The 70,770-nt window shown below is 51.7% G+C and overlaps 1 protein-coding gene and 1 long non-coding RNA gene across 3 annotated transcripts; both read left to right on the top strand.

The window, feature by feature from the left end:
• Positions 1-23,444: 23,444 nt before the first annotated feature.
• LOC115643157 lies at positions 23,445-32,466 on the top strand. 2 transcript variants are annotated; one of them, XR_003998285.1, is made up of 5 exons: positions 23,445-23,563; positions 25,156-25,293; positions 27,147-27,280; positions 30,679-30,900; positions 32,402-32,466. It is a non-coding gene; the product is annotated as an uncharacterized LOC115643157 (long non-coding RNA). The 2 variants fall into 2 exon arrangements; XR_003998286.1 differs by lacking the exon at positions 27,147-27,280 and having other exon boundaries at positions 23,447-23,563.
• Positions 32,467-33,795: 1,329 nt separating this feature from the next.
• LOC115643141 (zinc finger protein 436-like) lies at positions 33,796-37,056 on the top strand. The gene is made up of 4 exons (XM_030546970.1): positions 33,796-33,874; positions 34,515-34,626; positions 34,969-35,461; positions 35,542-37,056. Exons 2-4 carry the CDS (start codon positions 34,536-34,538, stop codon positions 36,251-36,253), a joined length of 1,296 nt encoding a protein of 431 aa, XP_030402830.1. The 5' UTR covers positions 33,796-33,874; positions 34,515-34,535; the 3' UTR covers positions 36,254-37,056.
• The last annotated feature ends 33,714 nt before the right edge of the window (positions 37,057-70,770 follow it).

The following is a 70,770-nucleotide window of genomic DNA, read 5'->3' as shown; positions in this document are numbered from 1 at the left end:
GGGTGGATACTGGTAACTATGTCCAGGCTGTAGGGGTCTTGGGGCAGCTTAGGGGGTTCATGGGGGGTCAGATAATTAGGTCCAAGCTGGACAGGTCCCTGGGAGTTTAGGGTGTTTGTGGGGGCACAGATATCTACCTCCAGGCTGTAGGAGTGCCCAGGGGTATTAGAGGGATCGTGGGGGGCAGAGATATCTACATCCAGGCTGGAGGGGTCCGTGGGGGGATTTTGGAGTTTGTGGCGGGTGCAGATACCTACCTCCAGTCTGGAAGGGTCCCAGAGGGACTTAGGTGGTTGTGGGGTGGCACAGACACCTACCTCCAGGCTGCAGGGGTCCCTGTGTGGCTTAGGGGGTCATGGGGGACACAGATACCTACGTGCAGGCTGCAAGGGTCCCTGTGGGACTTAGGGGGTTCATGGTGAGCAAAGATACTTAAGTCCAGGCCGTAGGGGTCCCCGGGAGCTAAGGGGGTTCATGGGGGCTACAGATACCTACGTCCAGGCTGGAGGGGTCCTGGGCAGGCTTAGGTGGTTTGTAGCGGCACAGCTACCTATTTCAGGGCTGGAGGGGTCCCAGGGGGGTTTAGGCGGGTTGTGGGGGGCACAGATACCTACGTCCAGTCTGGAGGGGTCCCGGTGGGGCATAGGGGGTGTGTGGAGGGCACAGATACCTACGTCCAGCCTGGAGGGGTCCCTGGGGGGCTTATGAGTTTGCAGGGGGTGCAGATACCTACGTCCAGGCTGGAGAGGTCACCGGTGGGTTTAGGGGGTTTATGGGAGGCACAGATACCAAGGTCAACGTTGTAGGGGTCCCTGTGGTGCTTAGAGGTTTCGTGGGGGACACAGATACCTATGTATATGTTGGAGGGGTCCTGAGGGGCTTAGTGGTATTGTGGGGGGTACAGATACCTACGTTCAGGCTGAAGGATTCCGGGGGGGGGGGGCTTAGTGGGTTTGTGAGAGGGACAGATACCTACATCCTGATTGGATGCATCCTGGGGGGGCTCGGGGGTTCGTGGGGGGCACAGATACATATGTACGGGTTGTAGAGGTCCCGTGGTTGATTAGGGGGTTTCTGAGGGGTGCAGATATCTACGTCCAGGCTATAGGGCTCCCGGGGGCCTTAGGGATTTTTGGGGGAGCACGGATACCTACGTCCAGGCTGGAGGGGTCACTGGTGGGCTTGGAGGCTTTGTGTGGGGTACAGATACCTACACCCAAGCTGTAGGTGTCCTGATAGTCTTAGGGGGTTACTGAGGGGCACAGATACCTACGTCCTGGCTATAGGGGTCCCTGGGGGGGATGAGGGGGTGTGTAGGAGGCACAGATAACTACGTCCAGGCTGTATGGGTACATGGGGGGCTTAGGGGATTTGTGGAGGGCACAGATACCTATGTCAAGGCTGTAGGGGTGCCTGGGGGCCCTAGGGGGTTTGTGTGGGGCCAAGATACCTATGCCCAGGCTTTCCGGGTCATGGGGGCTTAGGGCATTCGTGGTGGCACAGATACCTACGTCCAGGCTGTAGGGGTCCCCGTGGGGCTTAGGGGATTTGTGGGGGGCAGAGATACCTACGTACAGGCTGGATTGGTCCTGGGGGACTAAGGGGGGTTTCTGGGGGTCATAGATACCTACGTCCAGGCTGTAGGGATCCTGGGGGGCTTAGAAGGTTAGTGGGGGGACACACATTCCTATCTCCAGGTTGTAGAGCTACCTGGGGGCTTAGGTGGTTTGTGAAGGGCCAAGTTATGTATGTCCAGGCTTTCGGGATCCATGGGGGTCTTTGGGCGTTCATGGTGACACCGATACCTATGTCCAGGCTGGAGGGGTCGCTGGGGGGTTGTGGGGGGCACAGATAGCTACCTCCAGACAGAAGGGTTAGGGTTTCTATGGTAGGGCACTTGGAGCTAGTGTTAGGGTTCCTGTGGTTTGGGCACTTGGAGCGAGGGTTAGGGTTCCTGTGGTTTGGGCACTTGGAGCGAGGGTTAGGGTTCCTATGTGTAGGGCAATTGAAGGTAGGTTGAGGGTTCCTAAATCCACCCCCTGGTCTCCCATTCCGCAAACAGTCCCTACTGCATCTCAATAATGCCCAGAGCATTTCCCGCATGCAGCAACATTGACACCGTGTGGCCATGACGAGTAATGCACAGAGCATCACACCTATGTAGAGGCTGTAGAGGTCCCTGGTGGGCTTAGGGGTTGGGGAGGGGCACAGATAGCTACGTCCAGGCTGGAGGGGTTCAAGGGGGGCCTAGGGGGTTCTTAGGGTCACAGATACCTACGTCCAGGCTGGTTGGGACCCAGGGGGCGTTAGGGGGACTGTGGGGGGCATAGGTATCTACGTGCAGGCTGTAGAGGTCCCGGTGGGGATTAGGGGCTTCGTAGCTGTCCAGGGGTGTCTTAGGGGTTCGGGGTGGGCACAGATACCTATGTTCAGGCTGTAGGGGTCCCTGGGGAGCTTAGGGTTTTTTTGGGCTGCCCAGATTGCTACATCCATGCTGTAGCGGTTCTGGGAGGCTCAGGCGATTTGAGGGGGGTACAGACAACTCCGTCCAGGCTGTAGGGATCTCGGCAGGGCTTTGGGGTATGCAGGGGGCACAGATACCTATATCCAGGCTGTAGGGGTCTCTGGGTGCCTTAGCGGTTTTTGGGGGTGCCCAGATACTTACCTCCATGCTGGAAGGGTTCTGGGAGGCTTAGGGGATTTGTGGGGGGCACAGATACCTATGTCCATGCTGTAGCTTTCCCTTGGGGCCTTAGGGGGTCTGGGAGGCACAGATACCTCCGTCCTGGCTGGAAGGGTCCTGGGGGTGCTGAGGGGTTCATGGGGCTAACAGATACCTACGTATAAGCTGAAGGGGTCCCTGGGGGCTTAGAGGGTTTATTTGCAGCACAGATACCAACGTCCAGGCTGTAGGGTCCTTGTGGGGATTAGGGGATTTGTGGGGGCTCAGATACGTACAGCCATGCTGTTAGGGACCCTGGAAGGCTTAGTGTATTTGTTGGGGGCACAGATACCTACGTTCAGGCTACAGGGGACCCTGGAAGGCTTAGGGGGTTCGTGGGTGGTACAGATACCTATATCCAGGCTGGAGGAGTCTTGGGGTGGCTTATGGGGTTCGGGCTGGGGCACAGATAACTATCTCCAGACTGTAGGTGTCCCTGGGGGGCTTAGGATTTTTTTTTGGGAGCCCAGATACGTACCTCCATGCTGTAGGGATCCAGGGGGGCTTAGGGGCTTCGTGGGGGGCACAGTTACCTACCTCCTGACTGGAGGTGTCCCTGGGAGGTTTAAGGGATTCGTTGGGTGCACACATATGTACGTCCAGGCTGAAAAGGTAAAAGGGGGCTTAGAGGGGTTCTGTGGGGCACAGATACCTACGTCCAGGCTGAAGGGGTACAGGGGAACTTAGGGGGTTTGTGGGGGGCACAGATACTTGTCTCCAGACTGGAGGGGTCATGAAGGGGCTTAAGGGGTTTGTGGGGGCACAGATACCTACGTCCAGACTGTAGAGGACCCAGGGAGGCTTGGGGCTTGGCTACACTGGAGAGTTGCTGCGCTGGTGGTGGGTTTACAGCGCTGCAGCTTACTCACCATCCACACTTGCAAGGCACATACAGCGCTGCATCTCCCTGGCTGCAGCGCTGGCTGTACTCCTGCTCTGCCTGGGGTATAACGAGTGCAGCGCTGGGGTTGCAGCGCTGCTCCGCAAATGTGGCCACCAAAAGCGCTGTAATTGGCCTCCGAGGTATTTGGAGGTATCCCAGAATGCCTGTTCAGCCACTCTGCTGTTTTGTTGTGAACTCCGGGCTCCCGGAGCTGCTTATCTAAAAAACAAACACAGCTCGTTTGCTGGAGCAGAGGCAGGCAGAGGGATTCTTTCAGAATGTTCACAGCTAGTGTTTGCTTGAGGAGAGAAGCAACATGGCGGGGGGCAGGGGGGAGTCCGTTTTGGAGCAGCTGCTTATGTGGTCTGAAGGCTATTTAGGAGTGCATAATTTGCATTTAGTGAATAAGAGAGGTGGGGGAAGGGCTCAAAACTTTTAAAATGATTGAAGGTAGGTGCTGTGTGTCTTCCAGTCCCTAGAACTTGCAAGGCAGGGAGCTGACACAGTGTCAGCTCCAAAAATCCACTCTCTGTGTCTCCCCCACGCTCCCTGTCACACTCCACCCCACCCCACTCTTTTGAAAAGCACGTTGCAGCCACTTGAACGCCGGGATAGCTGCCCATAATGCACCACTCCCAGCAGCGCTGCAAATGTGGCCACACTGTTCCCTACACAGCTGTACGAAGACAGCTGTAACTCCCAGCGCTGCAGACCTGCAAGTGTAGCCAAGGCCTAAGTGGGTTTCCTATTGGCACAGATATCTATGTCCAGGCTATAGGGGTCCCTTTGGGGCTTAGGGGGTTTGTGGGAGCACAGATACTTATGTCCAGGCTGGAGGGGGCCCTCGGGGTCTTAGGAGGTTCTTGGGGGGCAGAGACAAATAAGTCCATGCTCGAAGGGTCCCGGGTGGACTTAATGGGGTTTGTGGGTGGGTACAGAAACCTGCATTCAGGCTGGAGGGTTCCCGGATGGGCATAGGGGGTTCTTTGGGGGCACAGATATCTATGTCCAGGCTGGAGGGGTCCTGGGGGTCTTAGGAGTTTATGTGGGTACAGATACCTACATCCAGGCTGTTGAGGTCAATAGGGAGCTTAGCGGGTTTGTGAGGGCACAGATACCTACGTCCAGACTGTAAGGAATCCTGGGGGGTGAGGGGATTTCTGAGGGGCACAATTACCTATGTCCAAGCAGGATGGGTCCAGGTGGGGCTTAGGAGGTTTATGGGGGGTACATGTACCAACGTCAAGAGTGTAGAGGTCCCTGGGGGGATTAAGAGGTTCATGGGGGCACAGATACTTATGTCCCGGCTGTAGGACTCTCTGGCAGACTTAGTGGATTTGTGGTGGCACAGACACCTACGTCCAGGCTGTTGGGATCCCTGGAGGGCTTAGGAGGATCGCGGGGGGTGCAGATACCTACGTCCAGGCAGTAGGGATCCCTGAGGGGCTTAGGGGTTTCTTGGGGGGCCCAGATACCTATGTCCATGCTGTATGGGTCCCGGGGGGACTTATGGGGGTTGGTGGGGGGCACAGATACCTATGTCCAGGTTGGAGGTGTCCCTGGAGGAATTAATGAGCTTCTGGGGGGCAGTGATAACTACATCCAGGCTGTAAGTGTCCCGGGGGGATTCAGGGGTTCATGGGGGTCTCAGAGACCTACATCCAGGCTGTAGGGGTCCCAGGGGGCTAAGATGGGTTCTGGGGGGGCACAGATATGAAAGTCCAGGCTGTAGGGGTCCTGGGATGGATTAGGGAGTTTCTGGGCAGCAAAGATATCTACGTCCCATCTGTATGGGTCCCTGGAGGGTTTAGGGAGTTGTGGGGGGCACAGATACCTACGTCCAGGCTGTAGGGGTCCAGGGGAGGCTTAGGGGGTTTGGGAAGGGTCACGGATACCTACGTTCAGGCTGGAGGGGTTGCTGTGAATCTTAGGGAGTTCATGGGGGGCCCAGATACCTATGTCCTGGCTGCAGAGGTCCTGGGAGGCTTAGGGTATTTGTAGGGGGCACAGATATCTATGTCCAGACTCTAGGGGTCCCTGGGGTACTTAGGAGGTTGTGGGTTGAGCAGATACCTACGTCCCAGTTGGAGGGGGCCCTGGGGAACTTAGGGAGTTTGTGGGGGGTACATATACCTACAATCAGGCTGGAGGGGGCCCTAGGAGTTTTAGGGGGCTTGTGGAGGGCAGAGATACCTATGTCCACGCTGGAGAAGTCCTGGTGGGGGGGCTTAGGGGGTTCCTGGTGGGCAGAAATAGCTACGTCCAGGCTGGAGGAGTTCTGGGGGTATAAGGAGGTTGGGGGGGGGCACAGATACCTATATCAAGGCTGTAGGCATCCCGGGATTGCTTTGGGGCATTTTGGGGGTGCTGATACCTACGTCCATGATGTAGGGGTCGCTGGGATGATCAGTGGGTTCGTGAGCGTGCACAGATACCTACGTCCAGGATATAGGATCCTGGGGGGAGCTTAGGGGGTTTTGGTGGGGGGCACAGATACCTACGTCCAGGCTTCAGGGGTCCTGGAGGGGCTTAGGGGGTGTCACAGAGTGTGGGGGAGTCCAGTCCTGAACCCCTCTTCCTGGGACTCATAGTGACTCTCAGCTAGCCAGTAAAACAGAAGGTTTTGTTTGGCCAACAGGAACAAAGGATACAGCAGAGCTTTTGGGCACAACCAGGACCCCAGCTGAGTCCTTCTGGGGGTTCAGGAAGCTTAGTCCCCAGTTTGGGATTCCTTGCATTCCAACCACTCAGCCCAAAACTGAAACTGAACTAACTCCCTCCAGCCGGCTAATACACAGAGCATTTCTATCATGGAGCAACAGTGACACCGTGTGGCCACACTGGGTAATGCACAGAGCATTTCTATCATGGAGCAACAGTGACACTGTGTGGCCACGTGGGCTAATGCACAGAGCATTTCTATCATGGAGCAACAGTGACACCGTGTGGCCACGTGGGCTAATGCACAGAGCATTTCTATCATGGAGCAACAGTGACACAGTGTGGCCACACTGGGTAATGCACACAGCATTTCTATCATGGAGCAACAGTGACACCGTATGGCCACGCAGGGTAATGCACAGAGCATTTCCCTCACAGAGCAACAGTGACACTGTGTGGCCACGCCAGGTAATGCACAGAGGATTTCTCTCATAGAAAAATAGTGACACCGTGGGGCCACATTGGGTAATGCACAGATCATTTCCCAAATGGAGCAACAGTGACATGGTGTGGCCATGCAGGGTAATGCACAGAGCATTTCCCTCACAGAGCAAACAGTGACAACTGTGTGGCCCACGCCAGGTAATGCACAGAGGATTTCTCTCATAGAAAAATAGTGACACCGTGGGGCCACATTGGGTAATGCACAGATCATTTCCCACATGGAGCAACAGTGACATGGTGTGGCCATGCAGGGTAATGCACAGAGCATTTCCCACATGGAACAACAGTGACACCATGTGAACACACGGGGTAATGCACACAGCATTTCCTGCATATAGCTACAGTGATACCGTATGGCCATGCAGGATAACGCACAGAGCATTTCTATCATGGAGCAAGAGTGACACAGTGTGGCCGCGACGAGTAATGCACAGAGCATTTCCTTCATGGTAGAAAAGTGATACCGTGTGGCCACGCCAGGTAATGCACAGAGGATTTCTCTCATAGAAAAATAGTGACACTGTCAGGCCACACTGGGTAATGCACAGAGCATTTCCTGCATGGAGCAACAGTGACACCATGTGGCCACGCAGGGTAATGCACAGATCATTTCCTGCATGGAGCAACAGTGACATGGTGTGGCCATGCAGGGTAATGCACAGAGCATTTCCCACATGGAGGAACAGTGACACCGTGTGAACATGCGGGGTAATGCACAGAGCATTTCCTGCATATAGCTACAGTGACACCGTGTGGCCATGCAGGGTAATGCACACAGCATTTCCTGCATATAGCTACAGTGACACCGTGTGGCCATGCAGGATAACGCACAGAGCATTTCTATCATGGAGCAACAGTGATGCAGTCTGGCCACAACTGGTAATGCACAGAGCATTTCCCTCACGGTAGAACAGTGACACCGTGTGGCCACGTGGGGTATTGCACAGTGCATTTCCTGCATGGAGCAACAGTGACATGATGTGGCCACACTGGGTAGTGCACAGAGCATTTCCCGAATGGAGCAACAGTGACACGTGTGGCAACCTAGGGTAATGCACAGAGCATTTACTGCAAGGAGCAACACTGACATGGTGTGGCCATGCAGGGTAATGCATAGAGCATTTCCCCAATGGAGTTACAGTGACACCGTGTGGCCATGCATGGTAACGCACAGCGCATTTCCCGCATGGAGCAACAGTGACACGGTGAGGCCACATGGGGTAATGCACAGAGCATTTCCTGCATGGAGCAACAGTGACACCATGTGGCCACGCAGGGTAATGCACAGATCATTTCCTGCCTGGAGCAACAGTGACATGGTGTGGCCATGCAGGGAAATGCACAGAGCATTTCCCACATGGAGGAACAGTGACACCGTGTGAACATGCGGGGTAATGCACAGAGGATATTTCATAGAAAAATAGTGACACGGTGTGGCCACACTGGTTAATGCACAGAGCATTTCCATCACAGAGCAAGAGTGACACCGTGTGGTCTTGCAGGGTAATGCAGTAAGGATATCCCGCACAGAGGAATATTAAAACCATGTGGCCATGCAGGGTAATACACAGAGCGTTTCTTTGACGGAGGAACAGTGACACTGTGTGGCCACGCAGTGTAATGCACAGAGCATTTTCTGCATGGAGCAACAGTGACACGGTGTGGTCATGCAGGGTAATGCACAGAACATTTCCCTCACAGAGCAACAGTGACACTGTGTGGCCACGTCAGGTAATGCACAGAGGATTACTCTCATAGAAAAATAGTGACACCGTGGGGCCACATTGGGTAATGCACAGAGCATTTTCCGCATGGAGCAACAGTGACACCGTGTGGCCACACTGGGTAATGCACAGAGGATTTCCCGAATGGAGCAAGAGTGACATGATGTGGCCATGCAGGGTAATGCACAGAGCATTTCCCACATGGAACAACAGTGACACCATGTGAACACACGGGGTAATGCACAGAGCATTTCCTGCATATAGCTACAGTGATACCGTGTGGCCATGCAGGATAACGCACAGAGCATTTCTATCATGGAGCAAGAGTGACACAGTGTGGCCGCGACGAGTAATGCACAGAGCATTTCCCTCACGGTAGAACAGTGACACCGTGTGGCCACGTGGGCTAATGCACATAGCATTTCCCGCATGGAGCACAGTGACATGTGTGGCCACGTGGGTAATGCACAGAGCATTTCTATCATGGAGCAACAGTGACACTGGGTAATGCACAGAGCATTTCTTGCATGGAGCAACAGTGACACCCTGTGGCCACGCAGGGTAATGCACAGAGCATTTCCCTCACAGAGCAACAGTGACACTGTGTGGCCACGCCAGGTAATGCACAGAGGATTTCTCTCATAGAAAAATAGTGACACTGTGGGGCCACACTGGGTATTGCACAGAGCATTTCGCACATGGAGCAACAGTGACACTGTGTGGCCACGCAGGGTAATGCACAGATCATTTCCTGCAAGGAGCAACACTGACATGGTGTGGCCATGCAGGGTAATGCACAGAGCATGTCCCAAATGGAGCAACAGTGACACCATGTGGCCACGCAGGGTAATGCACAGAGCATTTCCCAAATGGAGCTACAGTGACACCGTGTGGCCATGCAGGGTAACGCACAGCGCATTTCCCGAATGGTGCAACAGTGACACCATGTGGCCATGCAGGGTAATGCACAGATCATTTCCTGCATGGAGCAACAGTGACACGGTGAGGCCACATGGGGTAATACACAGAGCATTTCCTGCCTGGTGCTACAGTGACACAGTATGGCCACACTGGATAATGCACAGAGCATTTCCCGCATGTAGCAACAGTGATACCGTGTGGCCACGCGGGGTAATGCACAAAGCATTTCCTGCCTGGAGCTACAGTGACACAGTGTGACCACGCTGGGTAATACATGAAGGATATCCCTCACAGAGCAACAGTGACACTGTGTGGCCACACCAGGTAATGCACAGAGGATTTATCTCATAGAAAAATAGTGACACGGTGTGGCCACGCTGGTTAATGCACAGAGCATTTCCATCACAGAGCAAGAGTGACACCGTGTGGTCTTGCAAGGTAATGCAGTAAGGATATCCCCCACAGAGGAATATTAAAACCATGTGGCCATGCAGGGTAATACACAGAGCGTTTCTTTGACGGAGGAACAGTGACACTGTGTGGCCATGCAGGGCAATGCACAGAGCATTTTCTGCATGGAGCAACAGTGACACGGTGTGGCCATGCAGGGTAATGCACAGAGCATTTCCCCCATGGAGAAACAGTGGCACCGTGTGGCCACGCGAGGTAATGCACAGAATATTTCCCTCACAGAGCAACAGTGACACTCTGTGCCCACGTCAGGTAATGCATAGAGGATTTCTCTCAGAGAAAAATAGTGACACTGTGGGGCCACACTGGGTAATGCACAGAGCATTTCCGAAATGGAGCAACAGTGACACCTTGTGGCCACGCAGGGTAATGCACAGATCATTTCCTGCATGGAGCAACAGTGACATGGTGTGGCCATGCAGGGTAATGACAGAGCATTTCCCACATGGAGGAACAGTGACACCGTGTGAACATGCGGGGTAATGCACACAGCATTTCCTGCATATCACTACAGTGACACCGTGTGGCCACAACTGGTAATGCACAGAGCATTTCCCTCACGGAAGAACAGTGACACCGTGTGGCCACGTGGGGTAATGCACAGATCATTTCCTGCATGGAGCAACAGTGACATGATGTGGCCACACTGGGTAGTGCACAGAACATTTCCTGCATGGAGCAACAGTGACACAGGGTGGCCAGGCAGGGCAATGCACAGAGGATTTTTCTCATGGAGCAACAGTTACACAGTGTGGCCATGCGGGGTAATGCACAGAGCATTTCTATCGTGGAGCAACAGTAACACCGTGTGACCACGCAGGGTAATGCACAGAGCATTTCCCGCACGGAGCAACAGTGACACCGTGTGGCCACGCAGGGTAATGCACAGAGCATTTCTCTCATGGAGCAACAGTGACACCGTGTGGCCACGTAGGGTAATGCACGAAGGATATCCCTCACAGAGCAACAGTGACACTGTGGCCACGCCAGGTATTGCACAGAGGATTTCTCTCATAGAAAAATAGTGACACCGTGGGGCCACATTGGGTAATGCACAGAGCATTTCCCTCACAGAGCAACAGTGACACCATGTGATTACACAGGGTAATGCACAGAGCATTTCCCGCATGGAGCAACAGTGACACCGTGTGGCCACGTGGGGTAACGCGCAGAGCATTTTCTGCATGGAGCAACAGTGACACCGTGTGGCCACACAGGGTAATGCACAGAGCATTTCTCTCATGGAGCAACAGTGACTCCGTGTGGCCACGTGTGGTAATGCACAGAACATTTCCCTCACAGAGCAACAGTGACACTGTGTGGCCACACCAGGTAATGCACAGAGGATTTCTCTCATAGAAAAATAGTGACACGGTGTGGCCACACTGGTTAATGCACAGAGCATTTCCATCACAGAGCAAGAGCGACACCGTGTGGTTTTGCAGGGTAATGCAGTAAGGATATCCCGCACAGAGGAATATTAAAACCATGTGGCCACGCAGGGTAATACACAGAGCGTTTCTTTGACGGAGGAACAGTGACACTGTGTGGCCACGCAGGGTAATGCACAGAGCATTTTCTGCATGGAGCAACAGTGACACCATGTGGCCACGTGAGGTAATCCACAGAACATTTCCCTCACAGTGCAACAGTGACACTGTGTGGCCATGTCAGGTAATGCACAGAGGATTTCTCTCATAGAAAAATAGTGACACTCTGGGGCCACACTGGGTAATACACAGAGCATTTCCCAAATGGAGCAACAGTGACACCATGTGGACACGCAGGGTAATCCACAGATCATTTCCTGCATGGAGCAACAGTGACACCATGTGGCCATGCAGGGTAATGCACAGAGCATTTCCCGCATGGAGCAACAGTGACACCGTGTGGCCACGCAGGGTAATGCACAGAGCATTTCTCTCATGGAGCAACAGTGACACCGTGTGGCCACGTGGGGTAATGCACAGAACATTTCAGTCACAGAGCAACAGTGACACCATGTGATTACACAGGGTAATGCACAGAGCATTTCCTGCATGGAGCTACAGTGACACTGTGTGGCCACGTAGGGTAATGCACGAAGGATATCCCTCACAGAGCAACAGTGACACTGTGTGGCCACACAAGGTAATGCACAGAGGACTTCTCTCATAGAAAAATAGTGACACCGTGGGGCCACATTGGGTAATGCACAGAGCATTTCCTGCATGGAGCAACAGTGACACAGTGTGGCCACACTGGATAATGCACAGAGCATTTCCCACATGGAGGAACAATGACACCGTGTGAACATACGGGGTAATGCACAGAGCATTTCCTGCATATAGCTACAGTGACACCGTTTGGCCATGCAGGGTAATGCACACAGCATTTCCTGCATATAGCTACAGTGACACCGTGTGGCCATTCAAGATAACGCACAGAGCATTTCTATCATGGAGCAACAGTGATGCAGTGTGGCCACAACTGGTAATGCACAGAGCATTTCCCTCACGGTAGAACAGTGACACCGTGTGGCCACGTGGGGTAATGCACAGTGCATTTCCTGCATGGAGCAACAGTGACATGATGTGGCCACACTGGGTAGTGCACAGAGCATTTCCCGAATGGAGCAACAGTGACACGTGTGGCCACGTGGGGTAATGCACAGAACATTTCTCTCATGGAGCAACAGTGACACCGTGTTGCCACGCAGGGTAATGCACAGAGTATTTCCCGCATGGAGCAACAGTGACACAGTGTGGCCACGCGGGGTAACGCGCAGAACATTTCCCTCACAGAGCAACAGTGACACCATGTGATTACACAGGGTAATGCACAGAGCATTTCCTGCATGGAGCTACAGTGACACTGTGTGGTCACGCAGGGTAATGCACAGAGGATTTCTCTCATAGAAAAATAGTGACACCGTGGGGCCACATTGGGTAATGCACAGAGCATTTCCTGTATGGAGCAACAGTGACACAGTGTGGCCACACTGGATAATGCACAGATCATTTCCCGCATGGAGCAACAGTGATACCGTGTGGCCACGCAGGGTAATACACAGAGCATTTCTCTCATGGAGCAACAGTGACACCGTGTGGCCACGTGGGGTAATGCACAGAACATTTCAGTCACAGAGCAACAGTGACACCATGTGATTACACAGGGTAATGCACAGAGCATTTCCTGCATGGAGCTACAGTGACACTGTGTGGCCACGTAGGGTAATGCACGAAGGATATCCCTCACAGAGCAACAGTGACACTGTGTGGCCACACAAGGTAATGCACAGAGGACTTCTCTCATAGAAAAATAGTGACACCGTGGGGCCACATTGGGTAATGCACAGAGCATTTCCTGCATGGAGCAACAGTGACACAGTGTGGCCACACTGGATAATGCACAGAGCATTTCCCACATGGAGGAACAATGACACCGTGTGAACATACGGGGTAATGCACAGAGCATTTCCTGCATATAGCTACAGTGACACCGTTTGGCCATGCAGGGTAATGCACACAGCATTTCCTGCATATAGCTACAGTGACACCGTGTGGCCATGCAGGGTAACTCACAGAGCATTTCTATCATGGAGCAACAGTGATGCAGTGTGGCCACAACTGGTAATGCACAGAGCATTTCCCTCACGGTAGAACAGTGACACCGTGTGGCCACGTGGGATAATGCACAGTGCATTTCCTGCACGGAGCAACAGTGACACCATGTGATTACACAGGGTAATGCACAGAGCATTTCCTGCATGGAGCTACAGTGACACTGTGTGGCCACGTAGGGTAATGCATGAAGGATATCCCTCACAGAGCAACAGTGACACTGTGTGGCCACGCCAGGTAATGCACAGAGGATTTCTCTCATAGAAAAATAGTGACACCGTGGGGCCACATTGGGTAATGCACAGAGCATTTCCTGTATGGAGCAACAGTGACACAGTGTGGCCACACTGGATAATGCACAGATCATTTCCCGCATGGAGCAACAGTGATACCGTGTGGCCACGCAGGGTAATACACAGAGCATTTCCTGCATGGAGCAACAGTGACACAGTGTGGCCACACTGGATAATGCACAGAGCATTTCCTACATGGAGCAACAGTGATACCGTGTGGCCACGCAGGGTAATACACAGAGCATTTCTCTCATGGAGCAACAGTGATACTGTGTGGCCACGCAGGGTAATGCACAGAGCATTTCTCTCATGGAGCAACAATGACACCGTGTGGCCACGCAGGGTAATACACAGAGCATTTCTCTCATGGAGCAACAGTGACACCGTGTGGCCACGTGGGGTAATGCACAGAACATTTCCCTCACAGAGCAACAGTGACACCATGTGATTACACAGGGTAATGCACAGAGCATTTCCTGCATGGAGCTACAGTGACACTGTGTGGCCACTTAGGGTAATGCATGAAGGATATCCCTCACAGAGCAACAGTGACACTGTGGCCACGCCAGGTAATGCACAGAGGATTTCTCTCATAGAAAAATAGTGACACCGTGGGGCCACATTGGGTAATGCACAGAGCATTTCCCTCACAGAGCAACAGTGACACTGTGGCCACGCCAGGTAATGCACAGAGGATTTCTCTCATAGAAAAATAGTGACACCGTGGGGCCACATTGGGTAATGCACAGAGCATTTCCTGCATGGAGCAACAGTGACACAGTGTGGCCATGCAGGGTATTGCACCGAGCATTTCCTACATGGAGCAACAGTGATACCGTGTGGCCACGCAGGGTAATACACAGAGCATTTCTCTCATGGAGCAACAATGACACCGTGTGGCCACGCAGGGTAATACACAGAGCATTTCTCTCATGGAGCAACAGTGACACCGTGTGGCCACGTGGGGTAATGCACAGAACATTTCCCTCACAGAGCAACAGTGACACCATGTGATTACACAGGGTAATGCACAGAGCATTTCCTGCATGGAGCTACAGTGACACTGTGTGGCCACGTAGGGTAATGCATGAAGGATATCCCTCACAGAGCAACAGTGACACTGTGTGGCCACGCCAGGTAATGCACAGAGGATTTCTCTCATAGAAAAATAGTGACACCGTGGGGCCACATTGGGTAATGCACAGAGCATTTCCTGCATGGAGCAACAGTGACACCGTGTGTTTACACAGGGTAATGCACAGAGCATTTCCTGCATGGAGCAACAGTGACACCGTGTGGCCACGCAGGGTAATGCACAGAGCATTTCCTGCATGGAGCTACAGTGACACTGTGTGGCCACGTAGGGTAATGCACGAAGGATATCCCTCACAGAGCAACAGTGACACTGTGTGGCCACGTCAGGTAATGCACAGAGGATTTCTCTCATAGAAAAATAGTGACACTGTGAGGCCACACCTGGTATTGCACAGAGCATTTCCCGAATGGAGCAACAGTGACACCATGTGGCCACGCAGGGTAATGCACAGAGCATTTCCCACATGGAGGAACAGTGACACCATGTGATTACACAGGGTAATGCACAGAGCATTTCCCGCATGGAGCAACTGTGACACTGTGTGGTCACGCAGGGTAATGCACGAAGGATATCCCTCACAGAGCAACAGTGACACTGTGTGGCCACGCCAGGTAATGCATAGAGGATTTCTCTCATAGAAAAATAGTGACACTGTGGGGCCACATTGGGTAATGCACAGATCATTTCCCGCATGGAGCAACAGTGACATGGTGTGGCCATGCAGGGTAATGCACAGAGCATTTCTCACAGAGCAACAGTGACACCGTGTGGCCATGACGGGTAATGCACAGAGCATTTCCTGCATTGCGCAACAGTGACAGTGTGTGGCCACGACAGGTAATGTACCAATGAATTCCCTCATGAAGCAACAGTGACACTGTGTGGCCACGCAAGGTAATGCACAGAGCATTTCTCTCATGGAACAACAGTGACACTGTGTGGCCACGCGAGGTAATGCAGAGAGCATTTCTCTCATGGAACAACAGTGACATCGTGTGCCCATGCAGGGTAATGCACAGAGCATCACACCTACGTATAGGCTGTAGAGATCCCTGGGGTCGTGGGGGGCACAGATAGCTACGTCCAGGCTGGAGGCATTCCGGGGGGGGGTCTTAGGGGGTTCATAGGGTCACAGATACCTATGTCCAGTCTATAGGGGTCACGTAGGGGCTTATGGGGTTGGTAGGGATCCAGATACCTATGTCCGCACTGGAGGGGTCCCTGGGGGGCTTATGGTGGTTGTGGGGGGTACAGAGACATACGTCCAGGCTGGAGGGTTCCCTGAGGGATTAGGGTTGTGAGGGGGCACAGATACATATGTCCAGTCTGTAGGGGTCCCGGGGGAGCTTAGGGGGTTCGGAGGGGCTCAGCTTCCTTCATCCAGACTGGAGGGGTCCCTGGGGGCTTAGGGTCTGTCACGGAGTGTGGGGAAGTCCGGCCCTGCATTCCTCTTCCTGGGCCTCACAGTGACTCTCAGCCAGTAAAACAGAAGGTTTATTGGACAACAGGATTGCAGGTTACAGCTGAGCTTGGAGGCACAGCCAGGACCCCTCAATCGAGTCCTTCTGGGGGTTCAGGGTCTTTGGATCCCAGCTTAGGATTCCCTGAATTCCAATCACCCAGCCCAAAACTGAAACTGAACTACACTTCCTCCAGCCGGCCCCTTCCTTTTTCCAGCTCCTGGGCCAAGCAAAGGTGCTAACACCCTCCCCCCTACCTGGCTCAGGTTACAGGCTCAGATCCTGTCCCTCACCTAAACACATCCCCAGCTCTCCCGTCCCCCTCACAGACAGTCCCTACTCCATCACATCTCTCCCCTCTTCGAGACTGAACTGAATGGGGTCACTCTGCCCAGTGACCTGGGGAAGTTCAGGGTCCCCTCTCTGGGACAACGCGTCCGCTATCAGGTTGGCACTTCCCTTCACATGGACCACGTCCATGTCATAGTCCCACAGGAGCAGGCTCCACCTCAGGAGCTTGGCGTTGGCTCCTTTCATCTGGTGCAGCCAGGTCAGGAGAGAGTGGTCGGTCGGTGTACACGGTGAAGTGTCACCCAAAGAGATATGGCTCTAGCTTCTTAAGGGCCCACACCATGGCCAGGCATTCCTTCTCGATGGCCATGTAGTTCTGCTCCCGGGGTAGCAACTTCTTACTCAGGTACACGATGGGGTGTCTCTCCCCCTTTTCATCCTCCTGCATTAACACCGCCCCCAGTCCCGTGTCTGAGGTGTCGGTGAACACCATAAAGGGCTTGTCAAAATCTGGGTTTGCCAGAACTGGGCCACTAACCAGAGCCTCCTTCAGCGCCCAGAGAGCCTGCTGGCACTGCTCGGTCCAGACCACCTTGTCTGGCTTCCCCTTCTTGCACAGCTCGGTGATGGGGGTGGCTATGGCGCTAAAGTGGGGCAAGAACCTTGGATAGTACCCCGCCATCCCAATAAAGGCCTGGACCTGCTTTTTGGTTTGGGGAGCAGGAACGACTCCATCGTGGCTGGTTCTAGCCTTAGGCAGCCACTCCCCACCCGATGGCCCAGGTAAGATACTTCAGCCATCCCCACCTTGCACTTCTCAGCCTTTACGGTTAACCCAGCCTCTCGGAGTCGGTTCAGCACTTGTCTAACCTAGGACACTTGGTCCTCCCAGGTCTGGCTAAAGACACAGATGTTGTCAATATACGCGACGGCAAAACTCTCCATCCCCTTCAGTGGCTGATCCACCAGGCGCTGGAAGGTGGCCGGCGCTCCCTTGAGGCCGAAGGGCAGGGTCAGAAACTCGTAGAGCCCCAGAGGGGTGATAAAGGCCAATTTCAGTCTGGCATCTGCGTCCAGCAGCACTTGCCAGTAGCCCTTGGTAAGATCCATGGTGGTGAGGTACCGAGCACCTCCCAGCTTGTCTAGGAGCTCATTAGGCCTGGGCATGGGGTAGGCATCAGATACGGTGATGGCACTGAGCTTTCGATAGTCCACACAGAACCGGATCGACCCATCCCTTTTGGGGACCAGCACCACTGGCGAGGCCCAAGGGCTGGAAGACTCCCAAAGCCAGCATGTCCCTGACCTCTCTTTCTAGGTCCTGGGCAGTTTTCCCGGTGACTCGAAAAGGGGAGCATCTTATAGGGGGATGTGACCCGGTCTCCACCGGTGGACAGTTAAATTAGTGCATCCAGGATGGTTGGAAAACAGCTGTCGTATAGATGCAGCACCCCTCTGATCTCAGTGTGCTGGGCAAGGGTCAGCTGATCAGAGAGGGGAATTGCCTCCAGGGGGGAACCAGCTTTTGTCCCAGGGAATAGATCCACTAAGGGGTCATCTCCTTGCTCCTCCCAATGTCCACACACGGCCAACACCACATTCCCCCAGTCATAGTATGGCTTCATCATACTCACATGGTACACCCGGGGGTGATGAGCCTGGTTCGACAGCTCCACGACATAGTTTACCTCATTTAGTTGCTTGACAACCTTGAAGGGCCCTTCGCAGGCAGCCTGGAGTTTGCTTTTCCTCATGGGGATGAGAACCATCACCTGATCCCTGGTGGCGAAGGCATGGGCCCGTGCCGTGTGGTCATACCAGACCTCCTGCAGCCTCTGGGCTCGGGCCAGATTCTCCCTGGCCAGGCCCATGAGCTCAGCAAGTCTTTCCCAGAAGGTCAGGACATACTCCACCACTGACTCTCTATCAGGGGCAGCCTTCCCCTCCCATTTGTCTCTCATCAGGTCCAGGGGCCCCCTTACCCGCCTTCCATGTAACAGTTCGAAAAGCGAAAACCCAGTAGATTCCTGGGGTACCTCCCTGTACACGAACAGCAGGTGAGGTAAGTACTTGTCCCAGTCCTGCGGGTGCTGGATCATAAATGTTTTTAGCATCATCTTTAGCGTCCCGTTGAACCTTTCCACCAGCCCGTTGGACTGGGGGTGATACACTGAGGCCCAGTTGTGCTGGACCCCACATTTCTCCCACAAGCGCCAGAGCAGGGACGACATGAAGTTGGACCTCTAGTCCATTAAGACTTCCTTGGGGAACCCCACCCGACTGAAAATGGTCAGCAGCTCATCTGCCATGGTGTCTGCTTCGATAGAGGACAAGGCCACCTTCTCAGGGTAGCGAGTGGCAAAATCTACCACCACCAGGATGTATTTCTTCCCCGACCGGGTCGTCTTGCTGAGAGGTCCCACTATGTCCATGGCCACTTTCTGGAAAGGTTCTTCTATATGGGCAAAGGCCTCAAAGCAGCTTTCCCCTTGTCCCGGGCCTTCCCCACCCTCTGGCAGAGGTCACAGGATTGGCAGTACTGTCAGCAGGGGTGGCACCAGGGTTTTTGGCGCCCTAGGCGGAGGGCTGTCTCACCGGTTCCGCGGCTCCGGTGGACCTGCCGCATGCGTACCTGCGGCAGGTCCACCGGAGCCGCGGGACCAGCGGACCGTCCGCAGGCATGCCTGCGGCAGGTCCACCGAAGCAGTCTGCCACCCTCCCAAATCCTAGCGACCGCCTAGGTCGCCTAAATGGAAGTGCCGGCCCTGACTGTCAGACATGGGTAAAGACCTGAGGCCAGTAAAAGTTCTGTAGCAGCCTCTGCCTGGTACGCTGGATTCCCTGGTGCCCTGCGAGAGGGATGTCATGGGCCAGGTACAGTAGCTTGTAGCGAAACTTCTGGGGAACCACCAGCTGCCTCCTGATCCCCCATGACTCTACTTCCCCTTGGGGTGCCCATTCTCGGTACAGGAACCCCTTCTCCCACAGAAACCTCTCCTTGCAACCTCTCCTCATGGACTGTACCGCACTGAGGTCGGCCAGGTCCCTTGGCCTCCGCAAGGAGGGATCTTTCTGCAACTCGGCCTGGAACTCAGCAGCTGGGACAGGGAAGGGGATCGGCTCTCTCTCGTCGGCTGGGTCTGAGGCTGCAGCCTCTCTGAGCCGTGTCCCTGGGCATTCCCTCCCCACCAGGTTAGGGTCCTGTGCCTCGGGCAGAGTACTTTCCACATGGTTAGGGCGCAGTGCCCTGCGCTGACTCTGACTACGGTCACGACCAGTGCACCCCGGGCATTGCTTGGCCAGACCTCCAGGTCCCCCCCCATTAACACCTCTGTGGGCAAATGTGGGAGTATCCCCACGTCCTTGGGGCCCTCCTTGGCCCCCCACTTCAGATGTGCCCTCACCACGGGCACCTTGAATGGGGTACCGCCCACACCCATCAGGGTCAGGTAAGTGTCGGGCACCATCCGATCTGAGGCCACCACCTTGGGCCGGGCCAGCGTCACTTCTGCGCCCGTGTCCCAGTACGCAGTGACCTTCTTCCCATCTACCTCCAGGGGAACAAGGCAATCTCTCCGGAGGGGCAGCCCTGCGCCCACCCTGTAAACCAAATACTTGGAGCCTGGAGCATCCAGCCCCCCAGAGGAGTTGACCTGGGGCCCTCCTCCCTCCTTCGCAGGTGGTACGTGGCCAGCCCCCCTTTCCTGTGAATGCTGCCCCTCGTCCAGCTGGGTCTCTACCAAGTTAATCCGGTGTGTGGTCGATCTGCTCAGTCTGTCCTTGAGCCTGGGGCACTGGGACCGTATGTGGCCCCTCTGGCCACACTGATAGCAGCTCATGTCCCGTTGGTTCCCTTGAACCGGTCGGTTGTCCCTGATGCTGGGCGTTCCCCTTGGGACAGGGTTCTCCCTATTCCCCCTTTGGAAGGTCCCAGGATGACTCTCTCTCTGCATCGTGGCGGGTTGTTCCTCTGGGATTCCTCCCTGTCACCCCCCGACCAGCTCTTCACAAACTCATCAGCCAGCTGCCCTGCATGTCGCGGGTTATCTGGCTTTTGGTCCCTCACCCACAGCCTCAGGTCGGATGGGCACCGCTCATACAGTTGCTCCAGTACCAGCAGTTTAACCAGGTCTCCCTTCGTCTGGGCCCCATTGTGACGTTATTGATATAAAGTGGGACCATATAGAACATGGTTTGCAACCAAGGTCCTGTAGTGGCACCAAATCTTGTGTAAAGGGGGTCATATAAGGTGTCTAAGACCAGGTTATGGGTTGCTGGTTATGATTATGCTGTCTGTATGTCTGTATCATTTTGTAGTTGAAGTTATAAGTATTGGCTGTATACTGTCTATATTTCAGATTGGTGCTGTAGTTCTGGGTGACACCCCAGACAAGTTGGTGTTAGCTCTGCCTAGCCTGCTGGATGGCCCATTAAGGACCATTAGCTACACAACTGACCCATTGAGAGGAGGCAGATACACCTTGTAACTCAGCAGGGTTTGCAGGAACTGGCTCATGTGACTGCAGACTCCATTTTGCTGTAATTTTCCACAGTAAGAACAAAGAGGTTCTTACACCTGGAAGAGCCTATATAAGGCTGATGCCTCATCTCCATCTTGTCTTCAATCCTGCTTCCTACCTCTGGAGGGACTTTGCTACAAACTGAAGCTCTGCAGAAAGGACCCATGACCCATCCCAGCGGGGGATGTTCTCCAGAGACTTGATTTGAACCTGCAGTTTACTCCATCACTGCTACAAGCCTGAACTAAGAACATTGCCATTACTGCATGTAATTGATTCCATTTAACCAATTCTAGCTCTCATCTCCATCTTTTTTCCTTTATGAATAAACCTTTAGATTTTAGATTCTAGAGGATTGGCAACAGCGTGATTTGTGGGTAAGATCTGATGTGTATATTGACCTGGGTCTGGGGCTTGGTCCTTTGGGATCGAGAGAACCTTTTTCTTTTACTGGGGTGTTGGTTTTCATAACCATTCATCCCCAGGACGGGTGGCACTGGTGGTGATACTGGGAGACTGGAATGTCTAAGAAAATTGCTTGTGTGACTTGTGGTTAGCCAGTGGGGTAAAACTGAACTCATTTTTGTCCAGCTGGTTTGGTTTGCCTTAGAGGTGGAAAAACCCCAGCCTTGGGCTGTAATTGCCCTGTTTAAGCAATTGGTCCTGAACTGGCACTCTCAGTTGGGTCCTGCCAAAACCGCATCGTCACACCCGTCTGCCCACTTGCTGGCGTATTCCTCCATATGGACGGACAGTTGCAGATATGAGATCTCAGGGGTTTTATACTGGCTCCAGAACCTCTTCCAGTACATCTCAGGAGTCAGCCCAAACTCGTGCAGCAGGGCCTGCTTGAATAGTTCTTAGTTCCCTTTCTCCTCCTTTCCCAGCTGGCAGTACAATACCACAGCCTTGGGGACCAGTAAGGGGGTGAGAACCCGGAGCGTATCTGCAGGATCTACCTAGTTCCAGTCTGGAGGGGTCCATGGGGGCTTAGGGGGTTTGTGGGGGGCACAGATATCTACGTCAGGTCTGTAGGGGTCCCAGGGGGGCTTAGGGAGTTTGTGGGGGGCACAGATATCTACCTCCAGGATGTAGGAGTCCCTGGGTGGCTTAGGGGTTGTCTGGGGGGGGTACAGATACCTACATCCAGCTTGGAGGAGTCCTGGGGTCTTAGAGGGCTCATGGGGGGCACAGATACGTATGTCCAGGCTGGAGGGTTCATGGGTGTGATTGGGGTGTGAAGGGGTGTGACAGGGTGTGATTGGGGTGACGGAGTGTGATTGGGGTGTGAAGGGGTGTGCATGGGCGGTGATTGGGTTGATGGAGTGTGATTAGGGTGTGAAGGGGTGTGATTGGGCTGTGACGGTGTGATTGGGGTGACGAGGTGTGATTGGGCTGTGAAGGTGTGTGACGGTGTAATTGGGGGTCTGAGGGGTGTGACAGGGTGTGACTGGGGTGTGATTAGGCTGTGATTGGGGTGAGGAGGTGTGATTGTGCTGTGAAGGGATGTGACGGGGTGTAATTGGGCTGTGATTGGGGTGAGGGGGTTGTGATTGTGCTGTGAAGGGATGTGACAGGGTGTGATTGGGCTGTGAAGAAGTGTGACAGGGTGCGATTGGGTTGTGAAAGGGTGTGACTGGGGTGTGATTAGGCTGTGATTGGGGTGAGGAGGTGTGATTGTGCTGTGAAGGGATGTGACAGGGTGTGATTGGGCTGTGAAGAGGTGTGACAGGGTGCGATTGGGTTGTGAAAGGGTGTGACTGGGGTGTGATTAGGCTGTGATTGGGGTGAGGGGGTGTGATTGTGCTGTGAAGGGATGTGACAGGGTGTGATTGGGCTGTGATTGGGGTGAGGGGGTGTGATTGTGCTGTGAAGAGGTGTGACAGGGCGCGATTGGGGTGTGATAGATAGCCGGTGAGGCGTGAACGCTAATTGGCATTGTTCTGCATCTGCTGTACAGAGGGGCAGGACCGGCGCTAGGGGCTGGAGCGCCCCGGGCACACGGCACTTTCGCCGCCCCGCACCCCGGTCCCGCGGCGCCGCTGGAGCTGCCCCGGTGGTGGTGCCTGTGGGAGGTGCACCGGAGCCGCCTGGCGCCCCGGGCGATTGCCTAGGCCGCCCAATGGACGCGCCGGCCCTGCAGACGGGCCCGGCTCCAGCTGCTCAACCCTTCCCCGGTGAGTTAACAGCGGGGCCCCGGACACACCCCCAGCCCCCACCGCGGGGAGGGGCGCAGGGCGGGATAACGCAGGGGCTTGTGGGACTTGTAGTGCGCCGGGCCTACAACTCCCATCAGCCCCCGCGGACCCAGCGGGCGCGGCTTTGGGCGCGACAGGCTCCGCTCGCAGGGCGGGGCCAGGAGCGGAAGTGACGTCATCCATTTGGGGGGTCGCCCGCGGTAACCGGCAGAGCCGGGTGTGTTGGGCGCGAGGCGCTGCGGTCTCGGGACGGGGGGCCCCCACGGCGAACCCGCCCCCCCCGCGGGTGTCTGGGGCCGTCCCCCTCCCCCCACGGGCTTCCAGAGCCCCCCCCGCCCAGGCAGAGCCCCCCATCCCCCCGCTCCCCACCGGCACCCCCAGCGCGTCTTTCCTCCCCCCGCCCAGCCACAGCCCCCCATCCCCCCGCTCCCCACCGGCACCCCCAGCGGGTCTTTCCTCCCCCCGCCCAGCCACAGCCCCCCATCCCCCCGCTCCCCACCGGCACCCCCAGCGGGTCTTCCCCCCACAGGCTCCCACAGCCCCTCACCCTCCCGCTTCCCCCTGGCACCCCCAGCGTGTCTTTCCTCCCCCCACGGGCTCCCACAGCCCCCTCTGCCCAGCCACAGCCCCCCCCACCCTCCCGCTTCCCCCTGGCACCCCCATCGCGCCTTTCCTCCCCCCGCCCAGCCACAGCCCCCCATCCCCCCGCTCCCCACCGGCACCCCCCAGTGTGTTTTTCCTCCCCTCATGGGCTCCCACATCCCCCCCTGCCCAGGCAGAGCCCCCCCACCCTCCCGCTTCCCCCCGGCACCCCCAGCGCATCTTCCCCCCCACGGGCTCTCGCAGCCCCCCCTGCCCAGCCACAGCCCCCCTCTGCTCCCCGCCGGCACCCCCCAGTGTGTTTTTCCTCCCCTCATGGGCTCCCACATCCCCCCCCTGCCCAGGCAGAGCCCCCCCACCCTCCCGCTTCCCCCTGGCACCCGCAGCGTGTCTTTCCTCCCCCCCACGGGCTCCCACAGCCCCCCCCTGCCCAGCCATAGCCCCCACACCCTCCCACTTCCCCCTGGCACTTCCAGCTCTCCTTTTCGCCCCCCCACGGGCTCCCGCAGCCCCCCCATCCCCCTGCTCCCCACTGGCACCCACAGCGCTCCTTTCCTCCCCTCCTGCCCAGCCACAACCCCCCCACCTTCCCGCTTCCCCCCGGCACCCCCAGTGCGCCTTTCCTCCCCCTACGGGCTCCCACAGCCCCCCCTGCCCAGCCACAGCCCACCACCTCCCCCTCGGGACCCTGAACGTGCCCAGCGCATCTCCCCCCCACGGGCTCCCACAGCCCCCCATCCCAGCTACAGCCCCCCCTCACCCAGCCACAGCCCGGCTGGACAGAGACTCCCAGAGCTGGGGGCAGGGCAGGGCAGAGGGTGTGAAATTGGGGGTCAGGTGGGGGCGGGGCAGAGGGTGTGAAACGGGGTGAGGGAGGGGGCAGAGGGTGTGAGATGCAGGGGATCAGGTGGGGGGGATGGAAAGCTGTTGCTGTGAATCCCTGTCAGCACATGGGGAGCAAGGGGGGTGGACGGAGGTTCGATCCCCCGGCTGCAATGATCCCTTTAAAAGGAGTCTGGCTGCTTCCTTCCTGAGCCACGTTTCTGGTAGACATGTTAATCCGGAGTCACTGCAAGGCAGAACAGGGAGTGACTCCAGATTAACATGGAGGCAGATAAGATCAGGGTGTGTCCTGGTGGGGAGGGGGGTTCAGTTGTTGGCAAAGGGGGGAAAGTGACTCCGTTTCTCTCTGTCTCTTTCTCTGCTCAGGATATTGGGGTTGAGCTTCGTGGGTCAGACACTGTTGCCCCAATTGTGGTCTGGGAGCCCAGGCTGAGCAGCTGCTGCTCCCCCAGTGGGATCGGGGCAGGGGAGTGACCGTGAGTGAAGCTTCCTGTGCCAGCCAAGGTGAGGATTTTCTCCTGCTGTAATTAGCCCCATAGGTCAACCCAAGGCTCTGTCCACACTGACATCTGAGCTAGAGGTGCCAGGTGATTCATAGAGACCTCAGGGACTGGGCATGAGAGTGACTCTGCATAAACAGCCCTTCCTCACCCCACCTCTCTCCCCACTTAGCAATTGCAGGAGCCAATCCAGCCATACGAGAGCGAACCCCCAGGACTGGCTGTCAGCCAGAGAGGGAGAGACAGGGGAAGGGAGACACAAGGATTAAAAGGAGAGAGACTGAAAAGGGCAGTGGGAGGAATAATTTGGGGGAGAGATTCCCAGATCCCCACACACTTATTGCCGCATCCCTGGGCAGATTCACTTTCCTGTGAGCAAAGTGAGGTGCAGGAAGAGGAAAAGCCTGTTCCCCCTGATGTGGGAGTGCGCTGCCCTGGAGACAGTGTCAGGGGGAATCTCCCAGGGTCACTCCTTTTTGTTCTGTGCTTCTCTCTCATCCGGTTCCTAGACCTTGTTACTGGGTGGGTTTCAAAATGTCTCGGTGGTTCAGTGCTCGTGGAAGGGGCCGGTTAGTGCTGTAATAAAGTGGCCAAACATTTCCCCCGCATAGAGTCGTAGAACTGTGGGGCTGAAATGAACCGTGAGAGGGCAGCTAGTCCGGCCCCCGGCACTCAGGTGTTTGTCTGACCTGTCCTTAAAAACCTCCAGTAATGGGGATTCCACCGCCTTTCTTGCTAATGTATTCCGGTGCTTCATCCGGTTTTTCACAATTGACTCAGATTCAGTTTGTGATCCACTGTAGCCCCCAATCATTTTCAGTAGTACTAACCCCTGGCCAGCTAGTCCCCACTTCGTAGTGGTGCATTTGGTTTTCCTTTCCTAAGTCCAGTACTTTGCACTTGTCTTTATTGAATTTCATCTTGTTCATTCAGCCCATTTCTCCTGTGTGTAAATGTTACCTTGAATTCTAATCCTGTCCTCCAACACGCTTGCAGCCCCTCGCAGCTGCTGCTATCTGCATATTTAGACAGCATGCTCTCCAGTCCGTTATCCAAGTAATGAGTGAAAATATTGACTATATCAGATCCAGGACTGGCCCCCGGGCACCCCATTGTATACATCCTCCCATTGGACAGTGAACTGCTAATGATTACTGTCTGAGTGTAGTCTTCCAACAACATTTTCACCCATTTTATAACACTTTCATGTGCACCACATTTCCTTGGTTCACTGTGAGAATGTCATGGGGGCTTGTGTCAAAAGCCAGACCAAAATCAAGATATGTCCTATCTACAGTGTCCCCTGGATCCGTAAGTCCAGTACCCCTGTGAAAGCAGGAAATGAGATTGACTTGGCGTTGTTTGTTTTTTGAAAATCCAGGGTGGCTCTAAATTATCACATTCCTGTCCTCTAGGTGCTTGCAAATTGATTGTTTAATAATTTGTTCATTCCAGGTATCTAAGGAAGGCTTGACGTTATTCCCCAGTTCTGTTTTAAAAGATGGGTACAATGTTTGCCCATCTCCAGTCTTCACCATTCTCCAGGTGTTCTCAAAGATTATTGGTAATGTTTCCCAGATTGCCTCAGCTAATTCCTTGAGCTAAGACTAATTTAATGGCTGACTTTAATATATCTAATGTATCTACATATTTTTAACCTGTTCTTTCCCTATTTCTTCCTCTTCTTCATTAATAATAATTACCTGAATAGTTAAGGACAACCTGGGGAATTATAGACCAATCAGCTTCTTTCATTTAGCAAACACCTAGAAGATAATAAGGTGATAAGTAACAGTCAGCATGGATTTGTGCGGAACAAATTGTGTCAAAGCACCCTAATTTTTTTTTTTTTGACAGGATAACAAGCTTGTGGATAGAGGGGAAACAGTAGACATGGTATATGGTGACTTCAGTAATGCTTTTGATGCTGTCTTGCATGACCTTCTCCTAAACAAACTAGAGAAGTACAACTGGAATGGAACTATCATTAGGTGGGTGTGTAGCTGGTTGGAAAACTGTCCCCCGAGAGTGGTTCTCAGTGGTTGACACTCAAGCTGAAAGGGCATATCGATTGAGGTCCCACCGGGATCAGTTCAGGGTCCGGTTCTGTTCAATATCTTTGTTAGTGATATAGATAATGGCATAGAGAGGACACTTAAAAAGTTTGTGGACCACACCAAGCTGGGAGGGGTTGCAAGTGCTTTGGAAGATGGGATTAAAATTTAAAATGATCTGGACAAAATGGTCTGAAGTAAATAGGATGAAATTTAAGAACATAAGAACGGCCGTACTGAGTCAGACCAAGGGTCCATCCAGCCCAGCATCCTATCTGCCCACAGTGGTCAATGCCAGGTGCCCCAAGGGAGTGGTCTCTCTCCTGCCATCCATCTCCACTCTCTGACAAACAGAGGCTAGGGACACCATTCCTTACTCATCCTGGCTAATAGCTATTAATGCACTTAACCTCCATGAATTTATCTAGTTCTCTTTTAAACCCTGTTACAGTCCCAGCCTTTACAACCTCCTCAGGCAAGGAGTTCCACAGGTTGACTGTGCGGCGTGTGAAGAAGAACTTCCTTTTATTTGTTTTAAACCTGCTGCCCATTAATTTCATTTGGTGGTCCCTAGTTCTTGTAATATGGGAACAAGTAAATAACTTTTCCTTATTCACTTTCTGCACATCACTCATGATTTTATAGACCTCTATCATATCCCCCCTTAGTCTCCTCTTTTCCAAGCTGAGAAGTCCCAGCTTCTTTAATGTTTCCTCATATGGGACCTGTTCCAAACCCCTAATCATTTTAATTGCCCTTCTCTGACCAAATAAGGACAAATGTAAAGTGCTCCACTTAGGAACGACCTATCAGTTGCACACATACAGAATGGGAAATGACTGCCTAGGAAGGAGCACTGCCGAAAGGGAGCTGGGGGTCATAGTGGTCACAAGCTAAATATGAGTCAACGGGGTAACCCTGTCGCAAAAAAAGCGAACTTGATTCTGGGCTATATTAGCAGGAGTGTTGTAAGCAAGACACAATAAGTCATTCTTCCGCTCTGCTCTGTGCTGATTAGGTATCAGGTGGAGTATTGTGTCCAGTTCTGGGTGCCACATTTCAGGAAAGATTTGGAGAAAGTTCAAAGAAGAGCAACAAAAATGTTGAAAAGTCTATGAGGGAAGATTGAAAAACTTGGATGTGTTTGGTGTGGAGAAGAGAAGAGAGGGGACATAACAGTTTTCAAGCACTAAAAGGTTGTTACAAGGAGGAGGGAGAAAAATTGTTCTCCTTAACGTCTCAGGACAGGACAAGGACAAGGGGCTTAAATTGCAGATGTGAAAATAGAATGAATTATATTGTAAAAATAAGACTGGATTAAAAAAGTGTTGTATGTACCTTTAAGCAGAATTAAGAAATGTTGAAATACAGGTGCCAAGAAAAGAAACATTAGGCATAAACAATAGTGCTAATGGCGAAACATTAACAGAAGATCGGTAATAGTTAGTAAGGAAATAAGATATGCATGCCTAGCTCAGGTAAACTTATCACATTCTGCTTCCTTTGTTATCTTGTTCAGTTCTCGTCCTTTTATCTGTATAAATAAGATAGTTTGTGTCTTGCATGGGGATCACGTTATCTGGGTGTTGTTAGCGGAGCGCTGTGCTAATAAAAGAGTGGTCTGACAAACTGTGAGTCTTGAGTCTATTTTTGACACAGCAAAGGTGGTTTAGGTTGGACATTAAGAAAAACTTCCTAACTGTCAGGGTGGTTAAGCACTGGAATAAATTGTCTAGGGAGGCTGTGAAATATCGGTCACTGGAGATTTTTAAGAGCAAGTTGGATAAGACACCTCTCAGGGATGGTCTAGCTAATACTTAGTCCTGCCATGAGTGCAGAGAATTGGGCTAGAGACCTCTCGAGGTTCCTTCCTATCATTATGAAGCGGAATTCACCAAGCGTTGGATTGTTCACCCACTAATAGGGAACGTGAGCTGGGTTTAGACCGTCGTGAGACAGGTTAGTTTTGTCCTACTGATGATGTGTTGTTGCAATGTGATTCTATGCTTGTGCTGTTCTTTTGTACTCACCCATAGCAATTTGTCCATGATTGAAATTTTTGTAGGATTTCTTTTTATTGTCTCGTCGTTAAAGAGCGCATAATGGAGTCATATTGGCAGCTTACTATTCTTTCCGTCTTTCCTTCGCATTGTGATCGTTTGCTGTTGCTTGTTTAGTCCTGTCTCTGAGAAACTGCCAGCTCTCCTGAGCTCTATTCTCCTTAGAATTTTGTTCCCATGGCACCTCGCTGTGATGGGTTTGGCCCTTTGGGGTGTCACCTGACGTGCTGGGGTGCCACTGAGGCAGCCTGTTCTGCCAGCCTGGGTGCCCTTTACCTGGCCGGGTTAGGCTCACAAGCCTCTTCCAGCCAAGCACACGGCAGAGCCACGCCCAGCTTCACAGAGAGACAGATCCGCTCTGGAAAGATTCAGCCTTAGGGACTTGCCCCAACACTCTGGTGCCCGCTCCTTTTAAGGGGTACAGACCCAAAGGTTTTATGAAAATCGTCCCCTCCATCAATGTAGAGGGAGATATGCACAACTTCTCCCCTCCCCCCCGTTAAATTACATAAACTGGGTTATATTATAAACAAGAAAGAAGTTTATTAACCACAAAAGGTGAATTTTAAGTGAATGTAAGAGAGAACAGACAGAACAAAGCAGAATACGTAAGTTAAGCTCAATCTACTTAAAAACAGGTTACACAATGTAATTTTTTTACCCTAAATGTTATTTGAGGCAGATTGCAAAGTTTCCATGGTTCAGAGTTCTAGTTATGTTTCTGTTCAGACTGGACCCCTATCTCAGTCTGGACTCCCTCCTGGCCTTGGCTTCAGGTGGCTTTAGCAGTCTTTCTTCTTGGGCAGACAGGCCACGGAGAAGAGGAGTCTCGTTTTCCTTTCTCTCCACCCTTAAATGGGATTTACACAAGGCGGGAATCTTTTGTTTCTGAAACTTGACCTCTTGCCCCACCCTTCCTTTCCCATGGAAAGTTACAAGAAGTCCCAGGTAATGTTGAGTATCGGGTGACAAGACCACCTTACTCGGTAGTATCACAGCGTCCATGAGTCAGTGGCAGTACGGAGTCTTTTCACAGTCCATTGTCCTGTCCTCCCATCGGTTAGTCAGCATCAACCCTGAAATGCCTGTCCCCCTGGTTACTACGTCCATCTTCTGAAGCAAACATGTGTCCCCAACACATTCCAAGAGCTCATTGGACACTTTGTGTCTGTTTGAATTCTTTTTCTAACAGGTGTCTGGGTAGTTGAAGTCCCGTGTCTTCCCCCCATCCCATTACTAATTGTGTTTTGAATATTTCTCTTATTTGCATGACAGAGTCGAGAACATCCATCTGCGAGGAAAGAGCCTGGGGGAATTGTGATGTGACGTGACTGTCCTGTTTTGACACGTCCCCTTCATGCCCTGACAGGCTGCAGTGTCACGTCCCATCCTCCCAGGGAAGAGAGATGGCTGCCGTGGGGCCAGCTCAGATAGGGATTATCGGGCAGTTGCTGGTGGGCTCCTGTTGGCAGCAAAAAGGCTGTAAAGCCATAGGAGGTGGGTACTTCTGAGGGTGGTTAGGAGGGAGGGGGCAGGAAATACCCAGGGTGGAGAAAGGGATGGGTAGAGGGTGTGACAAACGGGCTGGGATTAGTTTACAGTGGGGCCTAGATTCTAGCAATAGACCCATGGGATTTGTGGGTGGCAATTCCCTAATTTGTCAGTTGTCACGGTGTCCCCGGGCGATGCTCTGGAACTGCACCATATGAGGGTAGTCAGGACTCTGGGGGAGCCTCCTCTCTCTGAGCAGACTGTCACCAGGGCTTCAACCTCCCTGGGTCTGACCTCGAGCATTCACAGCAGCCCCTTCCACACGGTGACTTCCCACAGCGAGTCTGCCCAGGCGGGGTCCTGGGGAAGCCAGAGGGCCCTGCTCCCCAACTCCGCAGTGAGACGTGACTCTCAGCCAGCCAGTAAAACAGAAGGTTTATTAGACGACAGGAACACGGTCTAGACCAGAGCTACTAGGTACAGGAAACAGGAGCCCTAAGTCAGGTCCATCGTGGGAGGGTTAGGGAGCCCGGAACCCAGTTCTGGTCCTCCCTCCATTTCCCCAGCCAGCTTGAAACTGAAACTCCCTCCAGCCCCTGCTCTGGCCTTTGTCTATTTCCTGGGCTAGGAGACCACCTGATCTCTTTGTTCTCCGACACCTTCAGTTGGCACCTTGCAGGGGAGGAGGGGCCCAGGCCATCAGTTACCAGGAGACAGGGTTTTGGCCATTCTCTGTGCAGACACCATCACACTGGCCCTCTAGGGCTCTACAACAATCTCACACCCTGGTCCCCCCACCTAGATACTTAAGAAAGGCATAGGGGAAACTGAGGCACACACAAAATATTCAGAGACAACATTAAGAACATTCTCACTTCGGCACAGTGGGCTCCTGTTGGCGGGAGAAGGGCAGTAAAGACATAGGAGGTGGGTGCTTCTGGGGGTGGTCAGGAGATGGGTGGGGGCAGGAAATACCCAGGGTGGAGAGAGGGAGAGGGTGTGACAAACCAGCTGGGATTTGTTTACGGTGGTGCCTAGATTCTAGCAACAGACCCATGGGGTTTGTGGGTGGAAATTCCCTAATTTGTCAGCCCCCCTGGACTGGGCTGGGGAAATGTACCAGCCTCCAATACTGGAGTCTGAACCTACTAGCCAGAGGGCAACCACCAGTGAGGCCCGGGCAGGTCACCCCATCCCATCCCATCCAAGTGCTGGCACTGGGGAGGCTGTTGGGATATCTGCCAGAGGCTCTATCACCTGTATCAGCCTCTGGCAGGTAGGTGAGTGTTGAATGTTCAGACCCCTCCCATCTCTCTCTGCTAGAAGGGGCGAGGGGCTCTCTCTGTCTCTTCCCTCCCCCTGATGCCTCCTGGCTGCCCTGATGGGGAGGGAGTGTGATCCTGCCTGCCTGCCTCCCAGAGCTTCCATGTGATTGGCCCTCTCCCCTGTGACCGGTGGGGTTGTCACTGGGCAGCAGGTGCAGAGTGGGGGGCTCTTTCTCTTTCAGGGGCTGGTGACTTTCGAGGAGGTGGCTGTGTATTTCACCAGGGAAGAGGGGGCTCTGCTGGACCCCGCTCAGAGAGCCCTTTACAGACATGTCATGCAGGAGAACTACAAGAACATGACCTCGCTGGGTAAGGATTCCCATCCCCTCAGTTCTTAGAAGGGGAAATGAAGAGTTAAGGTTCACAATACACCCTCAGCGTTGCCCTGTTTCAGTGACACCCCGAGAGGCCAGTGAGACGCAGACCAGCGCTCTGCCCTCCCCGCTACAGAACACTTTGGGAGCAGAGCACAGGCGCAGGACAGCGCAAACGCTGACACCATCTCTTTGCTAAGGCAAAACTTGGGGTTAGGTCTGATGTAGGGAACAGAAGCTGCCTCCCCCCAGCCTGCTTTCAGACCCTGAGCCTACTGCACACAATCCATCTTGGACTTTCATAATGTCACCACCCCTTTACCCTTCCAATGAGGATTCCGTCTGAGTCCTTGCCTTCACTTACCCCTCACTGAGCCCCAGGGACCCCAGGCACGTATGGCACCAGCCTGCTGACAAACCTTGTGGCAAGAACACACCCTTGTGCGCCTTTATTGATGCTGCCTACACCACTCTGCACTGAAATGAGGAATACCTGTTCCTTCCAGTTTCATGTGCACCTCTCTTGGTGTCACAGCTCTGCCAAGGTAGTCCCTCCACTGTTCATGTAAAGCTACAGCTGGCACAGTGCACGCTGCTGGAATGCCTGCGAATAAATGCCGGTGTTCACATCTGAGGGACACAACGCACAATGGCATGTGCTAAGTCCTTCCTTCTGTCAATCAAGACATTTTAAGACCAAGGGAGACTATTCGCTCATCTAGTCTGACCTCCTGTGTAATATGGGCCAAGAGAGGTTGTGGGATCCTGGTCACTGGAGGTTTTGAAGAAGAGGTTAAACCGATGGTTTGTGTATACTTGGTCCTGCCTCACAGCTGGAGGATGGACTAACTGACACCTTGAGGTCCTTTTACCCCGTGTGTTTGTTATTTTATGATTCATGCTCCTAGCCCTTCACTTTGACCTTGTCTCCCTCTGGAGAATGGGGGCTTTATTTAGTAGGTTTTTTAATGAAAAATAAGCATGGGTCAGCTTCCCTCTCAATGTGCTTCGTTACTGACTGGGTGTGAAGGAGTGAATTCCTCTCCTGGGATGGAGGTGTAATTCCTGTTGAAGTAGCATAGGCCTGTCTCCATTTACATGGAAACACGATCGAGAACTGTCCGCGTATGAATGCAGCACACTGGACAATGCAAAGCCTCTCTCATGTGGCTGTAAATACCTACTGGCTGCAGCACCCCAGAAGAGACGGTGTTTATAAGGAGTCTGAAATCATTGAGACTCGCTGAGGTGCCATCATGACACACAAGGGTGCTGCCTCCAAAATGCCCTGTCTCAGAGTGGTGGAGTTGTGGGGAACACCCTTCCAAACAGCAAAGCCTCGTAAGTAGCACATATTGGGATGTTTGCGCTGCCTTTGGGAGAGACCCTCCCAGTCTGGGTCCCCAGACTGGCCTTGGTGGCCTGTATGTAACTGCAAATATGTTGTAGATTGGGCTGGAGCTCAGTCTCTTAAGCCTGAGCTGCAGTGTTTACACCAGCGGTATGTGTACCCCTGGGGTATTCAGAGGTCTTCCAGAGTTGCTACAGCAAAATCACTAGCCAAGTCAGTACAGAGTAAAATTTCATACAATGACTTGTTTATACTGATCTATATAATATACATTGAAATGTAAGTACAATATTTATATTCCAATTATCTAGTTTATAATGATATGATAAAAATGAGCAAGTCAGCAAATCATGGTGTGCGGTGACACTTTTGTATTTTATGTCTGATTTTGTAAGCAAGTAGTTTTTAAATGAGGTGTAACTCGGAAGTACGCAGGACAAATCAGACCCCTGAAAGGGGCACAGTAGTGTGGAAAGCCACCGGTCTACACAACTATTTTTAACGTGCTAGCACCTACAGTGGAGCACCCATAGGGAGACACATCTCAAAGAACCATTGTTACTGCACAAGTTGAGTAACTTCTTCTTTTGCATGTTACCTGATCTCACTGGTTTTCTTTGCCCTGAGCAGGGTTCCCACTTTTCAAACCTGATGTCATCTCCCAGCTGGAACAAGGGGAAGAGCCGTGGGCCCCAGATTTCCAGGGCTCAGAGGAAAGAGATCCTGAGAGGCAGCTGCATGGGTGAGGGATCATTAAACCTACTCAGCTGTTGAAGGAAACAGCTGGGGTTCCCAGCAAAGACCTTGTGAGGTCTCTGGGTTCAGGGTGGTCCTCAGCAGGTGTCCTGTCCTCAGGGCAGATACTGTTCCTGGCTTCCTACCCATCCTAACTTCTGGCATTAGCTCCGTCCCCAGACTCCCTTCTCTCTGAGTGTTTCGGTGGGAACTGGATGCAGAATTGATCCTCTCCTCTCTCCCTGTTGGAGAAAAATCAGGGACTGAATTTCCCCATCTCCAGCTACAGTCTTGGCTTGTTCCCCCCTTTTCGCTTCCGGTTTCTGAGGTTTTCCTTTCTCTGTCCCAGCAGGTGAGGGGATGGTGAGAGAGACTGTGGAGCAGACACCTCAGCAGGAAGAGGAGCAAGTGGAAGCACGTGGGGCGTTGTTGCAAAGATGCAAAGGGAGTGTGTCCAGGAGTTGTGAGCAGGGAAAAGGCTCTCAGGGGCAGCACAGGCCAGAGAAGCGTCAGGGGAACCAGCCAGCGCAGAAAGTTGGAATATCTGTTGATTATCGGGAAACTCACAAAGGCCTCAAGGAAGCCACGGCCTGGCAGAGAATCCTGACGGGAGAGAGAAATAACACGGACTTTGAGTGTGGGAAAAAGTTCAGGAGGCACTTACACCATCAGAAAATCCACACTGGAGTGAGACCCTATGGATGCTGCGAGTGCGGGAAAACCTTCGCTGAGCGCTCAACCTTTATTCGCCATCAGAGGATCCACACAGGGGAGAAACCCCATGAATGCTGTGAGTGCGGGAAAACCTTCGCTCAGCGCTCACACCTTATTCGCCATCAGAGGAGGCACACGGGAGAAACCCTATGGATGCTGTGAGTGTGGGAAAACCTTCACTCGGAGTTCAGTCCTTTTCGCCATAGAGGATCCACACAGGGGAGAAACCCTATGGATGCTGTGAGTGCGGGAAAACCTTCACTCGGAGTTCAGGCCTTATTCGCCATCAGAGGATCCACACAGGGGAGAAACCCTATGGATGCTGTGAGTGTGGGAAAACCTTCACTCGGAGTTCAGGCCTTATTCGCCATCAGAGGATCCACACAGGGGAGAAACCCTATGGCTGCTGTGAGTGCGGGAAAACCTTTACTGAGAGCTCGCACCTTATTTGCCATCAGAGAATCCATAGAGGGCAGTGCCCCTATGGATGCTGCGAGTGTGGGAAAACCTTCACTCAGCATTCAAATCTCATTGCGCATCAGAGGAGTCACACAAGGGAGAAACCCTATAAATGGTATGAGTGTGGGAAAACCTTCTCTTGGCACTCAGCCCTTCTAAAACATTGGAGGAGCCACACAGGTGAGAAACCCTACAACTGCCGGGAGTGCGGGAAAACCTTCATTGACAGCTCACATCTTACGTGCCATCAGAGAATCCACACCGGGGAGAACCCCTATGGATGCTGCGTGTGTGGGAAAACCTTCGCTCGGAAATCTGGCCTTATTACACATCAGAGGATCCACACAGGGGAGAAACCCTATGAATGCCGTGAGTGCGGGAAAACCTTCCATCAGAGCTTTTCTCTTATGCATCACCAGAGAAGGTGCAAGGGAGATAAACACCATGAAAATCTTGTCTAGGACTCGGGAAAGATTTTTTTTCCCCCTTTTCCTAATTCCGAAGTAGTGAACTTTAAGGCAGCATTTGTGGCATCTCAGCTCCCTCACCACTGGACACAACCTCCATCACTTTTCCTAGTCTAACCAATTTTGGAGCATCACGTTTATACTTTTCCTCCCACTGCAGTGATTGTTAGTCACCAGGTTCCCCCATTAGGGACAGATTGCCTCGTTCCCAGATTGCACTGGGTTCTGCTGAATAGCAGTTGTCTTGTACCCTTTTTCCTCAATGTAAATATAACAGAGAAGGCGCGGGGATAGAGGGTGTGATAAAGTGGGGATTTTCCCTTGTTATGTTGTATGTGAGCCTATGTGAGTTTTACATGAATACTGTGTGTGCCTCAGTGTCCCTGTGTGCTGCACCAATACCTCGGTGGTGGGAATCGGGGTGTGTGACTCCGACGAAGTGGGAATGTTCTCAATATTTTCTTTGAATACTGGGTGGGTGCCTCTGGGAGTGGGGAGTATTGGCCTGGGAAGGTAGCAGGGGAGGTTTATTGGGACTGGCTGCATTGGGGATGGGAGACTTTGCTTGAGGGAAGCTATCTGAGCATGTAACATGAGAACCCAGGAGGGAGGTTGGAGCCAGGTGACACCTGTGCCCGAGAAACTGGACAGAGGCTGGGTGAGAGGCTGGAGGGAGGTTCAGTTTGGAGATGGCTGGCGAAATGGAGCGGAGCCAGGTGAGGCTCTGGTCTTCCTGCCTCCCCAGAATGGACCTGGCCGAGGGGTCCCATTCTCTGTACCTACAAGCTCTGTTTTAGACCATGCTCCTGTAATCTAATAAACCTCTGTTTTACTGTCTGGCTGAGAGTCACGTCTGACTGCGAAATTGGTGTGCAGGACCCTGTGGCTTTCCCAGGACCCCACCTGTGTGGGGCTTGCTGTGGGAAGTGTACGGTGGGGCAGCGGATGCTGAATGCTCTGGAGCCAGACCCAGGAAGGTGGAAGCTGCGTAAGCTTCTTGTCCTGGAGACAGTCTGCTCAGAGAGAGGAGGCTTCCCCAGAGTCCTGACCGGTTTCGTAGGGAGCAGTTCCAGAGCATCACCTGGTGGCTCCATGACACCCGCTAGAATTTATCTTCTCTACTTTCTACAGTTCCACCACTCAATGTGTCCTATCATTCAGGGTTCTCAGCCCTCTGTTTGTGGTTCACAATTTGTTTTCTTTGCTCCTAAACAGTAATTTAGGGCCTGAGATGAAAGTGTCACAGACCTGGATGGACCTCAAATACAGTGAGATCATTTGGAGTTGAAATCCCAGTTTGTCAACGGTTGGCAAAGCCTGTTGTAGGACTTTACCTACTGATATGGGATTGTTTGCAGATGGGGAGGCTGGCTGGTTGGTTTTGTTTTGTTTTTTCCATTACCACGATGCTAGAACTTGTGTAAATAATATGACTTGATACTAATGAGAGCAGGAGGTTTGAACCGCTCAGAGGAGAATGCAATGGGAGAATCTCTTGTCCTGATTCTGAGTCGTCATATTTAACCTGCTCTGGAATTTCTAGTTCTATGAAACTGGCTGTATCTTGTGTGATGTGGGTTTTTTTCCTCTTAAAGGACATTGGGTCACATAAGCAGATATTAATTTTATTTGCCAAACTGTGGCTCAGGTTTATTGGGGACTTTGAGAAAATGTCCATTTACTGAAATAGTCATTTCTTATTTTGTTTGCTTTTTCTCTGCTCCCTTCATGACAACATAGAGAAACTTCAAATTCAGTTCAGTCACCAGGAGAGACCACTCCAAGGTCTTGGACATACTACCAACTGTTGTTAAATCTCCAGTCGGAAATGGGGTGGGGGCTAGTTCATCAAGTTGTGCAACTAATTGAGGTGAGGGACGGAGGGTCTCTTTCCTCCATGGCTGATTGGCCTTTGTGGGTGGCGGGGAAGATGGAGGGTCTTGTGCTTTCTCTCCCTGTGGAGGGAGGAGGCAGAACCTCGGAGCTGTCAGTGCGGGGTGAGAAACAAGCTGGGACCTACCTGCCCTCAGTATGTGCAACAATGAGCGTCAGAGGGAGCGTCGCTGACCGATGCTGCCAGGGGAGCAGCCAAACGTGCAGTGAGGGGGACGGGTGACCCTGCCGGGACTGGGGACAGTAGGTTACGGGGTTTTCCTCAGCCATTCCCCCCCCTCAGCTTTGCTTCCCCTCCCTGGTTTCTGTGCCTCAATTTTCTCCCCTGAAACCATTTCAGCCCCTGCTCCCCTCCCCCAGGCCCTCACCCCTCTCCCCTAGATCAAGCTCCCTAACCCCGCCTCCGGGGGCATGTGCCCCCCATCCCAAATCCCCTCATTTCCCTGTATCCCCTTGACCCCTGCTGCCCCAGCTCCTCCCCCAACCCCTCACCTACCCCTTCCTCCTCCTCCTCCCCCCAAATCCCTTCATTTCCCCGTATCCGCTTCACCCCTCCCGCCCCAGCTCTTCCCCCAGCCGTCACCTGCCCCCTTCACTCCTCGCAAATCCCCTCATCTCCCTGTATCCCCTTCACTCCTCCCCCCACCACTCACCTACCCCTTCCTCCTCCTCCCAAAACCCCTCATCTCCCCAAATCCCCTTCACTCCTCCCACCCCAGCTCCTCCCCCCACCCCTCACCTGCCCCCTTCACTCCCCCCAAATCCCCTCATCTCCCTGTATCCCCTTCACTCTTCCTGCCCCAGCTCCTCTGCATCCCTCACCTACACCCCTCCTCCTCCTCCCAAATCCCCTCACCCCCGTATCCCCTTCACTCTTCCTGCCCCAGCTCCTCCCCATCCCTCACCTGCCCCCTCCTCCTCCTCCCAAATCCCCTCATCTCCCTGTATCCCCTTCGTGGCTGTGATTCAGGTGTGATGGGGTGTGAAAGGGGTGTGATTCGGGTGTGAGGAAGAGTCATTGGGGTGATGGGATGTCATTGGGGTTTGATCCCCAGGTCCCCACTTCACCCTCTCTCCCCCGCCCTCCCCCATTACCACGGGCCCAGCTGAGGCCTGCCCGGGGGGGACGGGGAGGGGAGGGGGGAGTCACGCCGCAGGGGCTTGTGGGAGACGTGCTGCCACCGCGGCTCGACGGGAGGGGGCGGGGCCGGGGCCGGAAACGGGAGTGGTGGGAAGAGGAAGTGACGTCACCAACCAGTATAACACTCGTGAAGCACTCGGGGCTCCTCACCCCCCCCCCCCGGTCCTGGGCCTCCACCCCCCCTTCTCCCTCCAACCCACCAATAGGCTCCTCACCCCCCCGTCCTGGGCCTCCACCCCCCCTTCTCCTCCCTCCAACCCCCCCCTCGGGTCTCCCCTTCTCCTCCCTGAACCCACCCCCAGGCCCCCCCCCCCGGTCCTGGGCCTCCACCCCCCCTTCTCCCTCCAACCCACCAACAGGCTCCTCACCCCCCCCCCCCGGTCCTGGGCCTCCACCCCCCCCTTCTTCCTCCAACCCACCAACAGGCTCCTCACCCCCCCCCCCCCGTCCTGGGTCTCCTCACCCCCCCCCCGTCCTGGGTCTCCCCTTCTCCCTCCAACCCCCCCCGGCCTCCTCACCCCCCCAGTCCTACGCCTCCACCCCCTCCCTCCAACCCCCCTTAAACCGCCTTCCTTCAGCCAGGGGCCCCTCAGCCCCCTTCTCCTCCCTGAACCCACCCCCAGGCTCCTCACCCCCCCCCGGTCCTAGGCCTCCACCCCCCCATTCTCCTCCCTCCAACCGCCCCTCGGGCTCCCCCCCCTTCTCCCTCCAACCCCCCTTAAACTGCCTACCTTCAGCCAGGGGCCCCTCACCCCCCCTTCTCCTCCCTGAACCCACCCCCAGGCTCCTCACCCCCCCCCGGTCCTGGGCCTCCAACCCCCCCCCCTTCCCTCCAACCCCCCTCGGGTCTCCCCTTCTCCTCCCTGAACCCACCCCCAGGCTCCTCACCCCCGCCCCGTTCCTAGGCCTCCACCCCCCCACTTCTTCCTCCAACCCCGCCGGGCTCCTCACCCTCCCCCCGTTCCTAGGCCTCCACCCCCCACTTCTCCTCCCTCCAACCCACCCCCAGGCTCCTCACCCCCCCCCGGTCCTAGGCCTCCTTCCTCCAACCGCCCCCTCGGGTCTCCCCTTCTCCCTCCAACCCCCCTTAAACCTCCTACCTTCAGCCAGGGGCCTCTCAGCCCCCCTTCTCCCTCCAACCCACCCCCAGGCTCCTCACCCCCCCCCCCGGTTCTGGGCCTCCAGGCCCCCCCTTCTCTTCCCTCCAACCCCCCCTGGGCTCAGCCCCCCCTTAAACCTCCTCCCCTCAGCTATGGGCTCCTCCCTGGGCTCCTCCCTCAGCCCCCCCCTTAGTCCACCATCCAACCCCCCCACTGATGTGCCCTTCAGACTCCCCTTAATCCTCCCTCCAACCCCTGCAGTCATGGGCCCCTCAGCCCCCCTTTCTCCTTCCACCCCCCCGGGCCCCTCAGCCCCCCCTGGTCCTGGGCCTCCAGCCCCCCTTCTCCCTCCAACTCCCCCCACGGGCCCCTCAGTCCCTTTCTTCTCCTCCCTCCAACCCCCACCCCGGTTGTGGGCCCTTCGTGCCCCTCCCTCCTCCTTCCACCCCCCCCCAGTCATGGGCCACTGACCCCACCGTCCTCCCTCCAACCCCCTCAGTCGTGGGCCCCTCAGCCCCCGCTTCTCCTTCCTCTAACCCCCTGTTCTTGGACCCCTCAGCCCCCCCTTCTCTTTCCACCCCCCAGTCATGGGCCACTGACCCCACCCTCCTCCTTCCAACCCCTTCAGTCGTGGGCCCCTCAGCCTCCCCCTTTCTCCATCCAACCCCCCCAGCCCATCTCTCCAATCATTGGGCTCCTCAGCCCCCGTTTTGCCTTCCTCCACTCCCCGAACCCAGCCCAATCTGCCCAATCATCCCTACTCTTCTCCCATCTAGTCCTCTTTCTGTGGGGGCCCTTCAGCCCCCATTTCTCTCCAACACCCACCCAGCTCACCACAACCTGCACCCCAGCCCATTCCTCCTCCCGTAGGGACTGCTCGGCACCCCCAGTTCATCCCCCTTCATCCCCCTTTTCTCCTCCCTTGAACACTCCTCAATCTCCACCCCCAGTCCCTAACTCCCCCCCCCAGTCCCTCTCTCCATCTATGGGGTCCCTGAGCGCCTTTCTCTCCTTCCCCAACCCCCTCCCCCAGTCCACTTCAACCATTTCTCCTCAACCCTGGGACCCCCATCATCTTCAGTGCATTCCAGCCTGCCCCACAGTGAGACCCATTCAGCCTCCTCCAACCTGCTCCCAAGGCTTGCCAGCTCTCCGCTCACCTCACCCAACCTGCCACCTGCACATGCACTTGTGGCCCAGCCGTCGTTCAGTCTGCACATTCCCTCGGATGACTGATAGATTTATCATCTCATTATTGTTTAGTCCAGGGGTCGGCAACCTTTCAGAAGTGCTGTGCCGAGTCATCGTTTATTCACTCTAAGGTTTTGTGTGCCAGTAATACATTTTAAGGGTTTTAGAAGGTCTCTTTCTATCAGTCTATATTATATAACTAAACTATTGTATGTAAAGTAAACAAGGTTTTCAAAATGTTTAAGCGTCATTTAAAATGAAATTAAAATGTTGATCTTATGCCACAGCCTGCTCAGCCCACTGCCAGCCTGGGGTTCTGTTCACCTAGGTGGGCAGCAGGCTGAGCAGGGCCTGTGGCCAGGACCCCAGACCTGGGGGGCGTTCAGGAGTCAGGGCTGGGGTGTAGGGCAGAATGCTGAGTGTGTGGGAGGGTCAGGGCAGAGATATGGGGGGTGTAGGGCAGAAGGCTGTGTGTGTGTGGGGGTCAGGGCAGAAGGCTGAGTGTGTGGGGGTCAGGGCAGAAGGCTGTGTGGGGAGGGGGTCAGGGCAGAGGGCTGGGGTGCTCGGCTTGTGGGGGTGCTCCCAGCCCCCTGCCCTGAGCGGCTCATGGCAGGGGGCTGGAAGGGATGTGCCCTCTTCCACCTCCTTCCCCAAGGCTCCATCCCTACCTCTCTCTGTCTCCTTTAAGGAGCTGTGCACATGCTGCTGCTCTTCCCCCTGCCCCTCACAAGGGCCATCAGATGATTGGCGCAGGGAGGGAGAGGGGGCAGGGCAGGAAAGCACCATGCTGGGGGAAGAAGAGGGGGAGGGGGAAACTTGGCTGCTGCAGGACCAAGCTTCTGCCTCCTGCCCCACAGGGGAGAACGGGGGGGGGGGCTGTGGCAGGAAGCTGCTTGCTGCTCAAAAGCGGCTTGCGTGCCGTAGGTTGTCAACCCCTGGTTTAGTCCCTTATGGTGGGCCTGGGAATGTTGGGCCCAGGACTGTGATTGAGCATTAGGGGCCCTCCCAAATAATATCTATGAATAATGTGGATATGGCACATATATGTTTGTAGTGTATACAGGCATATATGTGTAATGTGTGTGTATACATAGAAAAGCAATTTATATCCAAGCAGAACAATTCTTTCCCAATTTGTTGTTGTAGTTTGGCCCTGATACTGCAGATAGCAACCCACTTTTATTAGGGCAATGACAGTTGCCATTTGGTTCGGTATTAATAGTAGGCTGAGTGTTTTGAAATACTAGGGGAGGGATTGTGATAATGTAGGTGAGAAGTAAAACAGAAATTTGGAGTAGTGACATTACCACTGAGGCCTGTTATATATAACTATCTTGTGATTGGTTACTACACAGCACTGCCCATCCAGGTTATAAATGACCCCTCCTGCTGGTTGTCACCCTCCAGAAAGCTTCACTGGGCAGGAAACGGGAGCAGCGCTTCTCTGCTCCATTGCTCAAACTGCTCTGTGCTACACCAGGAGTTGATGTAGATCCAGTTGCTTCGTACGGCTGCTGTCTCCCAGATAAATTGGTTACTGTCCATTCAGTAGGTTATCAAATATTGTTGTGTCAGGATTTAATATTGGTAGCCAGACACTGAACAAGATTGTTTTGAATAATGTGTGCCTCAGTTTAGGATGTCGTGTCACTGACCCAAATTATGACTCATACTAACAGGCAATTTGTTCACCCAATTTGCAATTACTATGTAACTTTTTGTTTGTTTACCAGTTTTTCTTCCTTGCCTTCGTGATGTTTGCTGCTGTTTGTTTAAGTTTTAGCTGTGTGTTGGTTAAACAGTTTAGCAAGGTTATGCACCTTGTAAATGTTGTAAAGCAATAATACACAGTACAATGATAATACAGTAATACAGCAACAATACAGTTTTTACACAGTAACCAAGTTGAAATTAAATGACGGTTTATCCTGGTCCAACTAATGGTTTTTAGCTGATTGTTAACTTAATGGTCCATATATGGCAGGTAGAGGTGTATTTGACCAGTCTCTTATTTATAAAGCACTTCATTTTTCTTTTCTTGATGCTTTGGGGGTTTCTTCACTGTATACTGATATCCGTTGGTTTCTTCAGGGTGTGATATTTTCTGGTGGCTTTGGTCTGTGGGATGCAACTTAAACTTTTTACTATGTTAACTAACAAGTTTGTTTTTCCTTTCTTGTTTTCAGTAACCCAAACTTACTACATTGTAAACAAACTGAGTTAAACTGTGTATTAAGAACAAAGTAATAGGGACCAAGTCTTTTATAACGCAAGGTGTACTTTTGCAATTGTTGTCTAGACATTCATTTTCCTTTGAGGTGCATTACTAATATTTCATAGTAAACGTAATGCTTAATGGCTAAAATAAATGCTCACAACCTTCCACGAGAAGGTGTGTCGCTTTCACTTGCTGAACACTTTGTTTTCAGGAAAAGAGTTACTAACATCATTTTTAACAAGCTTTTTAGAGTTAATTTGCTTGTGATACCAACTTCACTTTTGTTAACTGTTTAGAAGCACAAACTTTAACCACTACTACTTCCCATTAACATACCATAACAAAAGAAAAGCGTATCAAATTAAACCAAAATAAATTTTAAATACAGGTTCATGCAAATACTTTGAAGGTATTAATCTTTGATGCTTTGAGTTTGGGAGTCAAAAGTGGAAACTTGTTGAAAACGTGGGACCTGTTGACATTGTTTGGTTAGCTTTATTCATAAATGTTTTGCTATCACATTCTTATAGCTATATTTAAAAGTACAAACAAGTTTATAAAAAGCCCAAACAAGAAATTAAGGTAAAGATAATATTAACAAAATGTCAATGTTGAGGTTTCTCCTTATCTTTTTTCTTTGAATAACAATAAAACATACTTAAAAACCAAAAGTGTTTTCAAAAGGAGAATCCTTTTTGTTTGCAATTGCATTATTTCTTGAGGCATAAATATATGTACATATATTTGTAACTGAAACCTTTTTGAACTTTGCATAAAAAATTGGTGTTAATATTATGATTATACTCCAACCATGATTTTAAAATAGTGTGGTACCACATATGCATATATTTTAAAAAAGGGGATTAAATTGACTTTTGTTGCAACAAAATAAAAATAAATAAAATAAAACATAAGACAACACACGAGACATATAGGACAAACTTATAATTAAAAAAAAATGGCGCCAAAATTCTATTCATAATTATACAAAATTAGGTAAACAAAAATAAAAATGGTTAAACATTTGAGTAAACAAATTATTACCTTATTTAAAACTTGTATTATAAATTGATAAAAGATATTAATATATGGCAAATGTATTGTATTAATTTGGTAGCAAGGAATTTTGCATTACTTTATATTTAACATTATTTTAAAATTCTGCTATATTAGGGCATGGTTAGGATTAGAAGCAGAGTCTGCATTTCTGTTGCTTGCCAACCGTATCTTCAAGAAAGGTAGGAATAATTCCAGTGGTTGCATTCCTGAAGGGTTAAAATAATAAATTCACTGGATTTATTTAAAGTAAAGGTTTTACCTTGTTTCCTTTTTGTTTTGTTCTTTTTTCAGTTGCTTCATCCTTTGGAGGCTTCTGTAAAAAGTACAACTTTTAACTTTTAAAACCAAGAGCTGAAGTGAGGAGAGGCGGGAGAAGGGGGGTTGGAGAGCAACCTAGGAAGGTAGTGAGACCTGAGCCAAGAGAGATTAATGCCATCAAGGTACTTGAAAGTACGGGCAGCAGCGCATTTAGCAAAGTGAGGAGGCACATAAAGGAAAAAACGTAACTGGTATGTACACACATTTGAGAAGTTCTATTATTAGATATGAGCGCGGAGTGTGGTTCTGTGGGTCAAAGCATTTGGGAACCTACACAGTAGGGAACTGCACCCCTGGTTTTTATTCTGGCTTTGAGAGGAGACTTGGAGTACTTACCTGCTCTTGTAAAACCTGAATTTGTTACCCCAGTGTCTGTTGCTTTTGTGTGCGTGCCAGATGGATAATGGGAGTGCCCTTTTTTTGCTGCAGTTAACTGTTTTTGGGCAACTCCATGTGTTGATGCGTCAATTCTAGGTGTTAATCCACTTAATTTTGGGTATTTTACTGTGAAATTCTTTTTTATTCACTCCCCTGTAGTCGAGTCGCAGCTCCTGGCTCCTAATGTGCTCTGTGAACTGTTCCATATTTTCCTTCATCTGATTTACCAGTTCAGTGAGAGTATTGTGTGCTACTCTTTCCTGCCATGCACTTGCTTGTCCCGTTCTGACAGGCACCAGCTTCGGTCTCAGTTTAACTGGAACCTGGCTGTTTTCATAAGGTGGTGATTGCAATGCAGTGGACCCCGTTTCATCTTTTCATTTTGCTAGGGCCCCCTTTTTCCATTTCTGTCCCCATTCTTCAGGCACAGGGGAGCTACCTGAAGCCTCCTCTTCACCACCAGTATTTATAACAGGACGGCACATGTATTTTTTGTAGGTTGCTTGCAGCTGTTTGCAATGTTTTATTTTCCTGCTATATTTGCTCGAGCCTATCATGACTCTGGGCCACCTGTTGCCCTGCTAAAAGAGCTTGGGCTTCCCAGTGCTTGACTGCCCGAGTTGCCTCTTCTACGTTCCCTGTTTTTTCCATTACTGGTCGGGCCAGTATGGTGGCGTGCTGTTTGAGCCATCTATCCGCCATAGACGTTAGTTGCAAAATTCTTGATTTTTTACTTTTATTATTTTTTAGAGCCTCGGTTTCTACCGTTGCTCTTGTCAAGGTTCCTTCCCCACTCTGAACTTTAGGTTACAGATGTGGGGACCTGCATGAGAACCCCTAAGCTTAATTACCAGCGTAGGTTTGGTTGCTGACAGTTTGGTTACAGAGAGCCACCTGAAGGCTCAGTGTGGGGCACGGTCTTTCTCTCTTTTATTATAGTTCTTATCTGCTATTTTGTTCCCAAAACCAGATTTAAATAAAATGCAAAGTCGTGGCTGCAGCAGGGCAGTGAAAGCCAGGAGAATGGGAAAAGATTTTAAAACAGTTTACATTTTGTAAAGCATTGAGTTACCTTAAGGGTTAAATGCTCAATACCAAAGTTAAACAACACTAGTTACCTGTGTCTGGCAAATATGTTGTTTGGTTTTGCAACTTTGAATGGAAGATTTCAAATGGATTGTAGTGTTAGTATTTAACATCACATCAATTCATTTACCCCGAGTGGCCCCAAGAGTCACTGTTGCTCCAGGAGAGAAATGTTCTGTGCATTTCCCCAAATGGCTGCCCAGTGTCACTGCTGCTGCTTAAGGAATTGCTGTGTGAGTACCGCAGGTGGCAACACATTATCACTGTTCATCCATGAGGGAAATGCTTTGTGCATTAACCCGAGTGGCCATCGGTTGTCACTGTTTCTCCTTGAGGGAAACACTCTGTTCATTACCTGGATTCGCCACTCAGCGTCACTTTTGCTCCATGGGGATAATACTTTGTGCGTTACTCCGAGTGGCCACCCAGGCCTGGTCCACACTACAGCGTTAAATCGATTTAACGCTGTACCCGTCCACACTACAAGGCACTTTAAATCAATTTTAAGGGCTCTTAAAATCAATTTCTGTACTCCTCCCCAATGAGAGGAGTAACTTTAAAATCGATATCACTATATCGATTTAGGGTTAGTGTGGACGGAAATCGAAGTTATTGGTCTCATTCTTTTACTGAGCTACCCAGAGTGCACCGCTCTGGAAATCGATGGTAGCCTAGGACCATGGACGCACACCACCGAATTAATGTGCCCTAGTGTGGACGCGTAAAATCGATTTTATAAAACCAGTTTCCCTAAGGGAAATGCTTTGGTATTACCCCGATGGGGCATCTGGTGTCACGGTTGCTCCACGAGAAATTATCACTCAGTCTCTGTTCAAGGGGTGGGGTGATGGGGATGGGATGGGAGAGGGAGGCAGGGATGGGGGCAAGATTTCACCCACCAACAGAGCTTTGTGTACTAATGGCTCATGCTTGGCTTTTGCAGCTGTTCTTGCAGAGGAAATATCCAGGAGACCCAGCCAGAGGAGAAACTGGCAGATGTGGACCTGAGCAGCTTGGACGTCCTTCTAAGCAGACATGAACAGTCCTCAGATTTCTGCCTCCCGCTTAACTGGCTGTGACTAAGAGGTGAGTGCTTTCAATTCCTCATCTGTACTCGGTGTAGTATTCTTCACAGGCTGTGTGCTTCCTCGTTGAGTACGTGACTATTTTAAGTGTAGGTGCAACAGACTCATTTTTCGTTGTAGTTCTAAAGATGTAATGGAAAGAGAGTTGAGGGTGGAGCTTCACTATGTGGGAGAGGCGAAAAGAAGAGCCTCTGAGACATTGCAGCCTGAGATGGTAACTTGCATGTCTTGTGCTGGGTTTAGTACCAGGTGAAAAGAAGTCGCACGTCAGAGTCTGCTGCCCTCATGCGATGGAAAGCGAGCGAGAGCGATGAGACCTTGAGTATTGTTTCTTGCCACACACAGCCATCCATCTGAGAGCGGAACAGATGCCACTGTCACTGAGATAAGTGTTTTGCTGAGAGTTCTGCTCATGGCCCACCTGGCTCCAGGTAGAGAAGCCCTGTTAGCTGGGGCTGGGTTTGTAAAAAAATGATCCTCACTAGCTGTGGTTATGAAGGAGACATTTTCAGGGCTTGCTCATTTCTCTGTCTAGTAGCAGTGTGTCATCTGCAGCAGAAGGTTGCATCTAAGAGGATGACTCCAGTGGTGAGTTGCTTGCCTCCGTCCCATGTTTTTCTTTCTTTCACTCCCTCTTCTCTACTGTGTTGGCCAACACACTCTCTCTCTGTCCTTGCCTTTCCTTGTGCTGTCTCCCTTCTTAGGACATGGGCAGGAGTGCTAGGTGTGCATCCCCACAGGTTGTGTCTCAGTTGCCATGAAGAAGTAGGAGAGGATGAAAATCATGCAGGGTAGTGGATAGTGGAGCAGTTTCTGTCGGTGTTAACTCCATCTCTGTTAATCGAGTGGGACTCATGTAGATGGAATGGGAGTGGGAGGCAGGGATGAGGGCATTAATAGAGCTCTGCATAATGATAGTTCTTGCTTGGCTTTATTAGATTGCAGAGGAATTGTCTAGGAGCCCTCGCCCGAGGAGATACTGGCAGAGGTGGACCTGAGCTGCCTGGACATCCTTCCAAGGAGATATGAACAGTCCTCAGCTTTGTGCCTCCTGCATAACTACACTTCACGACTTCTAGCTGCACGGCTAAAGCCAAAGATAAATGCAGGGCAGAGGCTGAGTACAGATGGCTGCTTCCTTTTAGGTGGGTTTGGTTTCTCATAAAAGTTTACTTCTTTATTCTGGGTTCGGGAGGAGAATTTTCCTATCTTCTAAGCTGCTGATCTTCCAGGACAGAGAGGAGCGGGTTCTTCTGAGCAGTGGCCTGGAACCAGGAAGGTGGGTACAGATGCTGAGTTGGTCTTTCGTATGTCTGTCTATCTGTGTCTCTCTCCTTGTACTTTCTCTTTGCATAGAACATGGGCAGTGGTGCATGCTCACAAGCTTGGTCTGGAGAGCCTGCAACTCACTAGTGTATTGGGAGGGGGAAGAGAAGCATGATGGGTACTAGATCCTTCATTGGTAGTGGTGGGGGTGACTGGGAGTTGACTCTGACTCTGTTCATCAAGTGGGGCTGATGTGCGGTGGGTGCGAGAGGGAGGGCAGCATCTCAGACACCAATAGAACTTTGTGCGGTGATGGCTCCTGCTTGGGTTACATGCTGTGTTTGCAGAGGAATCGTCCAGGATTCGCAGCCAGAGGATAAACTGGGAGAAGTGAACCTGAGCAGCCTGGACATCCTTGTAAGCAGAGATGAACAGTCCTCAGCTTTCTGCCTTCTCCATGACTGGCGGTGAGTGAACAATTATGGCACTCTATCCCTCATCCGTACCACTCAAGTTTTCTTCAGAGGCCGTGAGCCTCCTCGTTGGGCACCGTGCTCTGTGGGATTACGACCAGGGGAAGGGACAACGGTTTCCTCTGCACAGTGACGGTCTTGGATGCAGGTGCAACAGGCTGCTTAACATATGAACGTAAGAATGGCCTGACTGGGTCAGATCAAAGGTCCATCTAGCCCAGTATCCTGTCTACCAACAGTGGCTAATGTCAGGTGCCCCAGAAGGAATGAACAGAACTGGGAATAACCAAGTGATCCATCCACTGTCGCCCATTCCCAGCTCCTGACAAACAGAGGCCAGGGACACCATCCCTGCTCATCCTGACTAATAGCCGTTGATGGATTGATCCTCCATGAATTTACAGTAACTCTCCACTTAACATCCTCTCGCTTAACAATGTTTCGAGCTTACATCCCTGCTCAATTACAGAACACGCTGTATTTACAGTTGTGCAATGCTTTGCTATAACATGGTTTGGCTGCCTGCGTTGTCCACAGCTGGCAGCCCCCCATCAGTTCTCCTATGACCTCCCCACAGCGCTTCCCGCCCGCCAGCAGACACCGTGGATCAGTGCCTTTCCCTACCGCCTCCTGCCTGCGGCAATCAGTTGGCTTGTGGTGTCCGGAGACGGGGAGTGAAGATTCGGCATGCAGACTCCCCCCTCCCTCCCCTGCTTCCAAACGCCGCAAGCCAGCTGATTGCTGCAGGCAGGAGCGAGGACGCGGTGTGTGAAGTAAAGGGGAAGAAGCGAGGAGGAAGAGGCAGGTTAAGGATGGGGGTTTGGGGGAAGAGGCGGTGTGGGCGGCCGAGGGTTGAGGCCCCCGACCCTGGTGCTTGCAGAGTAGGGGAAGCTGCTGCTCCGCAACGTGCTTCTCCTAGCCTACAGCACCTTCAGCCTCCTTGCCTGCCTCACCTCCAGTGCCAGTGGGCTGGGCCTGTGTAGGGTAAGGCAGGGGCACCCCCAACTATAGTACTGTACTGTATGGCAAAAAATAATTCCTTGGAGTGTAACCCCCCCTCCATTTACATTCATTGTTATGGGGAAATTGGACTCGCTTAACATCATTTCACCTAAAGTCGCATTTCCAGGAACATAACGGCAACGTTAAGTGAGGAGTTACTGTACTAGCTCTTATTTGAACCCCATTATAGTCACAGCATTTTCTGGCAAGGAGCTCCAAAGGCTGAGTGTGTATTGTGTACTTCTTAATTGTATCTATAAAGGTGTAATGGGAGATGGGAGAAGAAGAACCTACACAACACTGCAGATTGCGGATGATACCTTCTGTTTTTCCCTCTTGTGTTGTGCTTAGTACCACGGAGAAAGAGGTCAAGGGTAAGAGCCCACCCCCATTGTGAGATGGAAAGTGCACAAGAGCTGTGAGACAGCGAACGTTGTTGATTCCAGGCTATGCAAATGCCATGAAGCTGGGAGTGGAGCAGACGTCACCATCAATGAGATAAGTGTCTGGTTTGGTGAGGACTCTGGTAGCGCCCACCTGCCTCCAGGCTGAGACTTGTCGTTAGCTGGGGCTGAATTTGTAGGAAAAGTTTCCTGAGTAGCTGTAGTTACGAGGGAGACAAGGTCCCCATTTTCAGGGTCTGGTCATTTCTCAGTTCACAAGCAGCGTGTCCTCTGCAGCAGAAGGTTGGATCCAGGGGGATGGCTCCAGCTGGTGAGTTTTTTGACTTCCTCCCACGTTTTTCTCTCTCTCTCTCCTCTAATGTGTTGGCCAACACTCTCTGTCCTTGCCTCTCCTTGTCCTGTCTCCTTTCGTAGGACATGGGCAGGTGTGGTAGCTGTGCATCCCCACAGGCTAGGTCTTGGGAGTGATGAACAAGTAGGAGGGGACCAAAATCACACAGGGTGGTGAGCACTAGAGTGCAGCGGTGACTGTGGATGTTGATTGAGTCTCTGCTCTAGTGGGGCTGATGTGGATGGCATGGGAGAGGGAGGTAGGGATGAGGGTAAGATTTCGTGCACCAGTTGAATTTTGTGTACTGATGGCTTTTTCTTGAGCTACTTACTGCGTTTGCAGAGGAATCATCCAGGAGCAGCAGCCGGAGGAGAAATTGGCAGAAGTGGACCTCAGCTGCCTGGAAATCCTCCTAAGTGGAGATCAACAGTCCTCAGCTTTCTGTCTCCCACATAACTGCCTGTGAGTAAGAGGTCAGTGCTTGGAATTCCTCATCTGTACTCGCTGCTATTTTCTTCACACTCTGTTTGCTTCCTCGTTGGCTATGGGGCTCTGTGTGATTAAGGCTCGGGAAGGGACCAGAGTCTCTAGATCTCTCCTGGCGTCTGCCGTCTGGGACTGTGGTGGGCCTGCTGTGCACCCCTGACTCTCGCCCCCCTTTGCCTCTGCTTGCTGGAAGCAACAAGCTACAAGAAGCAATGTTACAAGCCAAAAACATGCTTTTCCCCACAGGTTTGGTGTGTGTGCCCAGAGTGTGCTGTGCAGTGTGACTGTTTAAGGTGTCATTCCAAGGGTTGCTTTCTACTTGTAGTCCTAAAGGTGTGATGGGAGGAGGGTTCAGGGCAGAGCCTCACTGTGTGGGAGAGGCGAAAAGTAGAGCCTCCCCAACATAGCACACTGAGATGGTAACTTACTTGTTTTTTCCCCTCGTGCTGGGTTTAGTACCAAGGGAAAAGAAGTCACATCTCAGAGTCTACTGCCTTCATGTCATGGAAAGTGAGCGAGGACGGTGGGACCTCAAGAACTACTGATGCCAAGGAAAAGCCGTCCTCCTGGGAGTGGAACAGTTGCCTTTCTCAATGAGATAACTGTCTGTTTTGGTGATTGCTCTGCTCACGGCCCACCTTGCTCCTGGCAGGGACGCTCCATTTGCTGGGGCTGTGTTTGTAAGAAAGTGTTTTTCACTAGCTGTGTTTGAGGGAGACAAGGACCCCATTCTCTGGGGCTGCTCTGTTCTCTGGCCAGTAGCGGTGTGTCCTCTGCATCAGAAGGTGAAATCCAGAGGGATGATTCCAGGTCATGAGTTGCTTGCCTTCCTCCCATGTTTCTCTCTGTCTCTCTTCTCTAGTATGTTGGCCAACACTCTTTCTCTCTCTGTCTCTGTCCTTGCCTCTCCTTATCCCGTCTCCCTTCATAGCACACATGCTAGGTGTGCATCCCCACAGCTTAGGTCTCGGGAGCTATGAACAAGTAGGAGGGGATGAAAATCATGCAGGGCAGTGGGCGCTAGAGTGGTGCAGTGTCTGTGGATGTTGACTCAGTCTCTGTTCATCGAGTCGGGTGGATGTAGATGGGATGGGAGTGGGAGGCAGGGATGAGGGCAAGATTAAATGCACCAGTAGAGCTCTGTGTAGTGATGGTACTTGCTTGACTTTATTAGTTTGAAGAGGAATCATCCAGGCGCCCTCAATGGGCGAGAATATGCAGAAGTGGACCTCAGTAGCCTGGACATCCTTCTAAGGAAACATGAATAGTCCTCATCTTTCTGCCTTCTGCATAACTGGCTGTGAGTAAATGGTCAGTGCTTTCAATTCCTCATCTGTACTCGCTGTAGTATCCTTCACAGGCCTTGTGCTTCGTCTTTGGGTACGGGGCTCTGTGGGATTCATGCCAGGGAGAGACCAGAGTGACTATGTCGGGTGCAAGGGCTGCTTTTTGGTTGTAATGCTAAAGGTGTATGCGAGATGGGTCGAGGGCAGAGCCATGGGATAGAGGATTTGTGAAATGAAGAGACTGCGACATTGTAGAGGGAGATGCTAATTTTTTTTTCTTCTCCCCCTCCTCCCACCCTGCTGGGTGTCGCATCAGAGTCTCCTGCACTGGAAATCAAGTGAGAGCAAGAGGACCTTGAGAACTATTAATGCCACAAAAAAGCTGTCCCACTGGAAAGAGAACAGCTGCCACTCTCAATGAGATAAGTGTCTGTTTTGGTGATTGCTCTGCTCACGGTCCACCTTGCTCTTGGTAGAGATGTCCCATTAGCTGGGGCTATGTTTGTAAGAAAATGTTTTTGTCTAGCTGTGGTTATGAGGGAGACGAGGGCCCTATTTTCAGGGGCTGCTCAGTTCTCTGGCCAGGAGCAGTGTATCATCTGCAGCAGAAGGTTAGATCCAGGAGGATGACTCCAGGTGGCAAATTGCTTGCCTTCCTCCTGTGTTTCTCTTTCTCTCTCCCCACTCTAGTATGTTGGCCAACACACACACACTCTGTCCTTGCCTTTCCTTGTGGTATCTCCCTTCATAGCACACAGGCACGCGTACTAGGTGTGCAACCACACAGACTGTGTTTCAGGAGCAATGAAGGAGGAGGAGGAGATGAAAATCATGTGGGGCAGTGGTCGCTAAAGTGGAGTAGTTACTGTTGGTGTTAACTTGATCTCTGTTCATTGAATGTTGCTGATGTAGATGGGATGGAAGAGAGAGGCAGGGATGAGGGCAGGATTTCAAGCACCAGTAGAGTTTTGTGTAGTGATGGCTCATGCTTGGCTTTTGCGGCTGCACTTGCAGAGAAATTGTCCAGGAGTCTCAGACGGAGCAGAAACTGGCAGAGGTGCATCTGAGCAGCTTGGACATCCTTCTAAGGAGACATTCAGAATGCAGAAAGCTGAGGACTTCATAACTGGCTGTGAGTAAGAGGTCAGTGCTTTCAATTCCTTATTTGTACTCACTGTAGTTTTCTTCACAGGCCGTGTGCTTCCTCATTGGTGTCATGGAGTTTGGTGGAGACAAGGCCCTGCACCCCCGGCTTCCTGCCATTCATGAAGACTCTGTCAGCTAGTAAAACAGAAGGCTTATTTAGGTGACAGGAACACAGTCCAAGACAGGTCTTGCAGGTACAGATAACGGGACCCCCTCAGTTAGGTCCATCCTTGGGGGGCCCAGGGAGGCCAGAGCCCCGTCTGGGCTCCCCTCCATTTTCCCAGCCAGCTCCAATTGGAGACTCTCCAGACCCTCCTGTCTGGCCTTTCTCCCTTTCCCGGGCCAGGAGGTCACCTGATCTTTGTTCTCTGACACCTTCAGCTGGCAACTTTGCAGAGGAGTGGCCCAGGCCATTCGTTGCCAGGAGAGAGTGCCGGCCATTCTCTATGCAGACAGCATCACAGGGGTCCTCTAAATCTCTGCAACAGTCATACACCCTGATCTCCCACACCTAGATATTTAAGAAAGGTGTAGGGGAAGCTGAGGCACCCACACAGTATTCAGAGAAAACATTAAGAACATTCCCACTTGGTCTCAATTGGGTACGAGGCTCTTTGGGATTAAGGCTAGGGAAGGGACAAGAGTCTACTGAGCAAAGTGACTATTTATTTTGGGTGCAGTTACAATGGGTCCCTTCTAGTTGGGGGTGTAAATTAGCTGAGGGTGGAGCCATGGGATACGTGAGCTGTGAAATGAAGAGACTACTTGACATTGCAGACAGAGATGCTAATTTACTTTGTTGTTCTCCCCTCTGCTGCATTCAGTGCCAAGGGAAAAGAAGTCACATGTTAGATTCTACTGCCCTCATGCGATGGAAAGTGAGTGAGAGCAGTGAGCCTGTGAGTATTGTTCATGCCAGGCAAGAGTCGTTCATCTGGGAGCCGAGCAGACACCACCATCACTGAGATAAGTGTCTGTTTTGCTGAGGGTTCTGCTCACAGCCCAGCTGACTCCTGGTACAGACACTCAGTTAGCTGGGGCTGGGTTTGTAGGAAAAGGTTCCTGACTAGCTGCAGTTAGAAGGGAGACAAAGTCCCCATTTTCAGGGGCTGCTCAGTTCTTTGGCCAGGATCGGTGTGTCCTATGCAGGAGGTTAGATCCATGTGGGTGACTCCAGGGGGTGAGTTGCTTGCCTTCCTCCTGTGTTTCTCTTCTCTACTCTACTCTACTCTACTCTACTCTGTGTTGGCCAACACACATCCCCTCTCTCTCTCTCTCCCTCTCTCTCCCCCTTCATAGGACATGAGCAGGAGTGCTAGGTGTATATCCCCACAACCTAGATCTCAGGAGCTATGAAGAAGTAGGAAGGGTGAAAAGCATGTAGCGCAGTGTGTGCTAGAGTGGAGCAGTGACTGCGGATGTTGACTGTCTCTCTGTTGGAGTAGGGATGATGTGGATGGGATGGGAGAGGGAGGCAGGGATGCGGGCAAGATTTCACGCACCAATAGAGCTTTGTGTGGTGACGACTCATGCTTGGCTTTTGCAGCTGCACTTGCTCAGGAATTGTTCTTCAGGAATCCCAGACCAGAGAGAAACTGGCAGAAGTGGACATGAGCAGCCTGGACATCCTTCTAGAGAGACATGAACAGTCCTCTGTTTTCTCTCTCCTGCATAACTACACTTCACGACTTTTAGGGGCACAGCTAAAGCCCAAGATAAATGCAGGATAGAGGCTGAGTACAGATGGCTGCTTCCCTTTAGGTGAGCTTGGTTTCTCATTAAAGTTTTCCTCCTTATTGTGGGTGCAGGGCCGGTGCTTCCATTTAGGCGGCCTAGGCAATTGCCTAGGGCGCCAGGATTATTGGGGGGCGGCAATTTGCCTGAGGGGGTGGCAGGCGGCTCCAGTGGACCTGCCGCAGTCATGCCTGCGGAGGGTCCCCTGGTCCCGCGGCTCCGGTGGACCTGCCGCAGTCATGCCTGCGGAGGGTCCCCTGGTCCCGCGGCTCCGGTGGAGCTGCCGCAGGCACGGCTGCGGCAGCTCCACCGGAGCCGCGGAGCAGCGGACCCTCTCCACAGGCACGACTGCGGCAGGTCCACCTGAGCCGTGGGGCCAGCGCGTGGGGTGGCGAAATGGCTGCGTGCCTAGGACGCTAAAAACAGTAGTGCCGGTCCTGTGTGGGTGCAGGAGAAGAATTCTCCTATCTTCTAAGCTGCTGATCTTCCAGGACAGAGAAGTGGGTTCTTCTGAGCAGTGGCCTGCAACCAGGAAGGTGAGTACAGATGCTGAGTTGATCCTTCTTCCTATGTGTGTGTTTCTGTCTGTCTGTCTCTCTCTCTGAGCTCTAATATGTTGGCCAGCATACTCGCGCTCACTCTCTCCTTGTAGTCAAGTATCAGAGGGGTAGCCGTGTTAGTCTGGATCTGTAAAAGCAGCAAAGAATCCTGTGGCACCTTACAGACTAACAGACGTTTTGGAACATGAGCATTTGTGGGTGAATACCCACTTCGTCGGATGCGTCTGACGAAGTGGGTATTCACCCTCGAAAGCTCATGCTCCAAAATGTCTCTCCTTGTACTGTCTCCTTGCATAGAACATGGGCAGTGGTGCATGCTCGCTTGGTCTGGAGAGCCTGCATAACACTGAAGCATTGGGAGAGGGAAGAGAAGCATGATGGGTACTAGATCTTCCATTGGTAGTGGTGGGGGTGACTGTGGGAGTTGATTCTGGCTCTGTTCATCAAGTGGGGCTGATATAGAGTGGATGGGAGAGGGAGGGCAGCATCTCGGACACCAATAGAACTTTGCACAGTGATGGCTCCTGCTTTGGTTACATGCTGTGTTTGCAGAGGGATCGACCAGGAGCACAGACAGCGGAGAAACTGGGAGAAGTGAACCTGAGCAGCCTGGACATCCCTGTAAGCAGAGATTAACAGTCCTCAGCTTTCTGCCTTCTCCATGACTGGCTGTGAGTGAACAGTTACGGCCTTTATTCCTCATCCGTACCACTCTAGTTTCCTTAGAGGTCGTGAGCGTCCTCGCTGGCCATGGGACTCTATGAGATTAAGACCAGGGGAAGGGACAATAGTCTCCTCTGCAGAGTGACTCTCTTGGATGCAGGTGCAAGGTGCTGCTTAACATACAAACGTAAGAATAGCAATACTGGGTCAGACGAAAGGTCCATGTAGTCCAGTATCCTCCCTTCCGACAGTGGCTTCCGTCAGAGGGAATGAACAGAACACGGAATCACCGAGTGATCCATCTCCTATTGCCCATTCCCAGCTTCTGGCAAACAGATGCTATGGACGCCATCCCTGCCCATCCGTAATAACAGCTGTTGATGGACCTTTCCTCCATGAATTTACATAGTTCTTTTTTGAACCCTGTTAAGCTTGAGCTTGACAACATTCTCTGACGAGGAGTTCCACAGTTTGAGTGTGCATTGTGTGCTTTTTAATTGTATCTATAAAGGTGTAATGGGAGATGAGAGAAGAACCTACACAACATTGCAGATTCCGATGATAACTTTTGTTATTCTCTCTTGTGCTTAGTACCACAGACAAAAGTCAAGGGTAAGAGCCCACCCCTGTTGTAGATGTAAAGTGCACAAGAGCCGTGAAACAGCCAGCGTTGTTGATGCCAGGCTATGCAGGTGCCATGAAGCTGGGAGTGGAGCAGACGTCACCATCAGTGAGATAAGTGTCTGGTTCGGTGAAGACTCTGCTAACGGCCCACCTGCCTCCAGGTTGAGACTTGTCGTTAGCTGGGGCTTAGTTTGAAGGAAAAGATTCCTCACTTGCTGTGGTTACGAGGGAGACAAGGTCCCCATTTTCAGGGTCTGGTCATTTCTCTGTTCACAAGCAGTATGTCCTCTGCAGCAGAAAGTTGGATCCAGGGGGATGACTCCAGCTGGTGAGTTTTTTGACTTCCTTCCACGTTTTTGTCTCCCTCTCCTCTAATGTATTGGCCAACACATACACTGTCTGCCTGTCTCTCTGTCCCTCTCTCTCTCTCTCTCTGTCCTTGCCTTTCCTTGATCTGTCTCCCTTCGTAGGAGATGGGCAGGTGTGGTAGACAGGGCTGGCTTTAGGCCTATTCCACCAATTCCCCCGAATCAGGCCCTGCGCCTAAGAGGGCCCCACGCCCAGTGAGAATCCCTTCCCTGGCTAGAGGCACCTTTTTAATTTTCTCTCACCTGGTAGTGCTTTGGGTCTTCAGCGGCGGGTCCTTCACTCTCTCCGGGTCTTCGACGGTACTTCAGTGGCAGGTACTTGGCTTACTCTGGGTCTTCGGCGACACTTCGGCAGCGAGTCCTTCAGTGCCGCTGAAGACCTGGAGCGAGTGAAGGCCCACAACCAAAGTGACGCCAAAGACTCAGAGCACCGCCTGGTGAATACAACCCCACGTGTTTCTTTAAATGTGTTTTTTTTTTTTAAGTCATCCCTGCCAGGGCCCCGTCGAAGCTGTTTGAATTGGGCCCCGCATTTCCTAAAGCTGGCCCTGGCGGTAGGTGTGCATCCCCACAGGCTAAGTCTTGTGAGCTATGCACAAGTAGGGGACCAAAATCATGCAGGGTAGTGGATGCAAGAGTGGAGTGGATACTATTGATGTTGACTATCTGTTTGAGTGGGGCTCATATAGATGCAATGTGAGAGGGAGGCAGACATTAGGGCAAGATTTCATGCACCTTCAGAGCTACCTGTAATGCAGGCTCATTTGTGGCTTTTGCAGCTGCACTGGCAGAGGAGTTGTCCAGGATCCTTCCCTGGATGAGAGACTCTCAGAAGTGGACTGATGAGCCTGAGCATCCTTCTAAGCAGAGATGAATAGTCCTCAGCTTTCTGCCTTGCACATTACAGACTTTGGGGATGAAAATCATGTGGGATAGCAGGCGCGCGAGTGGAGTGGAGTGGAGCGGAGCGGGGTTTGTCAGTGTTACAAGGTCTGTGTTCATCGAGTCGGGCTGATGTAGATAGAATGGGAGAGGGAGACACAGATGAGGGAAGATTTCACGCACATTCACAGTTTTGTGTAATGCTGGCTGATGCATGGCTTTTGTAGCTGTGCTGGCAGAGGAATTGTTCAGGAGTCCTACCCAGAGGAGAAACTCTCAGAAATGGACCTGATCAGCCTGAACATCCTTCTAAGCAGACATGAACAGTCCTCAGCTCTCTCCCTCCTGCATAACTGGCTGTGAGTAAATGGTCAGTGCTTGGAATTCCTTATTTACTTGCTGTAAATTTCTTCAGTCACCATGTGCATCCTCGTTTAGTACGGGGCTTTGTGGGATTAAGACTGGGGAAGGGACCAGAGTTGCAGTTGCACGGGCTACTGGGATGATCCGAGGAATGGATAACCTGTCTTATGAAAGGAGACTCAAAGAGCTTGGCTTGTTTAGCCTAGCCAAAAGAAGGTTGAAGGGGGATATGTTTGCTCTTTATAAATATATCAGAGGGATAAATATTAGGGAGGGAGAGGAATTATTTAAGCTTAGTACCAATGTGGACATAAGAATAAATGGATATAAACTGGACACTAAGAAGTGTAGACTTGCTAACCATTAGAGGGGTGAAGTCCTGGAACAGCCTTCTAAGGGGAGTAATGGGAGCAAAAGACACATCTGGCTTCAAGACTAAGCTAGATAAATTTATGGAGGGGATAATATGATGGGCTAGTCTAATTTTGGCAACTAATTGATCTTTGATTATTAGCAGGTAAATATGCCCAGTGGTCTGTGATGGGATGTTAGATGGGGTGGGATCTGAATGACTACAGAGAATTTTTTCCTGGTTGCTGGCTGGTGAGTCTTGCCCTCATGCTCAGGGTTTAGCTGATCACCATATTTGGGGTCAGGAAGGAATTTTCCTCCGGGGCAGATTGGCAGAGGCCCTGGAGGTTTTTCGCCTTCCTCTGCAGCATGGGGCATGGGTCACTTGCTGGAGGATTCTCTGCAACTTGAGGTCTTCAAACCACAATTTGAGGACTTCAATAACTCAGACATAGGTTTGGGGTTTGTTATGGAAGTGGATGGGTGAGATTATGTGGCCTGCATTGTGCAGGAGGTCAGACTAGATGATCATAATGGTCCCTTCTGACCTTAAAGTCTATGAGTCTAAGTGAAAAATCAAGCTAATTCCATTTCAGAGCAAGCCAATCCCTAAGAATCCCAACGTTCTATTTGACTAGATCTCTCCTGGTGTGCAGTCTGGGACTGCGGTGGGCCCGCTGTGGATTCTCTTCCCTTCTTCCTCCTGGCTTGCCCCCGATTGCTGGGAGCTGATAAAAAAAAAAAAAAAAGGCAAGAAGCTACAACAAGGAACAACCTGCAAGCCAAAAACTAGCCAGCAAGCAACTCACGAGCCAATTAAGCCAAAAGCAAGCTGAACTGCTGCATATTCTTCTGCAGGTTTGGCATTTCTGTGCAGAGTGGCTTTTTTGGTGGATGTTGCAAGGGGTCCTTTCTACTTTTTGTCATAAATGTGTAATGGGAAAAGGGTCGAGGGTGGAATCCCACTGTATGGGAGAGGTGAAAAGAGCCTACCCGACATTGCTGACTGAGAGGGTAACTTACTGATTTTTGTCCTTTGTGCTGGTTTTAGTACCAAGACAAAAGAAGTCATGTGTCTGAGTTCACTGTCCTCAGACAATGGAAAGCGAGTGAGACCGATGAGACCACGAGCGGCATTGATGTAATGCAAAAGCCGTTCAACTATGAGTGGAACCGCCGCCGCTCTCAGCGAGATAAGTGTCTGGTTTGCTTGTTGCTCTGCTCACGGCCCACCTCCTGGTAGGGACACCCCGTTAGCTGGGGCTGGGTTTGTAAGAAAAGGTTCCTAACTATTGGTTACGAGGGAGACAACATGCCCATTTTCAGGGGCTGCTCATTTCTCTGTACACAAACAGTGTGTCCTCTGCAGCAGAAGTTTGGATCCAGGGAGATGACTCCAGCTGGTGAGTTTCCTGACTCCCTCCCATGTTTTTCTCTCTCTCTCCTCTAATGTGTTGGCCAACACACACTCTCTATCTGTCTGTCTGTCTCTGTCCTTGCCTCTTCTTGTGCTGTCTCCCTTCGAAGGACACGAGCAGGAGTGCCAGGTGTGCATCCCCACAGGTTAGGTAGCAGGAGCTATGAAGAAGTAGGAGAGGATGAAAATCATGCAGGGCAGTGGGCGCTAGAGTGGAGTGGTGTCTGTGGATGTTGACTCAGTCTCTGTTCATCGAGTTGGGCAGATGTGGATGGGATGGGTGAGGGAGGCAGGGATGAGGGCAAGATTAAATGCACCAATAGAGCTCTGTGTAGTGATGGTACTTGCTTGGCTTTATTAGTTTGAAGAGGAATCATCCAGGTGCCCTCGCTGGGTGACAATATGCAGAAGTGGACATGAGCAGCCTCGACATTCTTCTAAAGAGACATGAATAGTCCTCCGCTTCCTGCCTGCCGCTTAACTGGCTGTGAGTAAAAGGTCAGTGCTTTGAAATCCTCATCTATACTCACTGTAGTATTCTTCACAGCCTCTGTGCTTCCTCGTTGGGTATGGGGCTTTGTGGTATTAAGGCTGGGGAGGGGTCAGAGTCTGCTGTGCAGAGTGACTGTCGGGTGCCATTGCAAGCGGTGCTTTTGGTTGTAATGCTAAAGGTGTAACAGGAAGAGGGGTTGAGGGCGGAGCCCTACCATGTGGAAGAGTTGAAGGGAAGAGCCTATAAGACCTTATGAAGTAAGGTGGTAACTGATCTGTTTTCTCCCCCTGTCCTGGGTTTAGTACCAAGGGAAAATAAGTCACGTGCCAGAATCTACTGCCCTCATGCGATGGAAAGCGAAGGAGAGCAATGACACTGAGTATTGTCGATGCCATGCAAAAGCCGTCCAACTGGGAGTGGAACAGCTGCCACGCACAATGAGATAAGTGTCTGTCTGTTTTGGTGATTGCCCTGCTCATGGCCCTCCCTGCTCCTGATAGGGACGCCACATTAGCTGGGGCTGGGTTTGTAAGAAAATGTTCTTGACTAGCTGTAGTTACGAAGGGCAGAAGGTCCCCATTTTCAGAGGCTGCTCAGTTCTCTGGCCAAGAGCAGCGAGTTCTCTGCAGCAGATGGTTGGATACAGCAGGATGACTGCAGGTGTTGAGTTGCTTGCCTTCCACTCGTTTTTCTCTCTCTCTCTCTCTCTCTCTCTCTCTGTCTGTTCTCTAGTATGTTGGCCAACACACGCCCTCTCTCTGACTCTCTCTCTCTCTCTCTCTCTCTCCTTACCTTTCCTTGCGCCATCTCCCTTAATAGGACATGGGCAGGGTGCTAGGTGTGCATCCCCACAGGGTAGGTCTTGGGAGCCATGGAGAAGTCGGAGCAGAGAAAAATCATGAAGGGCAGTGGGTGCTGAAGTGGAGTAGTGACTCTCTGTTCATTGAGTCGGGCTCAGGTAGATGACAAGGGAGAGGAAGGCAGGGTTGAGGGCAAGATTTCATGCACGAATAGAACTTGTACTGATGGCTCATGCGTGGGTTTTGCAGGTGCACTTTCAGAGGAAGTGTCCAGGAGCCCCAGCCCGAGGAGAAGCTGGCAGAAGTGGATCTGATCAGCCAGAACATCCTTCTAAGCAGACATGAGCAGTCCTCAGCTTTCTGCCCTGCACATAACTACGCTTCATGACTTTTAGCGGCACGGCTGACGCTTAAGATAAATGCATGGTATAGGCTGAGTACAGACGGCTGCTTCACATTAGGTGGGTTTGGTTTCCTATAAAAGTTTTCCTCCTTGTTCTGGGTGTGGGTGGAGAATTTCCCAATTTCGGAGTAGCTGTGGGGTTACATCCAGGGGAAGGGACAATTAGTCTCCTCTGCACAGGGACTCTCTTGGGTGCAGGTGCAACAGGCTGCGTAACATACAAACAAGAAGGGCAGTACTTGGTCAGATCAAGGGTCCATCTAGCCCAGTATCCTGTCTTCCGACTGGTTAATGCCAGGTGCTTCAGAGGGAAGGAATAGAACAGGGCATTGAGAAGTGATCCATCCTGTGTCGCCGAATCCCAGCTTCTGGCAAACAGAGGAAAAGGGCACCATCCCTGCCCATTCTGACCAATAGCCATTGATGGGCCCATCCTCCATGAATTTACCTAGTTCTTTTTTGAAACCTGCTATAGTCTTGGCTTTCAGAGCATTCTCTGGCCAGGAATTCCAGAAATTGAATATGTGTGGTGTGCTTTTTAATTGTATCTATAAAGGTGTAATGGGAGATGGGAGAAGAACATACACAGTATTGCAGATTCTGATGTTCTGATATTCAGGCCTGTCTGCAAAGGCCTACACTTTAAGAATTTAGGTGTATTCTTATCACTTAGCTACTTATAGAGGTATAAAAGAGAATAAAAAATCACTGTCTGTGGAATGGCCTTCTGTTACTGTGACAGGCTAAGGCCTTCAGCTAAGATGTAGTTAGGTAGCCATAAGCTGGGAAGTGTCTAGTCACATCCTCACATTCCAAACTAGTCAATGGAAATAAGGTGCTATTGGGCTGTTAAGAATACAATCCTGTCCTGATATTCCAGCACCTTCTGAGAAAGGGAAGCGCCTAGAAGATGTAAAAGGAAACTTAGTTTGATAACATCCTGTCTGACAAGAACTCACTTATCAATAGACACAGCTGGAGAACCCTTATGTCTGTATAGATGTAGCTGTGAAATCCTCACTTCTGTATTGTTTTGTATGTTTGTTTGCATGTCTCTGTCTGGTTCTGTGATTGTTTCTGTCTACTGTGTAATTAATTTTGTTGGGTGTAAACCAATTAAGGTGGTGGGATATATTAAATAACCATGGTACAGCATGTTAGGCTTAGTTAGTTAAATTACAGTAAAATAATTGGTTAAGGAATAGCTAAGCAAAACTCAACTTTTACTATATAGTCTGCAGTCAATCAGGAAGTAAGGAGTGGAGCGGGATGGGAGAATCAAAATCATATCTTGCTAAAGGGGGAATGGGAACAGAGGCAAGGCTCTGGTGTCAGAGCTGGGAAGGGGGACTCTAAAGAAGGAAACTGGAATCATGCTTGCTGGAAGTTCACCCCAATAAACATAGAATTGTTTGCGCCTTTGGACTTCGGGTATTGTTGCTCTCTGTTCATGCGAGAAGGACCAGGGAAGTGAGAGTGTGAAGGAATAAGCCCCCTAACAATAACTTTTGTTTTTCCCATCTGTGTTGTGCTTAGTACCACAGACAAAGAAGTCAAGGGTAAGAGCCCACCCCTGTTGTGAGATGGAAAGCGCACAAGAGCTGTGAGACAGTGAGCATTGTTGATGCCAGGCTATGCAGATGCCGTCGAGCTGGAAGTGGAGCAGCCGTCACCATCAGTGAGATAAGTGTGTGGTTTGGAGAGGACTCTCGTAACGGCCCACCTGCCTCCAGGCTGAGACTTGTTGTTAGCTGGGGCTGGGTTTGTAAGAAAAGGTTCCTAATTAGTGGTTATGAGAGACACAAGGTCCCCATTTTCAGGGGCTGCTCAGTTCTCTGGCCAGGAGCAGTGTGTCCTCTGCAGCAGAAGGTTAGATCCAGGAGAATGGCTGCAGGTGGAGAGTTGCTTGCCTTCCTCCTGTGTGTGTGTGTGTCTCTCTCTCTCTGTTCTCTTGTATGTTGGCCAACACACACCCTCTCTCTATCCTTACCTTTCCTTCTGTTGTCTCCCTTCTTAGGACACAGGCAGATGTGCTAGGTGTGCATCCTTACAGGTTAGGTCTTGGAAGCCCTGGAGTAGTAGGAGGGGACGCAAACCATGTTGGGCAGTAGGTGCTAAAGTGGAGCAATGACTGTCAGTGTTAACTCGGTCTCTGTTTATCGAGTGGGGCCGATGTAGATGGGATGGAAGAGGGAGGGAGGGATGAGGCAAAGATTTCAAGCACCAATAGAGCTGTGTGTAGTTATGGCTCATGCTTGGCTTTTGCAGCTGCTCTTGCAGAGGAATTCTCCAGGAGCCCCAGCCCAGGGAGAAAGTGGCAGAAGTGGATCTGAGCAGCTTTGACATCCTTCTAAGGAGACATGAACAGTCCTCAGCTTTCTGCATTCTGAACAACTGGCTGTGAGTAAGCGGTCAGTGCTTTCATTCCTTATATGTACTCGCTGTAGTTTTCTTCACAGGCCCTGTGCTTCCTTGTTGGGTACAGGGCACGGTGGTATTAAGGCTGCGGAAGGGACAGGAGTCTCCTGAGCAGAGTGACCATTTTGGATGCAGTTACAATGGGTCCTGTCTAGTTTCAGGTGTAAAGTAGTAACGGGAGATGGTTTGAGGGCGGAGCTGTGGGATAACAGGAGATGTGAAATGAAGAGACTACGTGACATTACAGACGGAGATGCTATTTTTTTTCTTTTTCTCCCCTCTGCTGGGTTTAGTACCAAGGAAAAAGAAGTCACACATCAGAGTCTACTGCCCTCATGCGATGGCAAGTGAGTGAGAGCAGCGAGCCCGTGAGCATTGTTCAGGCCAGGCAAGAGCCGTCCATCTGGGAATCAAGCAGACACCACCGTCACTGAGATAAGTGTGTGTTTTGCTGAGGGTTCTGCTCACGGCCCCTCTGACTCCAGGTAGAGACACCCCATTAGCTGGGGCTGGGTTTGTAAGAAAAGGTTCCTAACTAGCTGTGGATATGAGGGAGACATGGTCCCCGTTTTCAGGGGCTGCTCATTTTTCCATCCGCAGGCAGTGTGTCCTCCTCAAGAGAAGGTTGGATCCAGGGGGATGCCTCGAGCTGGCGAGTTCCTTCCCCTTCTCCTGCGTCTTTCTCCCTCTGTCTCTCTCTTTTTCTGTACTGTGTTGGCCAACACACACTCTTTTTCTCTGTGTCTGTGTCCTTGCCTCTCCCTGTGCTTTCTCCCTTTATAGGACACTGGTAGGTGTGGATCCCCTCAGGCTAGGTCTCGGGAGCCAGGAAGAAGTAGGAGGGGATGAAAATCATGTGGGGTAGTGGGTGCGAGAGTGGAGGCAGGTTTTATAAAATATCGAGCACTTGTAGCATGTTGGACAGTGATGGCTCTTCCATAGGTGGTTTGCTGTTCTTGCAGAGGCCTGCTCAAGGCCAATGGAGCAGCCCCAGATAGAGGAGGAGCATCTGGAGGAACCAGACCTGCACAATATAGATGTTTGACTTGGCAGTTGAGCTGAGGATTGCTCTTGTGATATTCAAGGAGCAGGTGTGTGGTTCTGTGAAATCTCTCTATCCACTATCTGCTGTGATAGACCCAGGCCAGTTGGGAACAGCAGAGTAGTAGAAGGGAGATATACCTGCCACTGGATAAGTAGTTTTGTGTTCCCTGAGTGACCAGAGCAGGGGCTGCTCCAGGCTAATGAGAACACCTGACTCCAATTAACCTGCTAAGAGTCAAGTGAGGCTGTTAAGCACGTGACTCTAGTTAAGCAGTCGGTGTTTGGAATCCCTCATCTCTACTTGCTTCAGTTTTGTTCAGAGGCTGTGAATTTCCTCGTTGAACATGGTGCTGTATGGGATTCAGATGAAGGAAAGGTAAGTCTCCTGTGCAGAGTTAGTATTTTGGATGTAGGTGCAGTTGGGTGCTTTTTAGTTGTGGTGCTAAAGCTGTAATTGGAGGAGTGTTGAGGATGGAGCCCTGAGGTGCGGTAGATGCGAGAAGAAGAAACTATGCACATTGCTGACTGAGATGCTAACTGATTTGTTTTCCCCCCTTGTGCTGGGTTTAGTACCAAGGGAAAAGAAGTGGAGGGTCAGAGTCTGCTCCCCTCATGCGATGGAAAGCAAGTGAGAGCAGAGAGACAGCGAACTTTACTGATGCCAGGCAAGAGCCCTCCAGCTTGGAGCCGGGCAGCCATCACTGTCAGTGCTCACTTCCCGCTCCGTTTCAGGTACGGATGCCCAGTTAGTTACGGCTGGGTGTGTAACAAAATGTTTCTGACGAGCTGTGGATACGTGGAAGACAAAGTCCGCATTTTCAGCATCAGCTCATTTCTCTGTTCACAAGCAGTGTGTCCTCTGCAGAAAAGCTTGGATGCAGGAGGATGATTCCGGGTGAGGAGTTGCTTCCTTTCTACCCATGTTGATCTCTTTCTCTTTCTTTTTTTTTTTCTCTGTGTTGGCCAACACTCCCTCTCTAAATCTGTCCTTGCCTTTGTGCTATCTTGCTTCATGGCACATGGGCAGGTGTGCTAGGTGTGCTCCCCACAGGTTTGGGTCTCGGGAGTAATGAAGAAGTAGGAGGGGACAAAAATTATGTGGGGTAGAAGGGATGAGAGTGGATTGGAGACTGTCGGTTTTGAGTCGATCTGTGTTCATCAGGTGGGGCTATTGCAAATGGAATGGGAGAGGGAGGCAGAGATGAGGGCAAGATTTCACACACCTTCACAACTGCGTGTAATGCTGGATCATGCATGGCTTTTGCAGCTGTGCTGGTACAGGAAGTGTCCAGGAACCCTACCCGGAGGAGAGACACTCAGAAGTGGACGTGATCAGCCTGAACATCCTTCTAAGCAGCCATGAACAGTCCTCAGCTTTCTGCCTCCTGCATAAATGGCTGTGAGTAAGCGGTGAGTGCTTGGAATTACTCATCTGCACTCCCTGTACTTTTATTCACAGGCTATGTGCTTCCTCGTTGGGTATGAGGCTCTGTGGGATTAAGGCTGAGGAGTAGCCAGAGTCTCCTGAGAAAGTGACTATTTTGGGAGTCGTTACAATGGGTGTCTTCGACTTGCAGTTGTAAAGCAGTAATGGGAGATGGGTTGAGGGTGAAGCCCTGGGATACGGGAGATGGGAAATGAAAAGATTACATGACATTGCAGATGGAGATGCTATTTTTTTGTTTATTCCCTCCTTTGCTGGATTTGGTACCAAAGGAAAAGAAGTCATGTGTCAGTCTACTGCCCTCATGCCATGGAAAGCGAGCGAGAGCGATGAGACTGTGAGCATTGTTGATGCCATGCAAAAGCCATCCATCTGGCAGCAGAAGAGCTGCCACTGTCAGTGAGATAAGTGTCTGTTTTGGTGAGGGCTCTGCTCATGGCCCACGTTGATGCTGGTAGGGATGCCCCGTTAGCCAGGGCTGGGTTTGTAAGAAAAGGTTCCTGACTAGCTGTGGTTGTAAGAGAGAGAAGGTTCCCAATTTCAGGGGCTGATGATTCCTCTGGTCAGGAGCAGTGTGTCCTACGCAGCAGAAGGTAGCATCTAGGAGTATGATTCCAGGTGTCGAGTTACTTCTCATAATATAAGAACTAGGGGCCACCAAACAAACTTAATGGGCAACAGGTTTAACACAAATACAAGGAAGTTCTTCACACAGCGCACAGTCAACCTGTGGAACTCCTTGCCTGAGGAGGTTGTGAAGGCTATGACTATAGCAGGGTTTAAAAGAGAACTGGATAAATTCATGGTGGTTAAGTCCATTAATGACTCTTAGCCAGGATGGGTAAGGAATGGTGTCCCTAGCCTCTGTTTGTCAGAGGGTGGAGATGGATGGATGGCAGGAGAGAGATCACTTAATCATTGCCTGTTGGGTTAATTCCCTCTGGGGCACCTGGCAATGGCCAGGATACTGGGCTGGATGGATCTTTGGTCTGAGCCAGTTTGGCCATTAAGTTTTTATGGGTGCCTTTACAATGGGTGCCTTCCAGTTGCAATTGTAAAGTAGTAAAGGGAGATGGGTTGAGGGCGGAGGGCTGGGATACGGGAGACGTGAAATGAAGAGACTGTGATATTGCAGTTGGAGATGATGATTTTTTTTTTGTCTCCCCCCTCTGCTGAGTTTAGTACCGAGGAAAAAGAACTCACGGTCAGAGTCTACTGTCCTCATGCGATGGAAAGCGAGCGAGAGGGACGAGACCACATTGCCGAAATCAGGCGTTAGCCATACATCTGGGAGCGGAGCAGCCACTGCTGTCAGTGAGATAAGTGTCTGTTCTGGTGAGAGCTCTGCTCACAGCCCACCTGGCTCCAGGTAGGGACGCCCTAGTAGTTGGGCCTGGCTTTGTAACAAAGTGTTCGTGACTAGCTGTGGTTATGAGGGAGACTGGGTCCCCATTTTCAGGGTCTGCTCATTTCTCTGTTGACAAGCGATGTATCCTCTGCAGAAAAGGTAGGTTCTAGGTGGTGAGTTATTTGTCTTCCTCCCGTGTTTCTCTCTCTCTCTAGTGTTGGCCAACACACTCTCTCTCTCTGTTCTTGCCTCTTTTTTTCTGCAATCTCCTTTCATGGCACACAGGCAGGTGAGCTAGCTGTGCATCCCCAGAGGCCAGGTCTCGGGAAGCATGGTGAAGTAGGAGAGGACGGAAATAATGCAAGGCAGTGGGTGTGAGAGTGGAGCAGCGACTGTCGCTGTTAACTCGGTCTCTGTTCATCGAATGGGGCCAATGCAGACAGAATCGAAGAGGGAGGCAGGATTGAGGGCTAGATTTCAAGTATCATTAGAGCTCTGTGTAGTGATGGCTCATGCTTGGTTTTTTGCAGCTGCTCTTGCAGCGGAATTGTCCAGGAGCCCTAGCTGGAGGAGGAAGAGGCAGAAGTGGACCTGAGCAGCTTGGACATCCTTTTAAGCAGACATGAACTGTCCTCAGCTTTGTCTCCTGCATAACTGGCTGTGAGTAAGTGGTCTGTACTTTGAATTCCTTCTCCGTACTTGCTGTCATAGGGCCATGTGCTTCCTCGTTGGGTACGTGACTATTTTAAGTGTAGGTGCAACAATCTCATTTTTCGCTGTAGTGATAAAGGTGTGATGGAAAGAGTTGAGGGCTGAGCTCCACCATGTGGGAGAGGCGAAAAGAAGAGCCGACGAGACGTTGCCTACTGAGATAGTAACTTACTTGTTTTCCCCTCCTTGTGCCGGGTTTTGTACCAAGTGAAAAGAAGTCACATGTCAGAGTGTACTGCCCTCATGCGATGGAAAGCGAGTGAGAGCGACGAGACCTCGTGCATTGTTCATGCCAGGCAAGAGCCGTCCATCTGGGAGTGTAACAGCTGCCACTGTCACTGAGAGAAGTGTCTGTTTTGGTGAGGGTTCTGCTCACGGCCCACCTGGCTCCAGGTAGACACACCCCATCAACTGGGGCTGGGTTTATAAGAATATGTTCCTCACTAACTGTGGTTATGAGGGAGACAAGGTCCTCATTTTCAGGGGGTGCTCATTTCTCTGTCCAGTAGCTGTTTCCTCCTCAGCAGAAGGTTGGGTCCAGGAGGATGACACCAGGTGGTGAGTTGCTTGCCTTCCTCCCATGATTCTCTCTTTCTCTTCTCTAGTGTTGGCCAACACACATTCTCTTTCTGTCCTTGCCTCTCCTTCTGCTGTCTCCCTTCATAGCACACGGGCAGGGGTGCTAGGTGTGCATCCCCACAGGCTATGTCTCCTGAATCCATGAAGAAGTAGGAGGGGACAAAAATCATGCTGGGTAGTGGATAGGGTGGAGTGGTGACTGCTGGTGTTAACTCCATCTCTGTTCGTCAAGTTGGGTTGATGTAGATGGAATGGGAGAGGGAGGCAGGGATGAGGGCATTCATAGAACTCTGTGTAGTGATAGTTCTTGGTTGGATTTATTAGTTTACAGAGAAATCGTCCAAGAGCCTTAGCCGGAGGAGAGGGTGGCAGAAGTGAAGCTGAGCAGCCTGAACATCCTTCTAAGGAGACATGAACAGTCCTCAGATTTCTGAATTCTGCATAAC

The sequence above is a fragment of the Gopherus evgoodei genome, unplaced genomic scaffold (genome assembly GCF_007399415.2).
Source record: "Gopherus evgoodei ecotype Sinaloan lineage unplaced genomic scaffold, rGopEvg1_v1.p scaffold_51_arrow_ctg1, whole genome shotgun sequence".
Taxonomy (NCBI): Eukaryota; Metazoa; Chordata; order Testudines; family Testudinidae; genus Gopherus; species Gopherus evgoodei.
This window is presented reverse-complemented; position numbering and strand designations above follow the sequence as displayed.

Bases quoted from the DNA above. Each gene is read 5' to 3' on its own strand.
- LOC115643141 (XM_030546970.1), top strand. From the start codon at position 34,536: ATGTCATCTCCCAGCTGGAACAAGGGGAAGAGCCGTGGGCCCCAGATT. The intron at 34,627-34,968 runs GTGAGGGATCAT...TCTCTGTCCCAG, and splicing joins CCTGAGAGGCAGCTGCATGG to CAGGTGAGGGGATGGTGAGA. The intron at 35,462-35,541 runs GAGGCACACGGG...TTCGCCATAGAG, and splicing joins CACCTTATTCGCCATCAGAG to GATCCACACAGGGGAGAAAC.